General features: G+C 39.8%; 1 long non-coding RNA gene across 2 annotated transcripts; it reads right to left on the bottom strand.

The window, feature by feature from the left end:
• Nucleotides 1–44,887: 44,887 nt before the first annotated feature.
• On the bottom strand, nucleotides 44,888–59,125 carry LOC116994802. 2 transcript variants are annotated; one of them, XR_004417576.1, is made up of 4 exons: nucleotides 59,078–59,125; nucleotides 57,881–57,965; nucleotides 51,115–51,285; nucleotides 44,888–49,538 (listed from the first exon to the last, which is right to left on the bottom strand). It is a non-coding gene; the product is annotated as an uncharacterized LOC116994802 (long non-coding RNA). The 2 variants fall into 2 exon arrangements; XR_004417575.1 differs by lacking the exons at nucleotides 57,881–57,965; nucleotides 59,078–59,125 and adding an exon at nucleotides 51,603–52,171.
• Nucleotides 59,126–72,089: the final 12,964 nt, after the last annotated feature.

The raw sequence follows: 72,089 nt of genomic DNA, 5'->3' as shown, positions 1-72,089 counted from the left end.
CTTCCCTTGGGTATATCCCATTTAGCCATACAGCCAACACATGGTCTATGAAAGCTATTTCAAACAGCCCACAAAAACTAGTATACTTTTTTTTCTCAATTGATCAGAGTCAGAGCAATCCCTGGTGAATTATATGTCAAAGATCCTTTTGAAAATTTGAGCTACAAATTACATTGATTCAGGTAATGGAGACAGTGTGGGTAAATAAATAGCAAGCAACAAGAATTGTCTTATTCTATGTTCCATCAAATTAAATGAAAATGTCTGTCTCTTTAGTTTTGGTATTTCTTCTTTCTTATCATTTTACTCTTCCTTTTTCTCTTTCCTCCCTCTCTGCTTTTTGCTATAACCACTACAATCTTTTTCATCTTCCTTTCCCCTAACCCATTATAGTGTAGTCCTGCTGTATCTCCTTTCCTTAGTTTTGTAAAACACTTTTATACACTTTACACATCACACCTATTGCCCCACTGTTAGGCCTTGTCACCCAATGGTGACAAAAGTGGTTGTACCACTATTGAACACAAAGCTTCCCCTCCACAAACAAACTGCAGCTCTGCTGAAGGCTCTCTGAGTACATTTCTGACTTTATATCCACTCATATCCACTTTTCCAAGTGTCTTGGAGGTCACATCCACTTTTACTTTCACTAAACACTAGACTCCAGCCAGGATGGATGACTACTGAGTTAAAAGCATTTAGTAGAGACATCTGCTTTCAGAGCCCAGAGTTTCCATGACTTGCTTTGCTCACATAGATAGAACTGCTGTCTTGCTCAGCTACAAGAATTTCATGATGCACAAGACCAGCAGCAGTTAGTGGAGCTGTTGCCCACCCACCAGCAGTCAGGTGTCTTGCTTGTTCTTTTCCTTTATTCATACAGGATATTTTGTTCTCTATCAAAGCTACAAAAGACTGGATAAATATACAGGTGACAAAGATTTTCAACAGAGTTAAAAAGAAATGCTAAATAAATATTTAAACACCTGGAAGAAAATTTCTAAAGCCTTTTTCATGATCTTGCTAAATAGTTCTGGCAACAAATCCATTTATAATGCAAAGCATTTGCCTTCATTTTGAGTTCATCTGATTAGGCCACATAAAAGTTTGAACTACTGTGGCAGTGAATCACTAAGCAATACAGCTGTGTTCATTCAAAAATTATCTGTAAATGCATATGCTGCTGACTCACCTTCTGGACAATATTTCATAGCTGCACTGTAACTGCAAGCCAATTTTGAAAACACTTCTGGGAGCTACAGGAAATATTTAGCAGGTAAATTTTCCTAAACAGTATCTATTATATGGTTTCGAAGCTCAGATTAATGCTCTGAGAGTTTCCCAGGACACACCAGGTCTGATCTGAGGCAATTAAACAAATCAGGAATTGCAGTTGCCTATAATACAACAAAGCAAACATCCCGTATGGTTCTGCTTGTCTGTTCTCAATTTGACCTGATCAGGTCATTGGGTTGCTTATAATGTTATTTCTAAGTTCCTGGTCAGCTTCAAACAAATATGACAGATACAATTTTGATATAAACAAAATTGCAGTTAACATATGCCCACTGCATAACAATTCCAACACAGCCAATGCCACTGAAAGGTACAGCTATTGTAATTTGCTTAAGTAGAAATGCTATAAGACTAATAAAACCCTAGTGGTAATTAACAAGACTTCCATCAATTAAATTCAATTCTGAGTTTAACTTATGGTTCCCTTACTGCAAATGGAAGTTTGTTTAGTATCTGTACCAGCAATAAACATCACCATACTTTAGTAAATATCACCATATATTTAATTTAGTATCTTTGCTGCAAAAGCACTATCACAGCTCTTGAGTGTCCCAACAACCTAATGAGAAACAACTGGGTTTTTAATATTAAGGAATTTCTTTGGCAGTAGTTTGAAGTCTTGAATTGGAGCAATGCATACAGATGTTTGTGTGAAAGATTTCTGTTTTCAATCTATTATCAGCAAAGATGCACTTCCATAGCTTTATCCATTAGACCAATTATGTTACAGGAAATAATCCTGCATAAGCTGAATATTTTCTTTTTTATTATTCCATTTCTGATTCCACAGAACAAATCAAAGCCATTGAATTAGTTTCATTTGTAGACATTCATAATAGTGTAGGCACATTATGAATCTGAGTCTACAGGCTATTTTCAGCTTCATGAGTGTATCCTATCAGCCATTACAGAGACTAAGAATATTTTTTGAAGATTGAACAAAGCTCTTGTCTTTTTTGGGTGAATTTTTTTACTTTGAATTTCTTCCAGATTGAAATCAGACTGCAAATTTTAAAGCATAATATATTGAAACCAGGCATAAAACCCCTGCATTTCCAGCTAAATAAGTTTTAGACAAGTCAAAGAGAATATTTTACTTAAAAGATGCGAGTCAAGCTCCCTGTCATTCTCTAAGCAACAGGATAATTAGACTGCTCCAAGCATCAAGAAAGGAAACATCAGCATAAAATTCAGCAAGTACTTTCCTATCTTCTTATTGTACCTGTTCGTTTTCACTTTTTACAGTCCAGGCCCTTTAGTACTAATATGTGTCTTAGTGAGGTGAATTCAGAAAAATGGACCTGTCACAAACACTGCTTCATTCCTGAGGATAGATAATGTCTCATCATGCAACTAACATTAGATGTGGCTTAAAAAAGGACACAAAATATAGCAAAATTCTGGTGCAGTAAGGACTAAAGCACCAATGTGATACTCTGCTGACAAACCCTCTCAGCCAGGCAAATTACCCTAGACAGGACCTTGTGTTAAAGTGTGCTGCTTTTGTGCCCAAGGTAGCTTGGATATACTGCCAAGGCACTGCACTATGTCATGGAGGTGCACCCAAAGGCAAAACTTGAGAAATTATGAAGCATTTTGTTTCCAAATGCCATGATCAAAATCATTCAACAGAACAGAAAACAAGAAATAGGTCTTCCACTGTCAAGTCCATGATATTTTCCAGAGATAGAGGTGACAGAACTGCAAAGAAAAGCAGTTCGGGAGGAAACATTTCAAAGTAGATGAACACTAGATATGGCCTTCAGGAAAAGTTTTTTGTAAGAAAACAGATTAATCTTTTCATTTATTATATGAGTTCTGTAGACGTCTACAGGAAAGAAAATTGCAAGTTTACACGTCAAGAATTGCAATCAGAAGTTTGTCTTTGCCCTTACATCTAACAAGAAAATGTGGCAACTGGAATTCTTCAAACAAGCAATTAAATTGTTTTCCATTTGATCTCTACTTTTCCCTCTAAATGGAAACAAAATTGCTTTCCATGTGGAACGATTTTTCATTGAGAAATGGATAGAAAATACATTTCACTTGTGCAACCTGTGTGTTATATTGAAAGATCATTCAAACTGAGTTTTAAAATGTTATAATCTGTCAAAGAATTCTGGGCTCAATGATGTCTTACTCATTCTAACAGTCCCATCTGCTTTCTCAAGTGAATACAGATTAGAAGGACATGAGATTTTTGCTAAAGATTGAGAAGTAGGCTTTCAGTTCCTAAAAAATGAAAGCTTCCTTAAAGAAACTCATATGTCTTTACTAAAGATTATGCAGGCAGAATTGTTTTTCCTTTCACAATTGTTTCCGGTGTGATTTAGTAAAGATCCAGTAAGGCAATTTTTTCTTTCTGAAGATTTTGCCACTCAAAATGTAAATACTACTTATAGATTTCATATAGCACTTAGGATTTTGGAGGTATTCATTTTTATACAATAATGAGTCAGATTCTGGCAGTGTAATGTCTGGGTTAGAGCAGATATTATGCATTAAATTATAGATTCCATGTATTCTTGGATAATGTAGATTTTTCTGCCCTTTTTAAGCATTATTTCAAACCATCTGAAATCCTGTTGAAACCTACTTTGAAATTCATTATTTTTATCAACTCATTAGCTAGAAAACATTATCTTATATTTCATAAAATGATTAACTTTCCTCAAAGTCACTTACATCTTAATACAATAAAAATTTGATCCTCAACTCCTGTTTGCTTAGAGTGTGCTGATTACACCAGTAATGAATGGTGCCTATTTATAAATACAAATATTTTTCATTTCAATGCCACCTTTTGCTGAAGATATCAAGCACACATTTTAAGGCCAGTGTTACAGACAGGAAATAAATGCAAAAAGGGCCTTCAAGAGCTAGTCTGTGGAAAAAAACAAAAACAAAAACCATGCAAGCCAAAAGCCCCAAATCCAACAACACAGAAACAGGGAACAGCTAATTTTATGCATAGACCTTAGGTTTAAAATGCTTTAATATTAATTATAATACATATATAGATACACTCATTATTATCCAAAAAATTAATAAGTGAACCCTAGACCATATATAGAACATATTCTGGTGTTTTTTTGGCATGATCTAATTATGGTTTGGTTTAATTTTTATTAAAAGGGGTAAAACTGAAGTTTTAAGCTGCTTCCTTAAGTTACTTATCAAGTTGATAAGAAGGCTTGAGAACATACATTGGTCATTGAGAAAAAGATACTACAGAAGTTCACTAATGTAGTTCCAAGTAATGCATCAAAAGGATTATTATCTGTTTTTCTAAACTTAAGATACATTTAAGATTCATCTAAAATATGTTTCAATTATTTGTTGTCAGACTGTCCCCTTTACCAACATGAATATGTTGGATTTATTTGAAATGTCTAGGGCTGTTGCTACTCAATGCTTTGGCCTTGAAAGTGTTGGACTACTGAAAGCACACTGGAAAAAAAAGCAATGGGGTTCTACCAGAAATAATATTGACATTAAGGTATAGAACAGTCTAGGAGAGGAAACTCCTGACAAGGATTAGGGAAATGGTAATAACTACTCTTCACAAATGAAGAAAATTCCATCACAGTTTACCAAGCTATGAGCAACAGAATCCACAAACTGAAAAGATTGCCTGCCTCAGTGCTGGCAATATAATAACTCCTGGCATTAATTCCAAGTGTGAGGCTTAACAGGATTGTGATCTGAAATAATTCTCACTTTCCTAAATCTGATACCGCTTTCTTTTTACCTAGCTACATTTTTTTTCTCTTTGTGTATTTTCATATGCCTGATTAATTTTTAATTTATAGGTCAAGTAGATAAAATTAACTGCAAGCCATCTGACCAAAAATCACCCCCAGCGTTCTGTTATTCTATTGATAATTCAAGGATGGAAATGTTCCTCCCCGTGTGTCCATATTTTTTTTAAATTGTTTTCTCTGCAATCTTATGGTGTAATTTATCATTCTGACCACAAAAGTTACATCCATTAATCAGGAATTAGATTCATCCCACAGTAACAGCAAATTGGTCATGCATATTCCCTCATTCCAAATATTCTGAGCACGAATGCTCCTTTTGACCACACTGTTTTTAGAATGAATTGAACTCAGTTCACAATGTGTTTATTATCTCTGGAAGATAGCTCTAGGAGTAATGTAGGCCTAGTCTTGTTTTGAAACAGTTGCCTGATCGATTGAAGTTTCACAAAGCAGTGCACAGCTCCTATCAAGTGTTTATACAGCAGCACGGCAAAGCTCTGTGCACATATGACTCAGGGAGAGATGTGCCAGTAAAAATAGCCCACAGGTCCCTGGAGAAGCATAAGTTATGGAGCCATGTAGAAGAAAAACCCAACAAAACAGGATAATGCTGGGCATACTGAGTGAAGTCAAGATGGGAGCTTGAAGTGCACTGTATAACGTGGTACTCAGAAACGATTTCACAGTGAAAAGGAGAGGAAAGTTGTTCCAGAGGGTGTCTGTTTAGATGCAATGAAAGGAAGCATAATAAACCCAAGGCAAAATGAGACAGGAAGCAGGATTTTAGAGGTTCAAAGAGGAATTTGGCACTCCTATTGTCTTTTAGTAGGAGATATTTTTTAATGCTCTTTTTAATGAAGAAGAGTATTTTTTAATGCTCTTTTTTATTGAGTGAGCATCATCATCTTGTCTAGGTTTTCTTGATAAGTTGAAAAATACATTTGGGTTTCTGTGTAAGTTCTCTTTTTCACTCCAGGAATTTCCAGATGTCCAGAAGCCCTGGTGGAGGAGCAGCTTTGGTCAGGCTCCAGATATCTGGAAATCCCGAATAGACAGATACTGCATGTGTAGAAATGAATGGCACAAACGTTTTGGGGTTTACTGTGACCTGGATGCACTGACCCCACTGTACTATATAGTCTGGGACACGCACGTTTGTTTATGTTTAAGACAAACAAAGAGAGAGGAAAGCACTATTCATGTATTGATGAAGTATGGTAGAGTTTTTATGGAGGTAATTCTTGGAGAACATAAGAGTTTCAAAGAATATCTGGTCCTGTTCTGAGCAAGAAAAAGTGTAAATAGATATGTCAATGCTGTAATTCACTGTAATACTCCTATATATAATGATTTGGATTTCTAAATCATGGATGAGGAAGGAAGACCAGTATCATGCCTTTATTAAAATTAGAGGACTAGTTGAAGCCTCACACTAAAGAAAAAAGATACTATATTTTTTTTCTGTAAATGCTGTACTTGTTTTCAGTGATGAAGAAGGAAGAGAAGTGGGCTGAAGAAAACCATAGTACTGCTCATGATTACTCTGAGCATCTGTGTTCACCAATACTATCAATACACAGGAACAGCAGCATTTTCAACGCCAAAGTGAAAAGTGTTGACTTATTTGGTTGGAGTGAAGAATGAGGAGGATGGAGGCGAGAGGGTAATCATCTATTAGCATCCAGCATCTGCATATCAGGAAGAGTTGATATGAAGAAAACAAAACATGGAGAATCAAACAGCAAGGCCTATCCCCAAGGAACAGATAAAATGAGCAGAGAGCAGGTTATTTGCTGGCAGTAGAAGGAAGTTGTAGGAAAGAGAAGAAATCACTCTGTGGATGAGACAAACAACATTTAGTCAAGCAGGGGAGTGGATGTTCTCAAGGCTCCAAAATGTTCTTGGCAAGCCTGGAACAAGCCACCTGTTTCCTTTTTTTCTTGCTTGCTCTTTTTTTTTTTTTCTCTTTTTTTTCTTCTTTTTTCCTAAGTTGTCTTTGTACCAAACATTGTTGGGTTAGGTCAGCACAGGTATTTATCCACAAAGATTAATCTCAGTATAAAACTTGCTGAATACGTCATTCCTGGGCAGTTCTTTGCAGAAACAGCTACACATACATATGTATATTTTTATTGCAGCCCAGTTTGTTTTTAAAAATCCCTGACTTGCTAGGCTATGAATAGGCATAGGGGAAACCTGAAAATTGTTTTTCAAAGTGCAGTTTAACTATCAGGAAAGCTTACTGGTCTTTTCTCCCAATATCACTTCATGTCAGGGGCAGTCAGGACATGGTGCGGAGGTAGACACAGGCAGGACATCTCTCACCTGACATTAGATAATTAGAAATGCAATTGAAATTTTGTTGCTTGTCTCCTTACAGAAATGTTCAGTGAAGCATGATGTGGAAACTCAGGGAAATTTTAGAAGATTCAAACTCAGCTGTGAGAATTGCAAAGGAAAGTAAACCCAAAAATGACAACAAAAATGAAACTAAGAAAAAAATATTATGTGATCATGGCCATAACCTCCTTGGGTTTCCACTACAAGCTTATTTCTTATGTGTACTTTTCCAGTTCACAGTGGGGTTCTTCTGCTTTTCATTTAATAAACATAGGGTCCATGAAATGCCTTAAAAACAGAAAGAAAAATAAAGAAAAACTGATATAGAAATGCAAAGTGTTTGAGATTGCACCTTATGCCAGGAAAAGGCAGAATTGCTGTGTAAACAGTCAAGTGAGTTTGACCACCAGGAGACCCTAAGCTCAGAAACAGTTTTACCTGCTCTGAGGTTTAGGACATATCCTTAAATATTTTCATTTGCTCTGGCCTTAGATTTGGTGTATAAACTATTGTAAAAAACTTGCCATGTGTGGCTAAGGCACAGTCCTGGGCCAGGAGGAGGAAATCTTTCACAAACCACCCTGCTTGCTGGCTGGGCTGCTGCCTCTTGTGGGTGTTTTAGTTTGAAGGGAGATTGTTTCTATCTGCTGCTGCATCCAGTCACTGCATTTATTCAAGAACATGTTCAAGCTTTGTTTTAAACAGTGCAGTAAGTCAGCACAGCTGTTTGATTCAAAACAATCTGTTTACTTGCCCACCTGTGGCTGGGTAAAAATTATAGGAAATACAAACATCTAAAAGTAGAAAGTATGTCAGGGAAGAAAACAATTTAAATGTGCCATGTGAGCCAGTGCTGGCCATTTATGTCACTGCCAAACCACACAGAGCTGTTTCTTCTTCCATCTTGCCACCCTCACTGCTCAACTCCTCTCAAAGGGAGGGCTTGACATCAAAATCCATCACATTTTCCTTCCCCTCTTTTGAGGGGAGCAGGAGAGAGAGGCAGTGAGGCTGCCAATCTGTGTCTACCATGCTGTGTGTCCCTCTCACATCCATCCTGCTTGAAGGTGGAGGGCACGTCACCCTGCAGGCACCTGCTGTGCTTTGGGCTCTCATGGCAACAACAGTTGAGGATTGAAGAGCCCTGGGATTGCAGAATAAGCACAAGTCTGTCCTATTTGTTACAGTAACTGTTTGAGAGACCAAGTTTCCATGAATTCTCAGCAAATCAATACCCTTCTCAAATTTGGCCTCATAGGAAAAAGTGGTGCTGGCATGAGCTGGCGCTTGTGGGTCTCACCTCCAGCTAGAGGTGTCATCTCTAGGGGCACATTCAGGCACTTGGCCCTTCCAGCTTAGATTCAGTGCCTTTAATCCAGAGAGAAGCACCTGCAGAGCCCCAGCAGGTGTGGGGAGACTGCTGGGAAATAAATCTTCTTGCACAAAGTAAGGAAAACACAAGACACTTCTACTTTAGTCTGGGAGCCAGGAGTTTGTCAAGGATGAAGAAACTGTGCTGGGAGGACTTCAAACAGTGCTGCTGACACTAGGCAACCAGTGAATCTTAGGGCACGCTTTAATCCTTTGGCATTATGTAGAGGATAGCCAAAATTCATGGAACAATCCCAGACTAGAAGGATGCAAAGCTAGCTTACTGTAACATTTTCCTGAGTGAAGTCTGATGTAAAAAGTGATCAAATAGGAAATTACCACAGGTTTTGTGAAAACAATCACATTTTAGAATTTTAATGAACTGAAAATGGGAAAAAACAAAAAAGTTCTTGTGGGAAAACATTTTGCACACAATATAACTGGATGTTAATCTTTGTTGTAAGTACCCACTATATCCACCACCCTTCTGAAAAAATAACAAATCTACAATAGTGTCTTTCACATCTAGTTCTTCACCAGTTCAGTTCTGGTGATGTCTATATGAATATTTGTCATAAGAATAATATGAGAAATCCTTGCAAAGAGAAAGTTGTACTGTTATCACTGTAAGAGTAAAAAAACTGGAACAAAATTCTTGATCTTTTGCTGGAAGGAGACAAATAAAAATATGTTAAAAGGGTAATGTTTTACACACTGATATTCTATACATTTCATGGTTATATGATCTGCCCTGGAATGTAGCTCTCTCCATCTACCCCAGAGTACTTTATGAAATAAACAACTTTAGATGTAGGCTTTTGATCTAACAAATGTCTGTATGAGTATCACATTGTTTATTTCTCCTTTTTTCCCTTAACTAAAGTTGAACTAGACTGAAGTTTGTTTTCTAAATTGCCTTCTTTTCTTCATTTTGTCTTCCCCAGCTTCTCCTCAAACTCCTTTCTCCTATTCTCTGTCTTTATACTTTAATTAACCATTCAGCTGTTTGGGGGAGTTGCCTTAAAACCCCACTCTGCACAGGCTGGGTGTAATCTCAGAAGAAAGGACAGTAGTACAGTTCTAAAACTGGTAGAATCATGAAATTTAGACCGGTGCTTTTCTTACTATAGTATCTAATTTTCCATTAAATAGCTAGGATACCTGTGGCAGTATTTAAAGACCCATGCATTTTATTTGCATTGCATAAAGCTTCTTATATTACTGCTGAGGTAGTACTGAGAATTCAACCATATCACATGGACACTGATTAACAAACCAGTAAAATGAGGTATGAGGTACAGATGAGCAAACTGAGGAGTTAAGTGATCTCATAATTCGATGAGACACCATTCTAATAATCTATAAAAAGCCCAAATACTGTATTATAATCCAGTGTAACTTAAGCTTCAGTGGAACTACTGACATCATTTTGGTAAGCAACATGCGCAAGTGTATTCAGGCCAAGGACTACAGTGGTGGTTCTGTGAAGTGGACAAATTAACACTGGACAAATACAACTTCAACAAACAAGAGCAGTCTTCTACAACTGCATGATGCAAGTCAGTACAGAGAACAAACTGAACACCAGGTAATTTTCATTTAATTAAACAGTGGAAGGAGAGTAGCAAAGCCATGTAAATACATGACATAATCAACTATGCTGAGCTAAGCTAAGCACAGGGATAGCACACACCTTGCTATGTATATCAGACCCTGCCCTAAGGAAAACACAGATCAGTCCTCATTTACACTTATCACAGAAGCAGGGTCAGTGGCAATCAGAGTAAGGGCATGAGTTGGGTAAGGAAGTCCTTTTTTCTGTCTGAGACAGCAGCCCTCCCCCACGGATATGTGAAAGAGATGAATCTGCACAGCAGGAGGGAGCAGCAGCAGCAAAGCCTCGCAGTGGTATCAGGGGACAGCTTCGGCAGCTGACCCAATTTGCATTCAAAGCAGAAGCATCTGAGTTCCTTCATGCAGACACTGCACTGCCAGAAGCAGCACCACATGGCTCCCTGTGAATTCCTCACCTCTGTTTTTGCACATCCAAGGCAGGTGATGTCAACCCTTACCTTTGTGTCCAGGTGAACCACATGACTCATGAGGAAAGGGATAAAGGTGCTAATGTAGCACAGGGTCATGAAAGAATACCCTATGCACAAATTGTCTTTCAGGATTAAGACTGCATTATTCTAGTTCTGAGAGAATGTCAGAAAGAGATAAGAAAAGGTCAACATTTCTTAAGGCAACAGTACATTAAGCCCACTTCACTTTGGAGTCCTGAAGTACTTCAAAAACACTAATGAATTTAAGTCCTGCATTGTAGTTCTGTCAAGTCAGTACTGCTGTCATTTTGCATAAGTGAGAACAAAGGTAGAAGGTCTCCAGGAATTTAATTTTCTGCCAATCTCAGGGCTACCTTTAAAATTTTCAGAGGATCTTGGAAGTGTTAGCTAAGAACACAAATGCACCTTCAGACACAGAATTCTGGCACTCCAAGTTTATTTTCAATGCAGCAGGTAGCTAAATCTATGAAGGCATATAGAGAACTAATTTTGTTGAAAAGAACATTTTAGAATGGATGCAATTTGCATATGGTACTTAATAACTGAAGCTGAAATTTGCTTCAGAAGAGGAATTTTAGAAGGTAAAATGTATTGTTGCTTGTGTTTCCATAACTGGTAATTCCTGTCCCAGACACTTTAAAACACAGAGAGAAGAGAAGGGTCTGATGGAAACATATATATCAGCTGGGAAAAATTTAAAAAAAAAAAAAAAAAAAAAAGAAGAAGAAATAATAAAAAGTAGTGCTAGTGAACATATCAGACAGGTGCAACAGTGACCTGAGCACACTTTTCAGCCAAATGCTGAATCCCTGGCTTGTGAATTTTTTACTTAACTTCACTTGTGATTCTGTGCTTAAGAAAGAATAGAAATTTGGTTGGAAAGAAATTATGCTTTTTCTCTCACTTGAAAGAATTAGAGAGTCTATCTTGTCATGAGAGAATCCAAACACTACAGCAATCATCTCTTGAAAGCTTCAAATGCTAATTTGTTTTCATTAACAGTACTTCAGTGATATGAAAATTCAACCAAAATTACGTGTGATGTGATGGTTTCATGTTAATAGGTATTTAAGTGAAAGGTAAGACATTAATCAAAGATTAGAGAAATGTATGCTAAATTATTGTGATATGTGTATAATTGAAAAGATGTGTTGAAAGGGCAAGAGACTTCTCTCTTAGAAGAACCAAAATTAAACATAGAACAAGACTAAGTCAAGGTAAAATATTTTGAAGATGTGATGAATGACTGCTTTTATTTTCTCTCTTTGCATTTTTCTTCTCCCTGTGGGAAAGAAGCAATTTGTCTGGAACAAGTACTTGGAATTAATAATTTTATGCTATAAATGGAGAATCTGAAGGGAAGTTAGTTAGGTAGTCTTGGTAGCTGCTAGGGCAAAGATTATCATCCAGGTTAGAACTAGTTACAAACCCTTCCTAATAAGGTCCCAAACTTGCAAATGTAGCTGTGATGGACAGTAACATTGAAACCTCAAGTTCAGTTTATACAGAAGTGGGTTTTTTTTAGGAATTGAGAATAAAGAAATCAGCTGATACAATTTGAAGAGTAATTTTGGGTATATCCTGTAGTGCCTTTGGCTGTTTTTGTACTGGGAGAGATCTGAGTAAAATTATTATTCTGTGGAGTCAAGTCCTTTCACTGAAAAGGAGATGAGTGGTAGCCCTGGCCCTGTGTCCCACTAATCCCTGCAGAGCAGTGTGGGCTACTGAGGGCTGCAAAAGTACCCCAAAGCAAAACAGAACATCTTGAAACTTGTTCTCTCTTGTATAAGAGAAAGATCATCTTCGGATCACAGAGCTTTAAAAATAGTTTCAACCTACTTCTGCCTTTCTTAGCTCTCCAGTCTTATGACACAGGCTGTTGTGGCCCAGGGCTATGTCACTCTGGAAAGGGAAGACTCTTGCCTGAAAGTTCCCTGTAGACTGGGAAGTGCTGGCCCTTAAGAAGGGAGATGAGTTGGACAGATGTGAAGCAAAAGCCCTCGTCTTACCACCAGCCCACTTGCCCCAGTACCAGCATCCAAAGCACAATTTTCAAAACTGGTGCTTTCCATGGAAACATATGGTCCATCCCGTTTTCTGTCAGGTCTCCTTCCTAACAAAGCTGTTACCTGAGTAGAAACCATCTGGTCACCTGCTTATGCCTGTGGGGGAGCTGGCTGAGTCTGAAGCCATCTTAGCAACCTCATGGCAGATGGGAAATTGAGTTCCTACTTCCACCTCCAGGAAATATCTCAAAACCCCAAAGATTCAGTGTCACTGCTGAATGCATGGGGTATTTCCAGTGCTTTTTAAATTCCATTGTTAAATTCATGAATCCACTTCAAGCAAATTAATAGTTGCTATTTTGTTTACCAAGCATGGGAGGACTGAGAGCCTGCAGTGACACACTGGGTTATGTCGATCTCATTAGCATTTCATTAGTTCTCTACTTCTTCTCATTAAAATCTCAACCTCTTGTAATTTCTCTGCCTCTCTCCACAGATAAGAAAGAAGGCTCATATGCAGAGTTAATGGTGTCAGGCTTTTCCCCTGTTTCTGAGGTACGCTTGCTACAGGCACTTGCTGAGCCCTGTCAAGCTGATATTTTTAATAATACAATATGTTCTTATTAGTCCTCATGCCTGTGAATCACATTGAGCTGAAAGAAATTTCCAGCAGTTGTAGGCTCCGTGCGCAGCATGGTGTAACTTCCCTAGCAACAGGGATCTGATGTGACATGGCTTTGTGCAAAATGTAAGCCTCAAAAACCTTCACTGACCTTTTGAAACTTGTGTGTCTTATGGGATGAAAACTATAAGGCTGTGTTGGGTCTTGAGGGTCCCATCCTGCTCATGTACATCAAGGAGAGGTCTGCCCTCCAATTCAGCTGGGAAGGAGGTCCTGCCTACCAGGAGATGACAGTAATTCTGATTTCTGGAAAGATATGAGAATCCCTCATTTTCCTAATGTCCATCACATCCCCAGAGAAAGATAATAAAATGTGAAACAACAGTCTCAGAGAGGCAGTACAATTCATCTGCTGGCTGTTGCAGTGTGAGAAATAACTACAGCCTCCCTTTAAAAAAACACAACGCACTTCCATAAAGGGAAGAATAACTTTCCCACAGAAAGAGAAGAGGTGCCACAAAGAAAGTAATATTCTTGTCTTCTGTATGATGCTTTCTGACTATCTGGAACTTCTAGGCAAAATTTGTATAAGCAAGAATATTTTCAATTCCTTAGGGAGCAAAGCACAACACACACTAAGTCTAGATTTGAGGGTGAAAATTAAAAGAACTTTACCAGGCCTGATTAGGAGATAATTAATTTTCTTCATAGTAGCTCATCTGACACTGCATTTTAGATTTTTGGCCAAGACAGTACTGACAACACATTAATGTTATAGCTTTTGCTGTTCAGTGTTTGCACAGTGTCAAGGCCCTCTCTCACTCTGCCCTGCAGTGAATAGGTGAGGGGTATGCAATGGGGCAGGAAGTGACCCAAACTAACAGAGAACTAACTAAAGAATATTCCACACCACATAACATCATGCACAGCAATATTAGAAGGAAAAAGAGGGGTTTTAGCAGTGTTACTCACCTTTCATTTGGGAACTGGTGAGCATCAGTCGCACACAGGAGATGGTGATTGATTCCCTCTGCATCACTCGTTTTGGTTTTTTTCTGTCTTCTTCCACTTCTTCTCTTGTTAAACTTTTGTTTGCTTGTTTGTTTTATCTTGACACCCAAGTTTTCTTGCTTTTATTCTTTTTCTCTTCCCCTCTTTCACTGAGAAAGGGAGGAAGAGAGCTGGGGACTCTGTGGTGTTTAGCTGACCACTAAAGTTAACCAACAACAAAGACTTTGAGAATACTTTGCAAGTTTTCTACTGTTGGCAAACATTTCTTATGGTTTACGAACCTGCCGACTGATCAGCTGGCTTATGAATATCTGATTTTTCTGTAAGGAAGGATGCTAGGCTATTTTCTGAGCATTTTAACACAGTCCATTTTGTTTTGAACAGCGGGTTTGTGAAGAAAGATGACTTCAGACTTGTTCTCTGGGTAAGAGTCTATATATTCCATACCAGGAATAATTTTTGGAGTTAGAAGAACATAATTTCCTGTTGAAGCTCTCAGAGGTGTATGCTTTTTAGCCTTTAAGAAGCCATTTACAAATAACAAGCGAATGCTTGATTACAGGTTATTCGTCTTACCTTTTATTTTGATGATCACTTGCTTGCAACCTCCACTGTGAGTATTTCAAATGGGAATTATCTGGAACAGACACTGTTTATATGTTGTGAGGACATATTTTGGTACAAGAAGATACTGATCTTTAATAGGGCTTTAAAGTGCTTCCAGAATAGCATTAAGGGGGAAAAAAAAAGCAAGCTCCCCTGCTTATGATTGTAAATAATCATAAAAAGGTAGTTATTTATATTACTCAGTAGGGAGTAATATCATAAATGTGTACAAGTTTAAAAGGCAGGAAATTATGAGAGAATAATGACAACATCAAACAATTAAACATCTATCTCCACTTGTGTTTGTTTTCTTTGGTCTGCTACAAATGAGTTGGAGGTAGAGGAGGAACATAAAGAGATCAAAATTGGTTCAAGATGTTATCATTTAGAAAATGGTAAACATAATTTCTCTAAGTTTCTGATGATTGTTCCATCAATCTTTATAAGAAGGTCATTTTTCCCCAAGTGAGTAATATTTTAATTCGCAGACTGCAACTGATTACATATTCCTGTATAAATAAAAGGCACTTTGTACTAAAAAGCAGAGATGAAAATACCCACATGACAGCCTCTGACAAAGGAGCATGAGAAGCCATAAGCATAACAAATTTCTATTTGCTGATTGTGGTAATTGAAGGGTAGTTGGACCTTTTCTATATAAATATTTCAATGTATGTATGTAGACATTTAAAATATAAGCTCTTTGTGGACTCATAATTGTAGCAGTCCTATGACCTCAAGTACAGCAGTGTAGACATTGATAAACTGCTATTCTCTAGAGCTAACCACATTGCCATCTCCTTAGTTAAAAAACAGCTTGTCAAATTAATATCAGCTGATTTTTAACGCCATAACATGTACAACATTAATAACTATTGTGGCTCTATCTATTTGTTGGATGACACAGTCAAATCCCTTGTTGTGCAAGATGCTAGTTCCTTACATGGAGTTCTCTCATCTGCTTCACTCAATCTATCTGCCTGGTCCCAAACCCACTGAAGTAATTGAAAAGAATTCTTTGAACTTCAGTGGGATTCAAAACAAGCCTTGAGCAAGTAATTGTCTGCAAATGGTTCATCATCTGACCCACAAAATTTGCTAAGTATTAAGCTTAATGGAGTATTTAATTAAAAAAAACAAAACACCATTACGATGCTAAATAAGGAATATTTATTGTTAACTGGCTGGGTTTCATCTGACAAAAAATAGCAAAATCAAGATTTGAAAAACATTGTCTCTTCTGGTTGATGACTAAGCTTAAAAATAATTTTCTTCTCAAATCTATGCCAAAAATATAGTAAGCTTAATCAGAAAATCCAGAAATACTCATTGACATAAATCTTTTAATGTGGTATAATTTTAATTACTCTCTTGAATTATCTATTAAGGTGCATTGCCTAAAGAACTTATGTAGTAGGAGAAAAAATGAAATATGATGCTTAAACACCTTCCATTCCATTTTGCAATGTTTCTATATTAGGTTTCCTATCAACAGAAGCCAGTTGTATCAAAGGGGCCACCAATAGGGTCTGTGCTTGCCTTCCAGCAGGGCAGGGAGGCTGAGCTGTGACACTGGTGCTACTCCCTCTCCCCAGATTGCTCCATGTGCAGGGCACATCAGGCTGCAGGTCCTGGTGCCCTGTGCTCCTGTGCCCTCCAGGCCAGAAGCAGCCATAGAGGGTCACCATCTGCTTTCTGCTAGCCACAAGCCTCTGATAAATGAAACATTTAATGTAGATACCATTCTTGTTGACTAAAAATGTAGGAAGTTCTGTCTCCAGAGGCACTTCTGGGCAGCATTCTGAAGCACTCCAGGCACTTGCAGGGCTTAGTGGTGAAGCATGAGTTATGGGCACTGTGTGCCTGTGTTGGTTTCCAGGCTCTGCCTACATCCCGTTTTTAGCCGTTATATCCAAATCAGTCCCTAAAACTGACTCATTGAAGAATGAGTCCTGATTTCAAAGCACGGAATTTGCCATGTTTGATGCTATTCTTTCTCTCTGTCTGCTCTGTTTGATAAGTGTAATTGTCCTTTAGTGAAGCTGCTGCAAATCACAATAGCACAAAGCTGTGTCTAAGCCTGACCATTAATGAAACCAGTTCATTGATTTCTGGTGGTACACAGCGTTCCTGAATGCAATTAATTTATATGAAAGTACGAGGGGTTTTGTTCTTTAATTTTTTTCTGTTGTTTTATGAAAAGCTACTGCGATAGAATAGATGAGACAAGTGCTAGCTCAAGGAAGAATACTTCAATTTCTGAGTATTTTGGGTCATTGGCACAGACATGATGTAGCCTTTAATAAATGGAAGAAGTTAGGGTCCATTTAAAATTCTTTGTCAGTTCCCACATCTAAAATAGTTACTCAATTTAAAACCAGCTGCTTTTTTCTGTTAGGATATAGGAGTTAATAATACTCACCAAGGCTCATGTTCTAGACATATTGAACAGGAAAGATTGCTCATTTAACTGGAGCTCACATACTCAACTAGGGCAGCTCCTGGGAACTGGTTTCCATCTAAGGGCAGCAATATGAGAGTGATGAAGGCATAACTAAGATGTAGCGCAGATTTCACTTAAGCAGAGTAACTGTTCAGATAATGTTGCCACCACAGCTAATGCTTCAACTTAGTGAACTCTAAGCTTCAGTCTAGGTTGCCCAATAAAGTTTTGCATTTGCCCAGAATAAGAATTTGCTAAAGATAGGATGATTTAATCTTTTCCCCTTCTTTATTAATCCTCATTTTTTATATACTAAGCCTTTACAGATTCTGATTAAACAATATCCTTATTAGGAGATTTGGCACAGATTTTATAACAATAAACCTTTGGATAAAATGGCAACAGTGCAATATTTATATCATTATAGTAAATTAAGGGACCTGAGTTTAGTGTTAAGGGCAGGACAGAGAACTCTGTCTGTAAGTTGGGAGAAAAAAAAGAGACTTTATGACCTTTGAAAGAGGGGCAGACAATTCAGGAGTAGTGCAAGGATGTCATACGGCTATTAATGAAGAAAATTGTAGTGCCAAAGCTCACCTAGAACTTAATCTGGACACTGCTGTGCAGATTAAGTGCTGAGACAAGGTTCAGTGGTGGAACCAGCAGTGCTAACTGCTGGACTCAATGATTTTGAAGGTCGTTTCTAACATAAACAATTCTATGAATCTATGATTTCACTGAAATTGAGGATGAAGGGCACTCACATGTGAGATTTGTTTTTATTTTAATTATGTTCTTCACATGAACATGTCTAAAGAAACTACAGCAAATGCTGCTGTGAGGAACTGCACAATTCCACTGCACAGGGAATGCAATTGCCTTGCTGTCACTGCAGGGAGTTACTTCTACTCTGTGAGCCAAATTGCTCTGCAGTGCTCCCTCCAAGTAGGCACTGAGACATGTCTCATTAAAATGGGAGGAGTTTTGTGCCACTTCACTTAGGGATGCACATACAACCCCTGTAGGCTCTGGGGTCTACATGGAGGCCTTTATTCTCCACCTGCACAGCCAGCAACCTTGTACCATCATGGCTGGTGTGGGAATCTTCCTGCTGTGAGCCCTGCTCCAAACTGTGCAAGTCCATCTGCGGGCACAGGTGAACTGTTCCTGTGGGAGCAGAACCTGCATGAAAGATTCCTCACCAAAGGCAACCTCTGTGAAAATCTCCTTGGGCCTGAAAGAGGGGGATGAAATAATTTCATTGTGTCTCTTCCCTGTGGGGGTCTCCAGCATGATCCCAGGTGAAGAGAGATTTCAGAAAAGCATTGCACCAAATGCTGCTCCCTTCTACTTTCCCTCAATAGTCATAAATCCCAGGCTGCAACCTCACCTGGACAGTTTTCAGTGCAGTAAGTATTTTACTTAGAGAATTCAAGTAGGGAATTCTTCTTTTCTTGAGGTATTTCACAACAGACTAAAATAATTCCCCAGAAAATTTCATTTTTTTTTTTCTTTCCTCAGGCATTTCTTCAGAGATTTGAAGTCTAAGGAGCTTCATTTCATTGAGCAATTTTTCAGCTAAGGTGGGCAAAAGACTTGAAAGCAACGAAAAGGTGACCTATGCTGACTTATAATGTGCCTACCAGATAATTTCAAATAGAATTTAGAAGGTAATGCTGATTCTTGAGGTTTCTGACAGATAAAATGAGTGAACTAATGAAAATGGCATAGAAAGACGAATACATGTCCAAAAGAAAGAGGGACTCTAAGGGAGATGGAAGGTTCATAAAACAGATAGAATTATCTTTTCTGTTAGTGGTTTTCAAAAGTTTTTCTTGCTACTAATGAAATACAAAATTCTTCAGAAACTAACTTACAAATTAAGGATGCAAAAAAAAAAAATGAAAATAATACCTATATGTTTATAGGGGTTTTTTTTATTATTGTTAAAGAATGCAATGTAATTGTGGCAAAAAGACATTTAACAGATTCTTACAAAACATGTTACAGAATTGCTAATCTCTCAACTCCCAATACTATGTCTCTTCTAAAATTTATTTCTTCTATGATTTATTCCTATTTATTCCTGTTTGATCAGTATTCATTTGCCCATGAGCTTCAACATGAGAAGACAAGATCCTAGGAAGAACACATGAAAATGTTGAGTGTACCCATCAAGTTAAAGTCAAGTCAGACAAATTTCTGTTAAATGAGAAGATAAAATCTATTGGCATTGCAGTCATCTTTGCAAGCCTTATGTGTATCTTTACCTCCTGTTTTTCTCAGGATGATCCAGGGCTTTGATTCTCAAGACTACCATCTCAAAAATCAAATCATGAGTACCCACATAGTCTAAGAGAAATTGTCTTTTTTTTTTTGAGTGTCTTCACTCAAAATGAACCACTTTAAGACATTTAAGGAAGTCCACATTTGGGATTAAAAGCTTTGGATTCTAGTGCTTATCTGCAACAAAATAAATTGCAAATTGAAAATGAAAGTGTTAGAGAAGCCTTGGCAGAGGAAAGGGAGTTACAGCAGTACCCATGCATAGCTCAGACAGAAGGCAGCATCAGTGCCAGGGGCAGTATGAAGAGAGTAGGCAGAGGAGATGTAAAACCAGATAGGAAGAACTACATGTATTTTTAAAACTTGGATGAAAAAATCTTCTTCTTAGATTAAAATGTCTTTGGAAAAAAAGGTTATTAGGTGTGGGAAATAGTTACTGAACATCTCCAGTTAGAGGGGAAAAGCACTAAGAGGGAAAGAGCATCCCTCCTGTCCTGCTCAGCCCAACACTTCCCTGGGCACCAAGGTTTACCAGTGGGGTCCCCTTGCTCACCATTTGATATTTTTACCTATATTTTTACCATTGAGTTTTAGCAATAATAGTCATCTGTGGGGTTTTTTTGGGGGATTTTTTTCCCAGTGACAGTACAGTCACACCTTTTTTAAGTCCTCAGAAAAATAAGGGATAAAAATACCAGTAATGCAGCTGCACTTATTGCCTAATAAGTATTTGTGCCCTCCTTAATTTATAGTAGTTACCCTTAAGGACTTTTTAATAGCCACCATTATCTTTATGTGCACAGTTAACTTTATTAGTTACAGAGAATCACTTTGCAGGAAAAAATAAGTAATGAATAAATTATGGAATTTTTGTTACAAACACTGTATTGTTTTGGAGATTATAAAGTGTGGATCCTGAGGGACTTTTTTCTAAAAGAATTTCACTTTTTTTTGCCTTTCCCATTCCTGCTAACCATTCTGTCGCTGCAGGTTATCTAGGAGTCAGAAGCATCCTGTTAAATGCATTGCTTTCCTAAACGAGGAAAACAGGCTGCTTTGATTTTTTTTTAACCAGCTTTAACAAGAAAAAGCAGAAAAAACTTATCCACTATAATCCACCTACAATGCAATTTTCATGCCTTTACTCACACAGAGAATGGCTACAAAGACAGTTTGGTGCTCTTCTTCCAAAGGGAACAACAGGGAGAGGATTCCCCACCTCCCTCTGGCACATGTGTATGCTTACAGGTGGGAAGTGGTGAGTCTGCAGTAAGGAAGCACCAACGAGGAGCCCAAGAACAGAACCACTGGCACATGGTGGCATCTTGACAGCCATTTCACCTGATTTCACACTGGAGCATTTTGTTTTTATTTTCCTTTGTTGAAAGTTATGCATAAATTAACCTAAAAATGAGTGACATAATAACTGAAGAAAATGTTTTTTGTAATAAATGCTGAGTTTAAATGATTTTTTAGAAGAGCTTAGCTGAGCTTAAATGAGATCTTTAAAGAGCTTAGCTTGAATTGGCAGTGCCAGCTGTGATACAAGTCACTAGAAGCAATGAGAATTCTAAAACATTACTTGGAAAAGTCAAAGGAATAGGCTGAGTGTAGATATTACCCTCCTCCCATTCCTTGGCTCACTCTTTGTTAGAATAGCTGGTGTCTAGTCTGGAGAGGCTTGACTAAGTATTATGAAGAATGAAAAATCAATATTATAATAGCAGACACTATTTATTTTCTGGGGAACACAGCATAAGGCTCTTGGAGGACATCACCATTCTGCTGCAGACAGCTCAAGCATACTTTTCATTTTATTTCGTAATATTTGCAGGCTTAAATAAATGTTTGGCATCTTTGTCTCTTGGCATATATATGAGAAACAGTTTGCCTACCTGAATGAGGTCAGTTTCACTCTTCCTGTTAAATATTTAAAATACAGAAGAGCTGCAGATGCGGACCAGATAAAATAGCTGTAAATCAGTATGAATTCGCTAATACAAAGAACAGAGCCCTTACATTAACTGATAAAAATTATCTTCACTCAGCAGAAGTCACTCCTTGGCCCCATTTAATATTTTCCCATTCTACCAGTACTCCAGCTTCCATGATGGGGAATGGTCAGCTTATTGCTGCTTTTCCATGCTGGCTGCTCTGAGCTGGGGAATACAGACTTACATGGAGGCAAACACACTGTACATATTACCATACACACATTTGCTTGATTAAATGGGTTACTCAAATGGCTACAACCACAGACCCTTTGGACTTGTTTAGACTGGAAGAGCTTTTTTGCCTTTGCACATTGGAGACCTGCAGCAGTACCATGTGCTCAGCCAGAGGACCCGTACTGAAGCGTAATTCAGGGAGGCTGCTGATTTTCCTGGTGTTCTGATCCCTGTCCATGGCTCCCATGGAGACCTGCCAAGCTGGTGACCCAACTGGGCAGTCTTATGAGAGTCATAAGAAAGAAAACTGGATCAGGCACAATAAGAATCCAGATAAAGCTGGAAAACCATTGAAGACAGTATAATCTGTAAACAAATATTTAGATGGAAAGTAACGTCCTGTGTTGCATGATTCTACTATAAAAGAGGACTGAGATGTGACAGTGACTCTAGTGGGTTAAGGAAACACCATTAGATGTTATGGAAAGTGTGTTATCACAGGATCATGAGCTTCAACTCCTGACATGACACTTATTAGGCTAAAATGTACTGATGAGTTTGATGCCACATAACCCTGGTTAAAGCTTCACCACAGAGCAAAGCCTGTGGGCTTCTAGGGCAGTGTAAATATTGAGATTGCTTCAAAATAAATTTTCTAACACTGGAGTTCTTGACACCCGTGGAGTAGCACCAGACAAGGGTGACACCAACAGTGACTCACAGCATGTGAGTGTGGGGCTCACAGCATTCTCTGTCCTTGGTGACCAGTGACACCGTGCCTATTACAGGTTCTCTGGTACCTGACATGGCACAGTGACCTGCATGCATACAGCTGTGGATATGCTTGAAGGAAATCATGATCCTGTCACTGATATAACAGACAAGGAGAATAAATGTTGCAAATAATTTGTCCACCATTATTGTAGAGCTATGAAAACAGCAGTGAATTTTTGCTGACCTAAAACCCTTATACTTTACCTCAACAATTCTCACAGTATTATTAAAGACAAGAAGGCATTTCCTTTATAACAAGTATATAATATAGGAGTTATATTTTCATTTTTAAGTCTCTCTGAGACAAACATTTCCTTGTGTTCTCCCCTAAGAAAAATTCCTGACTAGATGGCCTATAAACCCCAATGAGCCTAGCACTGTACACAGCATTTTCGCTATGCATGTCTCCTTCTGGGCTAAGCTGTATGTGTTATCAGCTAAATTGAAATCTTTGGCAATATGCCCACTTAAATAATGAAGGCCAGTCCTCTACAAAAAAGCATGTACAACTCAAAAGCAGCCCAAAGCATAGGTGAGGAAATGCCTGAAATTGCTTCTTCCAAAAGATTTTTAAGTATAAGTATACTCACAGACACTGCAAAGTTAAAATCATAAGCCAGAGCTATAAGAGAAACATACAGTCTAAAGTGCTATCATTTTGATGTTGCTTTCAAAAAAATTACAGACCAAAATAACTTCTCATAGGTATGCTCATTTTGTTCCTCTTTCCTCTTCACTCTGATTTGTTTTAATAATTATGCTTTGTTTTGACATTTTGAATCATTTCCATGACATTCAGCATATTATCTGATCCGTGTTACAAGCTGTCACTGAAAATGTGCTGTGCAGTGAGGTGACAAGCAACTGAGCTTTGTTTTTTTTTACCTATAAACTTCAGTTTCGTGAAAACCTCATTTCTCACTGCATAAAACTCTTGACAACAGATTGCTGCAGTGAATATTTGGCAAATCTTTGCATTTTCCTGTGGCCTGTAATTGTTACATAAGAACGTGTTAGTCAGACCCAGTTTTTACTTTCCACTAAATATCCAAGATCACCACTGGCTTTTCCTATCAGTTTTCAATTTGGAAATGTAAAGTGCAGAAGTGTTTGCCCATCCTTTTCTCATGTAATGAGCACCTAGATGCTTTCCTGGGCTTTTAGCACTAACAGTGTATATACTTTTTCTCTTGAGATACAAGGCTTGGTGGAAAGCTTGTTCAAATGAATGAAGGTTCACTACTTCCAGAGGGCTTTAGATCAGACTGGAATAGCATTTGGGTAGCTGTGAGGCAGCTATCACTCTTTGATCATGAATCTGTCAATTAAGGGTTTTGGGTTTTTTTCATATTTGGCCAGCATACAGAAATGGTACAAAACAGTGTATTCACTTTTACTGTTCTTTTGGGGTTTCTTGGAGGTATCTATTTTGCATACTGCACTGTGTGGAGGTTGTACAGATGAAATCCTGGAAGCCACCAGCACATGGGCTTTATTCCATGCCCCTCACCACTTTTATCTCACTTATTTTAAAAGATCAGTTTAAATTTGCAGTGGTGAGGCTTAATAGAAAAAAAATATGGATGGACAGGAGTTTTCACAGCTGTAAAATTTGCATTTACAGTCTGTCAGTTTGATTATTCCTATCTCATTTTTGAAACTCTCATCTGTTCTCTTAACAATACAATGTATCTCTCTCTGGGAGTTCTGCATCTTGTTGACATATCCCTTTTCATTTACAAAAAAAACCTCTTCAGTGTTTCCTTGAATCATTTCATGAAGTTTATTCATTTACCTTTATTATTGAGCAAACAAACTGGGGTCCATTCTCTATGTAATTACTGTGATTGAAGTCTATTCCTTCTCAATTTTCCTATTTCTATTCCAAGATGAGCCTTTCTCAGTACGGCTGTTGTTCCTTCAGACTAAGAGATTTGACTATCCAAATTTTTTATCACATGTCATTCTTCTGTCAAACTGTCAACCTGTCATTCTTCAACCTACCTGTCATTTTATAAAAGCAGACACTTGGTTTTAGAGAGCTCATAATAAAAGAGCTGATTAAAAAAATACAATGACATCAGACAGAAAACTGTTTTTCTGATGTTTTCAGGATTAAAGCAGAAGAGGGAAAACCTGTCTTGATTCCAAAGGAAAGCAAGGCAAAATAAAATCCTAGGGAAAGGAGTTTCCTTGATATCCAATGGACTTTGGAGGCATGTGAGGGACCAATGTTGATGCATGTGTCTCTCATATGAAGATTTTCTTAGCTAATGTCCACAAACCCAGACCACTGGTGTTTTGTCAGGATTTTATTAATTTTCCATATAAAATAATAAGATGCATTTTTGTAAAACTTCTTGGCCTTTAGTACTAAAATGTGAACAATAGCAGCAGATGTAGAATGCCTGTAATGTTAACTTTCAGGTTATTTCTTTGAAGTGCCTACAGATCTAATTAAAATAAAGATGATTAAAAGAAAAGAAATGATAACTAGCAATGAAATTCCTTTTCGTAGAGATGTGTTCCAAAACCCAACCTCTGCCCTCATTTCCCAACTTGCAAGAGATTTCAGATGCCAGAAGGGTCAGCATGGCCTGTTTTGCTGCGGTGCTGCTGACAAGATGAAATTCAGCTGTTCAAGAAGCAGATTTTACTAACAAGCTCAGAGCACTGTATTTTGGCTCCTAGAGCTCAACAGCTGGCTGCAGCTGGCATGAGGGAGCTGGAGGGTTGCAGAGGGGACCGCCCTCCCTCCTCCTTTCCCCTGTTCCTGGCACAAGCAGCAGGAGCAGCTCTGCAGTCAGTGCCAGAAGGGCACAATCAGTGAGGTTTGGGCTGCCACGGGGTGAACATGCTCCCTACATCCAGCTAATGCTGATGCTGAGTCACACAGTTGGACCTTAGGCTTTTGTGTACACATTTCTGCAATGAAGTGAATCTCATAATTTATAGATTCTGATAAGATTTTTCTTTTCAGTGTCCAGATCCCTGCATCTGTTTCCTTTTGATTTGTTCTTCATAGGATAAGGGGACAGATCAAATTGTTCTCCTGCTGTAAACATACAATCTCACAGTGATTTGATGAAAAAAACTTGCTGTAACAAAAGTCTCTCGACTGAGTCTTTTATTTTATGACAGTTAAATTAAAAATCCAAAGCATCAACGGGGCAGGAGCAAAATGACAGGAGGGAAATATGAGAGAACTTTTTAAAAAAATGTGGAGCATCACAACACCCTGCAGAGGTAACTCATGAAACACAAGCAGCATATTTATCCAAGCAATGCCATAATTTTGGTCTTTCCTAAATGGGAAAAAGATTTGTCCATCGGGCATTCTCCTGAAATTGATACAACCAAGCATTCCATAAGCAATGCCTACTTGAGGTAGAGCAGATGGATGGTGGAGGAGACTACACCCATCACCCATAGGACAGCTGGAAGCAGGGGGGGTTCCTGTGCTCATTTAAACCCAACTGCCCTCACTTTCCCCCTTCTATATGTCAGTTACTTCATCTCATGGCCTTTGACTCTAAGTGTAAGAATATGTGCAGGTTTTAGATGAAATACCTCTCCTAAGATTTTTTTCAAACTAGCACAACCAGCTTGGTATGATACTCGGATAAATGTGATACATGAATGTCACCCTTGTGAAATAAAAAGGAAAAAATGATTTAGTAATTCACATAAAATATATACCCAAAATATTATCACGGAAACTGAGTTTATTTTAAGAACAGAATTTGCTTGTGATCTTCCTGAGTTATTATTAGGTTTAGCCACAGAGAGAAAATGCAGTTCAGAAGTGGTGTAATTGGGTACATATGAGTAGTTACACAGTCAATAGCTGCAAACCTACATCAGTTTTCTTAGTAAGCCAAAGTAATTAGGGCAATTAAGTATGAAATTTATTTATGAAAATGGGACCCAAATGATTTTTCCAAGCAGATATTGAAAGCAAGATCGCAAATGAGAAGGAAAAGTCTCAGGCTAGGTTCATGTCTAATTGTAATGCGATGGGTTCAATTTTTAAAATTTTTTTTATTTCTTTTACCTGAGAAAGGATATATTGGGGCTGAATGAGATAACTAATGCTTTTCATAATCAAAATAAATGTGATCAATCTAAAAAATGTATTAATCATTCAGGTAAAATCACAAAATCTGGTCTTAGTCTTTCACACAGTTTACCTTATATCCCCAAGTTTATGTCAAAGCTGGACAAAAGCTGTACCTGGAAATTTTTCAGTCAGAGAACTTGTATTGGTATTTAATTAGTACAACATACGACACAGCTCTTTCTGGTGCAGAGTACTGACTCATTACAATTTTTCTTCTTTTTTTCCATATCCCAAAGAGTTTTAATTTCCGTTCAATAAGCTCTTTCATAATTGGCAATATCCACGATTTCCAGATTTTCTCTCAGAACATCCAGTTGCCCCACACAAGAAGAACAAACATAATTATGAAAGCAAGCTTCCAACAAAAGACATTCTTATGAGCGCAGGACGACAAAGTAAAAATAAATAAAGCATTCTTCTTCTTCTTACACATTATGGTGAGTAGATCACATTAATTAGATTTTGAGAAGTCCATATATTTGGTAGACACATCAGTCTCTGAGGTTCTTACAGGTTCCTTTTCTATAGATCTAAAATGAATTAAATAATATAATATAATATAATATAATATAATATAATATAATATAATATAATTAATATAAGATATAATGTTTGTTTATTTATTTGTTTTATGCAACTTCAGTAATAGTCACAGTAGATCATTGATCATTTCTGATCACTGAGGATTATTTTTACTGCTGGTGAACCATCCCTCAGTCTCTCACCTCCAAGGTTTCCCTGAGCCTTTTGTAGTTTATTTTGTTGGTCACCAGCAGAATCCAGCCCAGTACCCCCAAGGAGGCCTGTAACTTTCTTTTTCACACATCCATTTTCAGGGTTGAAATCAGTCGGACGAAAAAATTTGTATTTTTTGGTTTTGAATCAGCATCTTTCCTGGATTTGCATGATGGTCCCCAATTCTACTGGAAAAGACAGGGAACAATTTACCTCAATCATTCTTACCCATGGCACTCATAACTTTACCTCTGTCATGTTATCTTCAGACTTGTACTCCTTTTCTTCCCAAACAACTCAAACACTACTCATGGGGAAAATGTTTATTTCCTGACTGTGCCTGAGGCCGTTCTTCAAAACTCATATTTTTTTTCCATATCTTCTCAGAGATGAGGCCACCAATGCTTGAAACTGTACCCATTATGTAAGAGAACCATTGATTTTTGCAATGACAGAATTGTTTGTTCTCTGCATCTTTTGCAGTGTTTCCTCATACTTGAGTAACTTTCCAGGCTGCTGCTGGGCACCAACCCAGTGTTGTCATTGATCAGTTGGTCCTAATTACCAGGGTTTTCAGTTCAGAGTCTTTTTGCTCCCCCCTGAAGTTCTACCAATGTGTACAAGACTATTCTGTTTCTTTCCTTTGGGGTACATACTGCCTGAAGTCTGTTGCTCTGGAGCAAGAGAAATGGAGATTTTTCAATCATGTCAATATGAGTAGAAGGTTTTGTAGGAAATGGACAATTCTGCCAGAAACTTTTATCTTCATGCTAATACAGAGAAGGTAATTCCATGTTTTCCTCACTATTCTTTGTAATTTTTTTCGTTTCTCTTTCCCCTATAAAACCAGTTTTAATTATACAGCTTCTACTCTCATCCTACTTTTACCTGCAATTTAAAGAAAAGCCAAAGGATCTAAGGAAATACAGTTTGTCTTGTCCTACTCAGCCATCAGGACATGAAGACCTAAATTCCTTTAAAAACGTCAAGTTTCCCTCTAAAATATACAAGTTAAGTTCTCATGAATACATCCTAGAGCAGAATCAGCTGAAAGTACCTATATTGCCAGTTGTAGAAAGGGGAGGTAGTGCTCTACTTGACAGTCAATTTTAATTTCACCTTCCAAGCTACTTTGAGGTATCTCTTCCCTCTAAAGAAATTTTGTATTGCTTAATGCAGCTAAAAATTCTATTCCTTAGCTGTAACTGTTAATAAATATATGGAAGCTGTTGGCAGTGATGGCATTTCTACTTCATAAGTTGTGTAAATTTCCCTTCTAGAACTTTGTGCAAATAGCTCCCTTTTAGAAAGATGCAATGATCACTTTTATTCCTTGAAGAATTAAGGCTAGATTAAAACCCTTCAACTTAAACATCTGTTTTATACTAAAATAATGTCCTGGCATGCTTCTCAGAAAAAGAATGGTAACATCATCAGTAATCTATGTGGGTGGTGTTTTCTAAAGACAATACAATAAGGATATTTGCAAATTATGCAAAGCTAAAGATCTTTAATCCAAACCTTCACTGTTCATGGAAGCTCGTTATTAAATTAGTTAAAAACCAAAGGAAGATCCAGGGTGCTTTAAACATCCTCTACCAGCTGTGGCTACTTCAGATGTCCACCCCCAGCTGAAACATGAAGCAGATTGTGTTCTTTTTTATGTTTCTATAGTGAGATCCATTCAAAACAAGTTATTACCTCCTATATCTCTTCAGGCCAACAGATTACACCTATTGGTTAAAAGAAAAAAATCAAGCTCTAAGGAGATTTAGAAGTCAACAGAAATGCCCTGAAATTGAATTCTTCCTTTCAAATGAAACTCAGCGTATTGTTTTGGGCAAACTGGGTCATTTAGTACCAAAGCTCTCACTTAGTCTAATCCTCTCAGACTGTTTTGAAGCCCTGTGAGGAGATGAGCTGCCAGAAGCCTGGTTCTGGTATTTTCAGTGCCAATGGAGGCCTACAGCTTCATTTTATCGAATATAAACAGCATGATCTTTCAGATTACCCAAAATTTAGCAATGATTCATATGAAGGAACAGTACATCTAAGCAAAGCTTTAAACAGGCAAAATAAGAGAAATTCTGACAAGAAGGAAAACCAGTACAAAAATTTGCCTCTTTCATTATATCCCTTGCTATCAAAATTGTCTGCCTACATGGATAAACCTGTTTTGAAATTATCAAAGTTTATATCTTTGACCAATTTCTTTGAGTTATATAATGAATAATTTAAATAAAAATCTCACTGACTTTGTTAGTATTTTTAGATTTAGTCTTTCATAAAGAAACAACTGGTTATCTCAGTTATCTGGTTGTCTGTGAAAGTTAGAAGGAGCAAACCATATTTCACAACAAGACATACAAATCTTCAGCAGCCACATGCTGACACGGTGTTCAAGTGGCCAAAGCAACAGCAGATTAGAATGCAGATTTTCACAGAATCTAGGAAACCAGAGGAAACCTCTATTCTGGCCACCTCAGCATCAAATCTCTTTCCATTTCATATGGCTATCATGTTCCCAAACCTCATAATCAGTGTTTATCTTGGGCTCTCCACCTGAGAGGCACTGAAACACCAATATAACTCCAAATTCAGACAAGAGGTGCTTATTATGCTTCTTGACATTAAATAACCTCTCTCACGAGAGCACAATGCTCTCATGGGGATAAACACTACTTTATCCTACTTGAAACAGTGGAGTTCTGTGTATTTGATATTTCAATTCTTTTTCTCAAGGTAGCCTTGCATGCCATTAGAGGATCCTGTAGCATGCTTGCTGGGTATGCAACAGCAAGTTGTTCTTGAATTTCCTGTCCTATAGCTCATACAAAGCCAAGAGCTAAAAGTATGTCCTACAGCAAACCAGTCCATCCTGATGCTTTTCCCATGCATTATATAACTTTGCCATCTCAGCCAGTGAAGGCACCTGAGGGACTGATCCATGAGGGTGCTGCTCCTGTATCCATAGAGTCAGTTGAGCCACTGGTGAAGTTCAGTGGAAGAAACCCTACAGTGTTTTACACAGAAGCTTGTAAATCATGTAAAGTCATGTTTTCTACTGCAGCTAACTTGTTATAAAACAGAATGGCAACTTTTCTTTGCAGTGAGGCTCCCTCTCTGCCTGTGTCACAGACAATGTCACCTTCTAGCACGATAAGTGTCTCCAACAATAAGATTCAGAAAAAAGCAGCTTTCAAGCACATTCCAGAATTAATGTGAGGCAAAAATGTCTCCTTCCACACGGGTTTTCAGAGTGATATGCTGATTAGCTGAGCATGGATTTCTTTTAAGTTGGTATGCCTGGTGTTTCCCTCATTCCCAGAATTTGCATTAAATAGATATGTCCAACAGGAGATAAAAAGGGGGGAACCAGTCAGCTTAAGACATCTTCAAATTATGAAAGAAATACTTCACAGACCCATTTGAAGGACAAAGACTGGAAAAGCAACTTTAAAGTTAATTTCTTTGGGTTTTATTTTTTAAATGGTATAGAAGGAAATACTATAATCTGTAATTCATATCATTTCATTATGAAATATTTCTGACTGCATAATAAGTATCTACCATGCCTAATGTGCTCAGGGTGTCACTCCACAGTCCTCCCACACATACCATTTTAATTCAAGGCAATAGCTTGGCAAAATTCCTAGCAGCTCCATTAGGAAAGTAGCTTGCATAAGGATACAGGATTCAATCACTGGAGTATATTGTGGAAACTCAAACAGTCTCTCTCATATTCCTAGACAGTGAAAGTAAGGACAAATTCCTATTATTTGCACCAAGTCCATTACAAAAGGGAACAAAGAAAAGGCTATAAATTATGTTATCCCATTGCTTTCATTTTTAATTTAGAGACTGACATGAGTTTTGGTACAAGATTCTAGTTTTGAACCCTTTTTTCTGTTTTGCAGAAGGGTCTCATATTTTTATAGGATATAGAATTTTTCTTTTTGGTCTCCTTCTGTTAACCCATACTACAGGGAAGGGCCTACACACAAACTATTGTGTGGAAAATACAGTCTTTAGGCACCACTGGAGGTGGTAAATGAAGTGAAGATGAGGGAAAACAGGAGATGGGGAGATGAAAAAATGAACCTGTTTTTTCCTGAAGTAGGGTTGACAGAAAGTCAATATCATGACTGATTTTCTTTTCTTGTTTCTTCATCTACAGAGACTGGGGAGATCATAGAATCATGGAACCATTAAGATTGGAAGAGACCTTTGAGATCAGATAAAAGAAAGAAAAGGATAATCCAGGCTTCAAACCTCTTTGCTTGTTTTTGCATAATTTGAGATTTGAGATTTTTTTATATTGAATATTTAATCTGTTCTGCCACTAGGTAAATTGAAAATAGCCAGAAGGTCAGCACTTCTAACACTGCTGGTTTGGGTTTTGTTCCTATCCAACAGAGACACAGTGAACACTAAAAATCAAAGAGTTCAATCATTGGTTTTGGCAATGCTCGGAGATAAAGGTCAACATGTCAGCTGTAATAATTCATCAGTATGATATACACATACACACAGATTACTGCATCTTATGCTAATAATTACACTCAACAGATTTAGCATAACACTAGGTAAAATTAAATAGTTTGATTTAAACAGTCTGGAATATACTATATAATGTGAATGTTATCTATGGTTAGAGGGGGAAAGCCTTCCATAAATGGGGGACAAATACTAAATTGCTCAGTTGTCTAAAACACATGCTCCTTTAAGTATTTTAATCTCAATGCTGAAATCAACAGTGCCCTGTCTCTTCAGTGACAGATACATAGTTGCATCATAACCTACAAAAAGGGGCAAGGGATAAAAAATTGAACTCCATTCTAAAGAAACAGCAAGGTTGTCTTGGGCACTACAAAAGAGATATGTAACTCTCAACTGGAATTTTAAGGTTTTAACAGCAAAAAATATTGAAGACCACAATAAATTAAAAAGAATGTTTGTACAAATGTATTAATGGCAAAAGGAAGGGTAAGACCAATCTTTGTTTTCTATTGTATGAGGGAGGGATCTTAGTAACTGTGGATAAGGAGAAGGCAGAGGTGCTTAACGCCTTCTTTGCCTCAGTCTTTAATGGGAAGATGGCTCATCCTCAGGACAGCTGTCCTGGGTTGGAAGATGGTGTCAGGGAGCAGAACGGGTCCCCCTGTTATCCAGGAGGAGGCAGTCAGGGAACTGCTGAGCAGCTTGGATGTTCATAAATGTATGGAAGGTAGGAGGGCTCTGCAGAGAGACCTGGAATGGTTGGGTGGATGGGCAGAGTCCAGGGTAGGAAGAAGTTTAGTAAGTCCAAGTGCCGAGTCCGGCATTTTGGCCACAATTACCTCTGCAGTGCTACAGGCTGGAGGTGGTGTGGCTGGACAGTGCCCAGGCAGAAGGGACCTGGGGGTACCGTACAGCCAACTGAACATGAGCCAGCAGAGTGGCCTGGTGGCCAAGAAGGCCAATGGCATCCTGGCCTGGATCAGGAAGAGTGTGGCCAGCAGGAGCAGGGAGGTCATTCTTCCCCTGTACTCAGCACTGGTGAGGCCACACCTCGAGTGCTGTGTCCAGTTCTGGCCCCTCAGTTTGGGAAGGACCTTGAGGTGCTTGAGCATGTCCAGAGGAGGCAACGAGGCTGGTGAAGGGCTGGGAACACAAACCCTGTGAGGAGCGGCTGAGGGAGTTGGGGCTGTTCAGCCTGGAGAAAAGGAGACTCAGGGGTGAACTTGTCACTCCCTACAGCTCCCTGAAAGGTGTTTGTGGTCAGGTAGGGTTGGTCTCTTTCTCCAGGCAGTGACTGACAGAATGAGAGGACACAGCCTTAAGCTGTGCCAAGGGAAATAGAGGTCGAATCTTAGAAAAAAGTTTTTTATGGAAAGAGTGATCAAGTACTGGAATTGTCTGCCTGGGGAGGTGGTGGAGTCATCATCCCTGGATGTGTTTAAAAAAAGATTGGATGTGTAACTCGGTGCCATGATTTAGTTGAGATGTTAGGGATGGGTTGGGCTCAATAATCTTGAAGATCTCTTCCAACTTAGTGATTCTGTGATTCTACTGGAAATGGCAGATACCTGAGGACTAAGGTAGTAATTTACATTCCATTCTTGAAAATCCTAGGTGAAGGGCATCCTATTTAATACAGCTTGTAATTACAGGAGATATAAACAAATGAGGTTGTTTGTCTTGCTAGCTAGATGCATAAAATTATTTACAACAACCCAACAAAATGAAAAAAACCCAAATCCACTGAGAAACACCAACACAAATTTTGAAACCAGCTACTCACCCTCCAGCGAGTGGAAATTACCTCAATGGTCAGGACTCTTGGCTACTCTCAGTTCTGTGAAAAATTGGCATGTTCTTGGCTAAAATATGGATTCATGACCCTGTGAGTGTTCACAGTGTTTCAGTTAAGGGTCTGTCTATAGGTTGGTACCAAAGGGAGGGTGGTGAAGGAAGCAGCATATGATTAGAGAGATGACAAGTCCAGGCTGAAACATAGCAACATATCCACTCCAGCCCCTTGCTAGCCCCTGTTCAGAGGCTTCTGGAACTGGAGCAAGTTTCAGGGCTGAGTTTAACAGCTTTTGACAAACTTTCTTCAATCGCTTCAACTAATCACTTTTCCAAGCCCATTTAATCTCTTGGTCTCCAAATCCTTCTGTGCCAATGGATTAGTATAGCAATTTGCTAACAAGGCATGAAAATATTTGCTTTTCTTTTTCAAATTTGCTTCCAAACTATTTTGCTTAGTATCTCTCTAACTTTATACTGTGATGAAGGGTGCATAGTTTCTCGATCACATTCTTCATACTTGTTTAAGAAGTCTCCAACTCTCTCAGAGAGAATCTTTCTAAGATGAAGAGGTTAAATCTTGGCATCCACAGAAGAAATTCCTTACCTCTAATCACCATTATACTCTTCTTTATTTTTTTTTCTTCATCTGCTCAGAAATGGAAACAACTAGAAACACTCTGAAGATGTGAGAAATGCTTGAGACTTCTGTACTGGCATTGAGATATTTTCTATTTCTGCCTCTCTTCCTAACAATTAATTGGACTGTGTTTGTCCTTTCATCTACTGGTAAGTTATAATCTGATGTTTTCAGAAGCTTCTACAGTGATGAAAAGATCTCTTTCCTGACTGATAATAGTTGATGAAGTCTGTCATCACAAATGTAGCATTTTCTCTTCCATCTGTATCACTTCATGCTTCAACTAGCTTTTTTATTTTTTTTTTATCCAGTCATTCAGTATTGCATGATTTTTCTGAGGCAGTTTCAACCAATTTCAGTTGGGATTACTCTAATTTTTGCATAGTAAAAAATGTCATTGTGTCTCTATTTGCTCTCTCTTCAAGAACATTTGGAACACAGGTGGCAATATATTTCCACAGTGAAATCTTAAGTTATTATATTATTCTTCTCTGTCCCTGCAAAAATTTTTGTATTATTATGGTTTCATGAAGATTTGCTAGTATGAAAGTCAGATTTAATGATCTCTGCTTTGGAATAGTGGCTTAGTTTAAAGTTTTTCATACCTGTCACCTTCCATTCCTTTCATATTGAAGCTTCTGATACCTAGGAACCAGTGACATTGTGATACAGTTTTAGGTATGAGCAGGATGAGGATGTTAGTCTCTTAATCTTTCATCTGTTAATTGGATGCTCTGTAGAGAACGACGTGAGATGTAATTAACGCATTCAAGTTCACAGCAATTACCTATAGCTTTTGCTGAGAGTTGATTTTAACATTAACCTTTGCATGGTTGTCAATTAGCTGGAAAAAATGCATCTTATCTTACTGTGTTTCCTATAACAATTCTGTCTGGAGACTGCTCCATCATTTCTGGACTGTGCCTATTCCCACCTCTTGTTCAAACAGCTGTGATGGAGCAAGGGTGACAACCCCTAGTTTCTGGTGATGATACCTTGGTGCTGATATTTGTTGAGGTTAATGATGGGTCTGAGTTATGGGAGAGTGAATGTAACCTTGTAGTCTATTTTTAGTAATTCCTTTCATTTTTAGGCAATTTCCACCACCTTTAAAAAAAAAGGAGGAAGGAAGTTTGTACAGCAAACATCTTTTTCTGGTGATCAACTTGCTATTTTTGTATGATCACACAGTAACATGAACTCTTCCAACACATAGAACTGCCTGTTTTGAAGTTTACACAAAGGCAGTTCACACATTTGATTTCCCATGTAAATGAGATGTAAATCAAATGTAAACAAGAAGCAAGTCACTGGAGAAAGTCATGGCCCAAGTATGTCAGATGAAATTTCATGCTCAGTAAACATCAAATGTTAGAAAGTTTTAGAATTTTTTTTAAGGATAACTGACAAATAACTCTTACCTTGGATGGCTATCTACTTTAAAGAGGAATGTGCCATTTTAATGAGAGCCCTCCTGCTGTTTTACTGCTTTTGACTATTAAAGATAGTTTGCCCCACTGACGTGGTGCTTAGAAAAGTGATTTCCTTAGCCTTTGTTTATGGGCAAGTGCACCTGCTATTGCATGAGTATTCTACCAGAATACCTTTCAGCAATTTTGATTTTGCTGAGTGAATAGTCCAAATGGATATTTTTGCCTGGATTTTGTTTTAAAAGTGTTATTTTTATAATATGCTGGTTATTTTTCATAGTGTCAGCAGTACTCAGTAAACTTTATCTCTGAAAGGCCTTTTTATAAAGGTAATTGTTTCTTAGCTGAGGCTTGCTGCTGACTGAGATTTAGGCCATTGTGGTAAAACTCAAAAACTGAGGTTCTGATAATATTTAGGAGCCAGACACTGATACACCAGGAATGCACCCAGGAGTCATAATTTTATGTCTATATTTCAGAGATATGACTGTCTTTCTGACATGATATTTTTTATTGGTATTTTCAATTACAGTGGGCTATGTAAAAGCCACAGGTGAATAAATTAATAAAGTGATTAGCTACACTAAATCTCACTTAGCCTGGGGAGCTCTTGAAAGAATGTTTTTCGCTCAGTTATTGCTTCTTAGGAGAATAACAGAGATCTGATCTGATTGGTTTTGTTTGGCCCCAAACATCTCTATGGTAAAAACTATAAGCTGCAGTTCCTGCTTGTCAGGTGTAGTGCACACCTGATGATAATAGCTGTGCCTACAGAGACCCATTTGGACCTCTACTTGGAGAGCTTCCATCCCTTTTGGATCACTTTGATTTTGAGCTTAAACAGTTCTGTGCAGATACAGCTTTTCCTGACCATGCATTTATCTATCAGAGTAGAGGTTCCCTCAGTTTTCAAGCTGAGCATGGAAGAAAATCCCAAATTTCGCTGGTTTGACTTCCCATCCAACTTCCAGCATCTCCTTAGCTCTTTTCATTTAACACTGTGGCATCTGTCTCTGCCCTTCCTTGAGTATGTCAAGTCTCTAGCCTCATCTTTGGCTCTTCCAATTTCCAAATAGTTTTCCAGGACATTTGAAATAATAATCTGTGTCCTAACATGAGCTGGGTCACTGCCAGCAGCACTTGGTATGCTTTACATGGGCATCATTCTTCAGGACTGGTTACGACAACCCAGCAAGATACTCACTTAGGTGCTGGTGATAAATTCCAGTTATCCAAGCTTAAATCACTGATGAGGAATAATTTTTTCAGTAATAGACTTGCATTCAGCCTATTTCATTATCCTCACTAATATACTGGGATAGCAGCAATTCACAATTCCATTGCATCTCCTACAGCCTGGGAATTTGGCTCTTGTCTCAGAAGACAAAAACAGTTTTGTTCTTCTTGGAAGAGGCCACATCTGTGGTAAATGTCCCAAGGATCTTCATATGCCAACCTCCAGTTCACACTGCTGAGCAACACAGGAGGGCAGGCAGTAGATGATTCCACCTGTGGTTCATCCACAGGGCAGTCCCAAGCCTGAGCTAGAACCTTCCAAAAAGCTATGTGGATTGCACAGCAAGTCCTCAGTACCAGCTCCTTTGCTCTGTAAAAGCAATCCTATCTGACTACACTATTTAATTGTGTAGACATAGCTGTAATTCTAGAAATACAGGGAAATTAAATAACAACACTGCTTTTCAGATGGCTGCTTCCTTTCTGTCCCAAGAGTCTTTTCAGTCTGAAAAACTTCTCCCAGTTGAGAAGGTTGGGAATAATGATCACAATTTGACTTCTGTAATAGGAGTTTTAATGGGAGTCCATTGTGGTTTAATCTCAGTCAACAGCCAAGCACCACGCAGCTGCTTGCTCACTTCCTGCTAGTGGTTTGGGGGAGAGAATCAGAAGAGTAAAAATGAGAAAACTCCTAAAGAGCTGAGATAAAGACAGTTTAATTGGTAAAGTAAAAGCCGTGCAAAGCAAGCAAAGTAAAAGAAGTAATCCATTCACCACTTCCCAAGGGCAGGTGGGTGTTAAACCATCTCCAGAAAAGCAGGGTTCCATCACACAGAACAGTGGCTTGGGAAGATAAACACCATCACTCTGAATTTCCTTCCTTCCTTCCTTCCTTCCTTCCTTCCTTCCTTCCTTCCTTCCTTCCTTCCTTCCTTCCTTCCTTCCTTCCTTCCTTCCTTCCTTCCTTCCTTCCTTCCTTCCTTCCTTCCTTCCTTCCTTCCTTCCTTCCTTCCTTCCTTCCTTCCTTCCTTCCTTCCTTCCTTCCTTCCTTCCTTCCTTCCTTCCTTCCTTCCTTCCTTCCTTCCTTCCTTCCTTCCTTCCTTCCTTCCTTCCTTCCTTCCTTCCTTCCTTCCTTCCTTCCTTCCTTCCTTCCTTCCTTCCTTCCTTCCTTCCTTCCTTCCTTCCTTCCTTCCTTCCTTCCCTCCTTCCTTCCTTCCCTCCTTCCTTCCTTCCTTCCTTCCTTCCTTCCTTCCTTCCTTCCTTCCTTCCTTCCTTCCTTCCTTCCTTCCCCCAGCTCTACATACTGAGCATGACACCATACAGTATGGAATATCCCTGTGGTCAGTTGGAGTCAGCCCAACATGGATGTGTCCCCTCACAACAGCTTGCTGAAGGGGTGAGCTGAGAAGCAGAAAAGGCCTTGGCTGTGTGCAAGTGCTGTTCAGCAATAGATAGAATACACGAGTGTTGTCAGCATTGTTTTCAGCACAATCCAAACCACAGCCTCATACCAGCGACTATGATAAAAACTGGACTCTATTCCAGTCCAAACCAGCAGACTCAAACACGCATACAAGGAGTAATGATAGAATAAAACATCAGAAGAGAAACAGCTCTCAGTTCAGAGAATCACAGAATCACAGAATTTTTTGTGTGGGAAGGGATCCTAAAGATCATCTAGTTCCTACCCCATCACCATGGGTAGGACACCTTTCACTTGGTCTGGCTGTTCAAAGTCGCATCCTACTTTGCCTGGAACACTTTCAGGGATGGGGCATACACAATTTTTGTGGGCAGCCTGTTCTAGTGCCTGACCATCATCACAGTGAAAAATTTCTGTCTAATATATAATCTAAATCTTTCCTCTTTCAGTTTAAAGCCCTTCCCCCTTTTCCTATCCCTACATGACCTTGTAAAAAATTCTGAATAAATAACACCACCAAGAAAAACTTTACGCAGGGGGAAAGAGAAAAACAAATTTTCAGTTCTCGTCTGAAAGAAGAGCTGCAGGAGGGAGATGGAATGTAACCACAAATGAAATCAGTTTCTAGGGCACTTGACCTTTACTGGGTATTATCAACCAAGATGAGAAAGAACCTGAATAAATTCTGGGTCCAGTTCTTTTATTTTCTGTACTAGAAGTGGTGGTGAGTCAAATCATACACACTCACACACAAACCCTTACATCCATACACACACTCTAGAGTGAGTTTATTCCTTACATGGCTTTACTGTGTCTCTTCTAAGCCAGCAGGCAATAATATTTACTTTGGGTGGGGGCTCCCCAGGGAGATGGTGCACATTTCCTTGTCCGAGAGAAACTCTCTGACTCTGCCTGAACTAAGGCACTGGAAATGAAGGCCTTGCAACTTCTTTCTCATCAGTTACCAGCACAATCCCTCCTAGGTAGGCAGAGCTGATTCTTAAGTAACAAATGCAAGAGAACATCTGCCAGCAGAGCCAGTGGCGAGCCAAGGCACCGGCTGTGCACGCCCAAGTGCAGGAGCAGCATCCCAGCGGATGAAACCTGAGAACCTGCTAACATCGACAACAAGCCAAACAGCCTTGGGATTTCTGCCGGCAGCAATCCCTTCCTGATGTCTTCCTTTCCGAGGACCACTGGGCCCGGTTATCACCCGGCACTTGGCCATGTTTTACAGCGTCGTTTGTAAGGGCACTTCTGTTATTCCTTAGTGCCACCAAGTGGCAGAATTTCAAAATACCATTTTCCATAGTCGGTCTGACCAACATCTTGGCGGCAGTAGGAGAGCCAAAAAAAAAAAAAAAAAGCCCCCCAAAAAATCTAAGGCAGCAAGATTTTGGAATTGAAAATGATAATGGGTGTTTTCTGTTTCAAATGTTAAGTGATCCAAGTAGGGCACAAGTTCACAACCCAGCAAACCTTTAAATGTGTGTAAATCCATAAGACACTCTCCAGTGTAATGCTAAAAATGGAGGAGAATGATGGCTTAAGCATATATTTAATTTTAAGACCCTTTGCTGGCATATCTTGCTCAACAGGTGTGACTTGCAGAGCTGGAATCAACGATACTGGTAATTAACTCAGAGAATCAGTGGGTGGAAGGTGAAGTTTCCAGTAGGTTGATGGTATATTCCATTATAATTTAATGGGAGGAAAAATGTTCACCTCTTCCCAGTACAATATAATCTTGAAAAATTGCAAGTCAAAACAAAGACAAAAAGTCTTAAACCATACTAAACTGTGACTGCAGTTTCATAAAGCACTGAATATTTTCTGTAAGCATATGAACTCTACCAGGAGGTCACCATGGCAAGCAATAGCATAATGGAACCATTTGAAACAAGTATTTTCCCAACTTTTTCAGTTTTCTTTTGAATTTACCTGTAAATTAAGGAAAAGTTGTATAGATCTCAGTGCTACATAAAGTAATCTTTGGGCTGATTTTCTGGACTGATTTTCCTTATGCTTTCCTCCAGATCTATGGAGAAATAAACATAGATACATTTTTGGGACATGAATTTATATTTGGAACAATCTCCAGATGGAATTATGTATGGTATAAAATAGCTATTTGCATTTTTTTTTAAAAAAAAAAGATAATATTGCTAGTGTTTTAGTGCAAATGCATTGCATCTATCAAACTAACTGTAAATGTTAGTATCAGAAAAGGAGTCTCCTAGTATAAATATTGTAGTGAAGTTTTTCTTCATTGGAAGTGCCTAAGAAACCTTTAGGAAGAGGAGGGCTTCCATGCAATCTGTTTTGAGAAAAAAAGAGCAATGCAGCTAGGTGATCTGCAGCTGCAGTAAGGGCTGGGAATGTGAGTGCAGACAGGTAGTCTGTCCTCAGTGGAGAAAAGCTTTTTGTTCATTTCAGAAGGCTCTGACTAACACAGTTTTCTCTCAAAAGTTTTATTTATGTAAAAGCATTGGAAAACTGCATACTCAGTCCACCTGCTTATTCAGAGAGCTTGGAGGCGGCTCACTTGTTACAAAGGGCAGCTTGTTGTAAAATGAAAGCTGAAAATAGTTAAACTATTTTCCTGTTTACAAACATGACAATAAAATGTATCACCATATAAACCAGTACATAAGTACCAAGTAAGGACGGGTCACTGCTGAGAATGGCTCAAGCACTCTCCTGCAGCTCCTGATGCTGTTCAACATCTTAGGCTCTGAGTGGGATGCCTGTGGCTAATGGCTCCAGCAAGAGGGCACAGTCACCTCATCCTCTTCAAAGGTCAGCAGCAAGTACTTCGGCTTCCTCTGCCTCTCCAAGTCATTTTTATTCTCCCATTCCTGAGACACTACACAAATTTGTCCCAGTGGATACCCCAGCTGAACTGCCTAGCACGGGCTCTGCACAGGCACCAGCAGAAACAGATTCCTGTGCTAGATACAGCCTGTATCCCATTGGAGACTGAAGGTTTGCACCAATGCCCCCAGTTTTACAAGGTTAGACTTGAAAAGTCTTTGGATACCCACTACTAAAAGGTTAAACCACATGGCTATTAGGAAAACATGTTTAAGACATGTTTTGGGGGCAAAATGATTGAGTTTAATTTAAATAAGGGCCTATTAACATTAGGAGCTGCTCATTGTCTTCTCCGGGGACTTCATCCAGAATTTAAATACTAACCCTGTGTTTACACACGCAGTCTAACATTAGATATTCTTTCAGTAAGCTGATGGTAGAAACAAGCCTTCTCATCTCTGCAGCCATAGCAGTGAGACACAACAGATGGAGAATCTATCATCTCTTGCCTCTTATGCCTCTGTTACTTCAGTGGGGACGCAAGAAAAGAACCAACTCCTCTCTCTACATTGCAGAGGGGCTAAAGATGATCTGAAATAAGATGAAAAAGAAATTGTGAAATCCTCAGTAACCTACAGGGAACTCATCCATTTAGTATTTTATCTATTCTAGATTAAAAGGCCATTGTGATTACACAGCAGCCTCACAGATTTCCCTAACAAGTATCTTCCTATCCTCTTCCTCATGCAGCCATCATATGCACTCAGAAATGGTATGAGATTATCCTGAGGAAAAGTTTCTACTGAAGTGTAAGATATCCAACTAAATATCTGTTAACCTGACAGCTTCTTCCAATTAGTCCTTCTTATTTAAGCACATGCCCTCCTGCTATTGCAGACACATTCAATTAAAATGAAGAAGAAAGTGCAGTAGACAAGCTTGACATTAATATAAATAAATGAGTGTCTTTTTTTCATGCACAAAGAGATCACAGTTCAGCCTTCAGTCGAGCTATTGGCTCAAGGGGATTTAAATACAGATAAACTGCATCACTGCAATCTCTATTTGTAGTAACTAGAAGAAAGATGACATTAACTAAAAAAGCCAAAATGTCTTTGAACATCATGTACCTATACCTGGATCTCTGGATAATAGAATTAGCAGTGATTTCAGTGTCTTCTAATGGCAAAGATTTTTTTTTAATACTGACATCACTGTAAAAAGTGACAGGCAATTTGATAACAAGCATGGCTCTTGCTCAGGGAAACACAAATCTGACATGAGCTTGGTCTTTTGCAAGATCAGAGAGGTGCAGTGTGTTCTTCTTCCTGCCCAGAAAGCACTGTGCACCATCAGTCAGGCTGTATGTAAAACAATAAAACCAGTTTTATACATAAAATTCTATTAGGGTACGTTCTTCTCAGCCATCTATCATGAGCGCTTCTGCCATTTATTTCTCTCCATGCCAATCTCTCACTCTGTTCCATAGTATCAACTAGTTTCTCTTTCAGATGGCCCAAGAGACAATGTATTGAAGCTGAACCTGTGGCAGTTTTTCCTCAAATTATATTTAAGAAACCACCACTTCAATTTCTGATCTGTGAAAGGGCTTCTCTCACTAGCAACTTTAGTCTTTTCTTTGCTGAAATGATGGGATAAAAAATCCAAAGTTTTCTCTCACAAGCTTCAGCTATGATGTCTGAAATATGAGAGGCTATTAGAGTAGACTGTCTTTGTAAATATTACAATGAATTTTCTGTTGAAAAGCATGGATTTCCTGAGTTAAAGTACTGCTGCCCAGTGTGAAGCATTTGCTTAATGTCAAAATCCTTGGTTGAACAGCCCAGAGTTCAGCTGAGGGGCCAACCCCTTCAGAACACTAATTAGAACCATTCCCAAGAAGGCTAATTATGGTCCCTATTAATTAGGATCTAATCAGTGAGACATGTTCATAGGTGCTCCTCAAGGATGAGACGCATAACATGAAACACTCTAATGACTGCAACAGGCATCTGTTAGGCTGTTAGAAGTGTGGTTGTTCAGGCCCCAGTTGAGGAAGTTATTTTCACCTAAACATTCAGAATGTTAAAAGCTGGCCATGTACTTTCATGCTTTATCATACCTGAAAAAGACAGGAAAATATTTGCTTTATAGAAGCAAGAAAAAACCTTCAACTTTCTTTCCATCTTAAAACATACCAAAGCCTGGAAAAAATTGAAGACATATGCAAGAAACATTATGAGACTTATAAACATAGGAGCCAAAGTCAGTTAGTTGAGAGTGTCCAAAAAAGTAATTTTAATAGTTTCAGAGTAAATCATGTGTGTTCTGATTAAAATCACATATTGACCTGCATTTTACAAACATTCATATCAGCTATGCTTTCTGCCATATGCTTACTTAGCTAGTTATACCAAAATCTAATTCTGCATGTATAAGGACATGTATAATAGACTGTGGACTCGTGAGTGCCACAATAACGCCAAAGGCATGTGTTAAATCCTCTTCTGTTTGTTCACAAAAATAATATAAAACATCTTGAAAATGGCAAAGCCAGAAAAAATTTATTGGAGCAAGGGAAAATGTCCAGAAAACCAAGGACAGAAAGGCTTAAAAGCTGTCATGACTTGAAATACACTAACTTGGGGTTCGGAAGAATTTCCACCACGTTGAAAAAGAAAAAGATATGTGAGAAACAGCTGCTTGGATATTTGAGAGCAGAGAAGGGAGAACTACATTCATGCCTGCAAGTCATGTTTTGAGTAATTTGCCCTGATCTCAGCAAAAATTGGAATTCAGCCAAGAACCTTTGTTTGATCTCATTGCTAAGCATGCAGATAATCTGATTATCACCAGGGTTGTGTCTTAAAAGGTCTCAAGCACACTTTGAGCATTAGCAGTGCCTGATACAGTATTCCCTATATGAACAGCAGTCGTCCCCTGCAACAACCAGGCCAGAAGATGGATAGCTAGAGCTAAGCACACTTCCCTGCTTTATCAAACCCTCATTATCTGGTCCCTCTCTTCACTCTGAGATGCCTCTGAGTTTCAGACCTGACCACTTTGAAAGCTTCCTGGAAAAACCCACAAAGTTAACCACCACACCGACAACCACAGCTACCATCTCTTGATATCTTGGTATCCAGTAATCTGGTTTTGTTCGGAAGTTTAGTACAGACCAACTATATTTGGACTTCTTAAAAGCAGAGATCACATGAAAATCCAAGAAAATTTTCTAGATTGTCATCTCAACATTTTTCTTTGCTCTCTAGGTAAACATAGTCTGAAGTACATCAAGAGAGACATGGTTTAAAGATAGAATCAATACATCAACAATTTTGATTTCTTTTCTTGGGAGGAAAGTGTTGAATATCTCTTCGTGCAATGTTTGCTTTAAGACTTGAGGCTTAGTCAAAAGTGACATATTGTGAGTATAATTCACCTCTTGACAGAAAAAAACTTAGGTGATTTCAGCTAACCCATTTCATGGCTGAAGCATACACAGTTTGATTTTACAGCCCAGCTGATATTGTGGTGGAAATTTTAACTCAGATGTTAACGACTGTGAGAAAGCACTTGCCTCCTGCAATGGCTCAGACACACTGACATCTGGAAAGATGGACTGAAGCACAGTCTGAGCTCTGCTGCAGGTCACCTAGGGGCAGAAGGCTAGAAATCACTGCAGATCTAATGCAAAGCATAATGAAAATCTCTGTAAAGGAAAATAGTCAGGTTGTCTACTTGGGAAGTTGCATGATTTCTAGCTGAATTACAGCCTGGACATTTCACTACCACAGATTTCTCCTTGAAGATCTGAGCTTAGGAGGGTTTGGTCTGAGCATGTATAATCTGGAGTTGGTTTCATGTGTGGATGAGGGCTGAAATTGGGGAGAAATGTCAGATTGCCTCACCCCTCATGCAGGGTTTTAAGTAGGGCAATAACTGGAGGAGTTAAAACATTTTGGTTAGTGGTGCTTGCTTAGCTGTCTTCCCACCATGGTCATCATCAGCATGTTCATCAGCATATGGACCCAGAACTTGAAATTGCCCTGGGACCATTTTAGGCAGTTTTAAAAATCACTTGGGAAATACAAACTCTCTTGTGTGCATTTTTCTCTGGTTGAGCTCCTGTCCTGGCACCTGACAGCACAGAGGTGGCTTAAAATGCATTTTTCCTCAGGTCATTTAAATAATTTATAAACACTGAGCAGAGGGAGTGAATATTTTGTATTTTAAAGGTCTTTCAAGGGTCCCTGAGAGAAAATTAAGGGATATTGCCTGCAGTCAAGTGAAGATGGCATTATCTTCTCTCAGAACTCAGAAGAGGTAGCACTTGAGACCAAATGTTCCAGTAACAAAATATTTAATATAATTTCATGCATCACTGAAAATGTATTTCCTGTTTTCCACAAGCACAAAAAGAAAGACCATGTGTTCTTGATCTTGCATAACAAAATGTTTTTCTGCATTTCTTCATCTATACCATTCACATATAAGACTCTTCATACCATAGAGGTTTCCATAGCAACAGAACAGAATCTTTAACAATAGTAGCTGCTCTTTCCCCAGGTGTAATTATCAGCTGGTCATAGCTTAGCCTTTGAAATTAAGCTTCTTGTCTTTATGGAGCTGCACATCTAGAGTGAGCACCTATTTTGCACTCAGCTTACATGAGTGATGCCTTAACTCCAATTAGCTCATTTAGAAATGAGTACAGGAATTTTAGAAGTGGAGAATATATTACTGTGTCTGAGTTCTTCAGAAGCTTTGAAGCATGTATCCACATCTTTCATTCCTACTCTCAGGAATTTATTACCTTTGTCACAGGAGACAGGGAGAAGGCAGAAGCATGTGGAGAACGAGAGTCTTTCCAGAATTATACAAAAGCACTGTGGCAGAGCAGATGAGATGAAGGTTTACATTTACAGACTTTTGCCCTGTCTGGCACATCATCTCGTGGAGCATCAATGACATGCAAATCATTGTTCCTGTTCAGTTCCATCTCCCATCTAAACTATGCTAAAGTTAAACTCAACTTTGTTTCCCCCTCCTTCATTTGATGGCTACTTGGGTGTTTTTTTCTGAAGGTCAAACCTTTCTTTGTATCCATTGTAAAGAATCAGTGTAACTCCATCCTCACTTCTGTTATCATCACAGCTCCTTTCTGAGTCCTTAGACTTTGTACTTTCTTGGACTCACTTCTTCATCCAGCACTCTGCAGGAAGGACACTGCTGACCATGCTGTGTGTGATCAATTCCCATCTTTCAAAGCCTCTTTTTAAGCCGCTACTTTGACCTAAGATTCTGCTCATCAATAAAGCGTCTTTTTATCTTTTGTCTCAAATTATTCTTTTGTCCTGATTCACACAGCATTTATTCAGGATATAGAGGGTTTCATATTGCATTTCTTAACTGCAATGTACATTTATGCTACTGGAACAGTGAAAATGGCATAAAGGATACAGATGTCATTCTTGTTTTGGAAAATGAATGCAAAAAGACAGATGGATGCTGGTTTTCCAAGGCCTGGAAGGAGTGCAAACAAGCTGAACAATCTGGCACACATCAAGCAGAGCTGTCCAACAGGAGGGAGATCTTCCTCCCTCCAGAGAGCTGCGGCACTATGGTTCTTCAGTAGGCTATCCTAAAGAAGGCACTGCTAAGACCTACCCAGCCTGACCCAGATATTTTAAACCAACTTTTTGTTCCACTTTTAACTGCCTTCTCTTCTTAAGAGTCCAAAGCTGCTGAGGTAACATTGAGTGCAGGTGGCTTCAGTGCAACCCACTCTGTGCCAATGCCATGCGACATATTGGGTCTCTGAGCTGTCCAGGTTAGAGCTTCCCAGTCTCAGTCCAGTGGCTGAGCTGCAGCCTTTGTTTACTGGAAAACCACAGCAAATTCAAGGACGTGATGAAATCTGAAAGTATATTGATTTTATTTTATGTGCTATCACAGCAGATGCTTTCAAGTTAACATTTTCACCACAAATATTCATTTTAATGCAACTCAGTTGCTCTTTGGTAATTCAAAAGATGATCAGTCACTTGACAGGACAAGGCACTAAGGAAGTGAGTAAATAAAGGGGACAGGTTCTGCTGCTGCCATGTTACTTCTGTTTTGTCACACTGCATGTGTCACCAGGGAGCGAGGATTACTTTAATTGCCAACTGCTTTAATGTCAAATAGTTATTATGGAAAATAGTGGGTCATGTTCATTTATTTTGTCAGCATGACAAGGAGATCACTTTTAATCCTTGGTAGTGGTTTGGGGAGGCTGATGGAGAAGGAGGCAGGAGTGGAAGCAAAGCGTTTCCAGAAATTTCAGTTTCAGAGGGGCTGTTATCATTCAAGAGAAAGTATGAGATGGCTTTCAAACTGCTGTGTCTCCTTGCCTAGTCTATCAGAATTTCTGCACTGATAATGAGCTGCCCTGAAATGTTCACCTCCTTACATTTCAGCAGCTTATAACTGATACAGCTGGCAGGAAAAGTTCATTCCTTTGACTTCTGCTTTTCCAAAAGCTACCGCAAACTTTCAAATATCTCTGATAAATTAACATGAAAAGCAAATGTTCTCCTAGCCCAGTGCCTTGGAAACACCACAGAGTGGTATAACTAGACATATTTAGTGATTAAAGTAGATTTGAAACTTCTGAGTTTGATATCCCTTATGGACAAGATAGTGAGCTTAGGTGAGTTTAAAAAGGCAGTCAGCACTGTGGTACTATGTTGTGCTGCATGCTTCCCTGCCCCTCCACCCCAGTGCCTCCCTTTAAGGGCCAATGGAAGATCCAAATTCAGGTAGTTTTACATACCTTTGCTTCGCCTGTGAAACTTCCTGCCTTCTCTCTAGTCCTTGCTGTCAAAGCCAAACCCTATTTGTTCCATCTCCACCACACAGAAAAACAACATAAAACACAGTTTTGACTTATTTGTTGGTTTGTTTGTTTTGTGGTTTTTTTTAAAACTAAGATGATCTCAGCAATCCACTTCCCAGTTCAGTGTCATGGACAGCTGATTCAGCTCAAGTGAGAAAACTGTGAATAAATCACTGAGGACACAGATGTCTTAACTGTGTTTCTATGATATACAGAGAGCTGTACAATAGCCTATGAATTGCAAACTAGTATCTCATGAGATTACAGAGAATTCAATGCCTTTCTTGATCCATACAAGAGCATTTTCCCTGGCTAAAAAAAATCTCAAACAAGAGATATTGCTAATTAGGATTTTTCTTATCTTTGTACCTTAAAAAATAAGGAAAGTCCAAATTTCATCCCCTTTAACTCCTCTGAGTTAATGGCCACTTACAGTTAAATCAAATATACACTGAAACTGCTGGAGAATGGGGGAAGGTCAGACACTGATGTTCTCTCTATCTTTTTCACTCCTGACTGGAAGTGAGAATACATGAGGGCACACATTCATAGCTGTTCCAAGACATGGTTGTCACAATCTCTTGTTAAAGCTTGAAAACTTTTTGGCCTTTTAGGAACTGTCACAACACAGGGAAGCCCTGGCAATCCCAATGCAAAGCACTGGCCAACGCCTCCTAGATCTCCTAAGAATTCATTGCCTTCAAGTACATTATATCAGCAATATATATTGCTGTCTTCTTAGCATTCAGCAGGTATTTTCACTTAAGCACTACAGCAAGGCAAAGCTCCCAGTCTCAGACCCTCTCAGTCTCCTGTCTCCCTGGCTGGATTCTCCAGGTACTTCTCAGGATGGTACCATGCTAGCCTGGCAAGGACTAGCCAGGGGCTGCTGGCTTTGGAGGTCCAGGCCACTGGTGCTCAGGGTGCTCCTGAAGAGGGGGTGCAGTGCTGGTGTGCTGTTGCTGATCTGGCCCACACACCCAGTCCCTTTAGCTGGCCCTATTTCAGTCTGGGACCTGACATGGTTTTACAGTTTATTTCAAACCCATCCATCTCTCTTAAAGACCTCCAAAATTTGTAATTTCTCAAAAGCTACTATGACAACTACTTCAACTCCAAAGTCAGAAAAAGGTTTCTTGATTGGCTGGTTTCTTGCTTTCCTCAACTGCCACTGTAAGGGCAATGAATGTGTTTATTTTCTGTAGGCTTTTTGTTTCTGCAAAGGAGAAATAGAAAAAAAACCAAAAGTATTTTAGAAACAATAACAAAACGCATTTCAGAAAATGCATTTACATTTTGAGGCATACTTTGCAGAGTAAACGTTCCCCTGAGATTTCAAAACCAGAGGCAATGTAAGTTTGATAATAACAAACGACACAAATGCAAGCCACAAGTATGCTTAACATTTTCTGTGTCATTTCTGAAACAGCTTTGAAGGCGAACTGTACTTTTATTTGGAATCCTCAAAATAGCTTCAGGCAGTCATAAATGTAAATTGAACTCTGTCTTCCAAGAAAACTAGTTGGAATCAGTGGCTTAAACTGTTGCTCTTGCTTCAAGCAAGGGCAGATTACAGGGAGTTGTTGTGCCAGATAAGCTGTGTTCGTTCTCCTGATCTATTGTATTCTGAAGATTTTTTCAAGATTATATTGACCAGAAATACATCCCTGGAAAGCATTTGTCTTTTAATAAGAACTGCAATGTCTGAGTTATGTTTGTTTTCTCTTTTTTTAAAAGTTCCAAGTATCCAGATGCTTTTGTGTATGAGAGTCCTAGGAAAAAAATTAATTTCAAGAATGCCTTTTATGCTCTGACTGCCAGATACCACAGAGAAAACTGGCTTACAAACAGACTAAACAGCTATGTGTATTTAATCCCAGAGTAGCTTTTTTTTTTAGCTCTGAGATTTATGCTAATTTAATAATTTATTTTTCAAAACTTATTTAGGAGATTGATATCTCAGGTTCGTTGAGTTGCTGTGGTTGCGCTTCGATATCTTGAAAATGAGTCTTGGAAAGAAGAAAAACAGTTTGAGACTGAGTTGTGCTGTGACTCTACCTGGAATTGTTCCCATAAGGATAAGTTAAGGGGGCTGGGCAAGGGGCTCTTAGACTTTTTATGGGCAACAGGAGATTCTCTGCCCCTTCACAGGACTGAGCTTTGACCCAAAGTTAGGGACCATCATTAGGGAATGTACATTCAAACATGCATTTTGTCCTCCTTGTTGAATCAACACACAAGACTACAGACACATGTCTGCTTCTCAATAGTTTTTGTAATAAAGAATACAGCCAGAGAGGTCCTCTGTGGGAAAGCTCCCTTCCAGATATTGGCACTATATCATTCTCTGGATCCAAGAACAGGTTTTGCATTACTCCAGGACTTCATTTGGTTACATATCACATGGTAAATTTCCCAAATCAACTCAAAACTAAGATGTCAATGTTGCTTGGAGAATTTATTTAAAGCATAAAAGCAATTACTACAGCTTTCTAAATTTATTTAGACATTATGACCTGTTTGCCCAGAAGTACTAAAAGAAAATTTGCAATGTGATAATTGCAAGGAAATTGTAACAGCCTTTAATCCCCTTAGTATTTTCTACACTCCTTAACAATGACAAATCACATATTCCCTTGAAGTCACCATGCCCAACAGAATGCCTGGAAGACATAGCACACACTCTAACACACGGCAGAACTTGGCAAGTCAGAGCAGAAACACAATAGAAATACACAGCAGGTTTTTTAGGGACAGAGTCTTACATTCTCTGTGGAAAATGTTATTCTCACCAGTTCGTGCATCCATTGCTATTTTTGGCACTTAGAAGTGACAGCAGCAGAATAAATTCCCCTTCCTCAGTTTTCAGACCACAGTGTGAGACTCATCTCTTCACTAATCCTGATGGATTTGTGAGGTCAACTGGACTTCTCTTGAGGTCTGATCCTTTTGACCAAGAGTTTCTGAAAGAGAACAGAGTTATTGCTCCCATATTGCCCCCACACACCTTGTGCCATGCAGCATCTCTGGTTCACCAAGAGACCAAAGAGACTGCAGAAATGAGCCACCCCATTTTTTGGGCAGTAAATACATCAAGATCTCCTATCCTCACACGTAGAGCATGGCTGTCTGAGAGCTCCTGAGAGCTGTTGGGTGAACTAAAGCGAAACAAATGGGTAAATTAAGAGCAGCTTTTCCCCCAGGCAATTGAGCCAAGGAAGGGGACTCGTGGGAATCCCCAGGACTGCCACTGCCATTGAAGAGGCAAGGGTTCACTTACACAGAACCATGTTGGATATGTTGGATATGCCGACTGTTGCTTTCAGTTTTCAGCTTGAGCCTGGAAAGAGCCTGGAAAGCATTGTCTCCCTGTGAGATGATCAAGTATGAAGTTAGGACAGGGTGAGAGGAAAACTTTGTCATAAGAGTCAGGAATTCAGAACAGGGTCAGGCATGGGCATGGAGGAGCAGAGCTCTCTTTGCATCCAGTTCCCTGGCACTTCCTTCTCAAGCTGAAAGTATTTCCTTTGGCTGCTCTCAAGGGCTGATCTCCCAGACCCTATACCACGTTTTCCTGTACACTGTCACATTAAGATCCAGACTGGGTGGGAATGGACACAAAGAGGGCTACACTAAACATTCAAGGTCTTGGGCAACAGTGAGTAAGGTGGAATTCACAACTGGTAGTCATATTTCCTGCACAAAAAAACCCTTCTTGATTCAGCGCTGTATTTCTCAGTACATTTAGGAGGATACGTAAGAACATTCAAGACCACTTTGAATTTTGATAGATACCCAAAACATGTTCAGAGAATAACACAAACATACTTCACTACTATGATCTATATAGGAAATTTTGTGCTGCATTCCCAGATTGTAACTTGTTAAGGAACCTTGCTCCATGATAATATTTCAATTATTTGTTAAGCTGGAATTTCCTTTTACATAATTATGCTGCATTTTTGCTAGCCTACCTTTCTATTCCTGATGTAAATCCCAATAAACTTAAATAGAAGCTGTAGCAACATTTAACAAGCAATTATTGCTGTTGATAAAGACATAATAAACTCCTCAACAGCAATAAAAATAGTTTCATAGTTCATATAAGAGGTGATTCATAGTTTGTGCCAAGACGTGATTTCAAAGACCACTTTCTGTGTCATCTGACAACTGTTGGGTCAGAGGCCAGAGGAAGGAGCTTCTTTCTTGGATTAGGTTAACACGGAGCTGTGGGCAGAGCTCCCCTCAGGAAGCTCATATGCTGGTTGCAGACTTTTTTGTAGAGCAGATCTCTGTGGGTCTATGATTTTTTAAGGGCTGATGAGCTTCAGTTTTCACTGCAGTCATGAAAAAAATCAAAGGGATTATCCATTGATTCAGGAAGCATCTGTCTGGCAGCAACTTATTAAGCAAAATAAATCTCTTTTTAAGACAAATTCTAGTCCTTGACTGCTATTTTGTCTGTGAATAACCTTGCTTGCTCTTCAGGAGATACATCAGAAGAATGAGATATGCTAATAGTGTAATGGCTAACATCCGCCTGAAGCAAAGAATATTATTTAAGCACAAAAATTCTAGGTTTTTCTTTACATGTAAAAAATGGAAAGGAGACAGAGCGGAGAAAGGTTCTGCAGCAGTTACATCATTGCCAAAGAGTGTTGTATTTCCCTTTAAACAGTCACCAGAAGGTGAGGGTAACTCAGGCTCTTGTTAATAGATCCCTTGGGGCAGATTAGAGCAAAACAACCCTAAATGATTTGTAGGTTTTCTGAAAAAAAAAAAAAAAATATATATATATACACATATATATGTAACACTGATTTTAGAACAATTTTGTTGCGATGAAAAACAAGTATGCAACCATTCTCTTATTAATATGTATAGCAATATTGAAATATGAAAACAAAAAATATCCCTTAAGAAAATGTATAAGGGTAGAGAAAGGGAAAAAGGTAGAGAGAAAGGTAGAGAGAAAGGGAGAAAGAGAGAAAGAGAGAAAGAGAGAAAGAAAGAAAGAAAGAAAGAAAGAAAGAAAGAAAGAAAGAAAGAAAGAAAGAAAGAAAGAAAGAAAGAAAGAAAGAGAAAGAAAAAGAAAGAAAGAAAGAAAAAGAAAGAAAGATCCGACCTTGCAGGACCTCTCTCACCAATCTCAAAGCCCGGCTTGCAAAGCCCCTTATGCAAATTGCCACCACACACCCAAAAATTCACCTCCCCTCCACCGAGGGTGCAAACCTGGTCTCAGCAAAGCACCCTGGAGCCTCTATAGACAATTGGTTTGAGTCATTAACCATTAACAGTCCAGTCTCTCACAACCTACAAACAGTATTTTTACAGTGTCATGTCACGAATTTATACTTTTATAAATTTCAATGTACTTGTGTTACAATAAACCATGGGGACTTCACTGCAAAGAAAGAGCATTTCCCATAATTCTGTACCCAAAAATACAACTGTCAAGTTAATAAGATATTTCAGAGATAATCAAAGGAGATCTTGGCATTCAAAGTACAGAAAAGGCAAGGAAGCATTTTAAGGTTATTTTTAAGGCCAGTGCTCAGTAAGGATAGTAAAGAAAAAGCAATCATTAGAGCACATCTCAATTCAATATCCCCAAAGGCTTTGTAGAGGAATATTCTTGTTCTGCACATACAGAAACCATACCCGACCAAGACACTTCCCCTAAGAAATATTTGCAGACAAAAAACTACCTCAGAGTCCCATCCCCACCCAGGAAAACTCCCAGCCTTCCACTAGCCATCACTAAGTATGGTGCAAATGGTAATGAGTGGTTGAGGAGAAAGGGATCTATAAGAACTGGATAACTGAGCTAATGTTACCCAAAAATCAGAGAGTGATATCCAGTTCTTCCTGTAGTTTGGCTGGGAGAGAAGGAATGCAGTTGCAGTCATGATACATCCCTTAGGGAAGTTCTGCCAGGAGCAGTTCAGCTGAAAATGAACAACAGCCATGGTAAATAAATGGCTCATATTGGATGGCCTCTTTCAGCAGATGCTGCACTCAAACACACCAACTCATCTATGCATCTCTCCCATAAGTGCCTGTGTCTTGCCCCTCCAGAATAGCAGTCTGCCTTAAAACTATGTTCCAGGGCTTCTTATGGCATTTCTGATGCCTAAGAAGAGGGGTTAGGGTATTTTGAGACAAGGTAGGAAAATTAGGTTTAAACCCAGCAATGAGCAGAACATGAGCTTTTGTTTTGTGATGGGACAGCACAAAACAGGTTCAGCAAATCACAGTCTCTGGTTGCTGCATCCTGCAGTAGGATCCAATCCCTAGTGCATGCTGGCCTGACACTGAGAGTTTATTGGGTGAAAGAACCTTTCACCCAGTAGGGACCTCACCAAAGAGGGACAGGTGCAAGGCAGGAAGTAAAAAAATGAAACCACAGTGACTTTCACCAAAATCTGACAGATCAAATCATACTGAGATTTGAAATTTAGTTTATTCACTTCACATTATCTTTAATTTTCATTCCCGTTAGTTTGCTCTCCAGTTTGATTTGAACTGGATTTTAAAATACAGAAATATTTTTTTAAAAAGTTCTTGTAAGACATCCACTTTACAGGCTCAGGAGTCAGAGAGTTTGAGTTAGGCTGAGATAAGCCCTCAGAGGAATGAATGCTTATCTGAACCAACCTTTCTGAGGATTTTCATGTACCAAACAAGCACCTTAGCAGCAATCAGGGTTATAAGAGAGCAGGGACGGCCTTGGTACTCGATGGTTCAGCCATCATGCTTCTATTTCTGACTAACTAAAGTTCCACCCACCTGACCTTTGCCCAGCCATTTAGCCTCCCTCCCCCAAGTCCATTGCATTTAAAAGGAGATAGCAGTACTTCCTTTTCCTTCAAATATTGGTGTCTGCTATCTGTCCTTCATGCAGCTGGAATGGGACAGCTGTTAACTGCTTCTTAGGGTGAATTCCCCAACTGTGCTGGACCCTCCACAAGACATTGTTGTGATATTAAAACCATAATTAATTAACAGTGTGGAAAATTGCAAAACCATTCCCTTCCTCGGGGAGTTCCTTAATTTCCTTCACAAGTTTGTTTACAAAATGTTGGGGGTTTTTTTAAGTGACAAACCATACTTAATAAGTGGAGACTTTAGAATTATATATTTAATTAGAAAGAAATCCTTGGGAGTTTTTCCTTTACAAAGGAAGATATGCTCAGGAAAGTGGTACTGGATTGTGTAGTGCCTTTTTATTTCATCTGACCATTTTATATATGCAAACTCATATCTCAAAGGGGTGGTTGCCAGAAATTTAGAAAAGTCCAAAGATATGTTTGAATGCCTGACCTGTGAGAGCATCAATTAGAAGAGACGTGTGCTGAATTTCCCTCTCTCATTGAATTCCTACCAAGTTTTACTGATATTTTTTTGTTCCTGTTCCAAACATTTTAAGTGCTTTGGAAGCCAATGCAAAGTAACTAGTGGTTGAAGCTAAATTGAGCTTAACATCAAGCTTTCTCTTGATTTGACATATGTTCCAATATTCATTAGAAGACAGACTGATATTATGTCCTTTAAAACAAATGTGACAACAATGGGAGTAGTTGCTGTCTCAATACATATATTCAAGATTTTGGCATAGGGATAACATGAAGTAAAGTCCTAATTTTCAGCTTCTAGCACTTGTTTTATACTTTATCCAGGTCAATAATCTGAGACAGGATATGTGTCCATTCAAAAATGCATCACTGGAAATATTGGGTCAATGCAGATTTTCAGACAGGTGTTTATTTTAAAGCCAAGACTTAAGTAGAGTGTAATATTTAAAAAATGGAAAAGCAGAGTTTTTTAATGACCTGTATGTATGAATATGAAATTCTGTATTAACTGTGGTGCATTTTGACTTTAGAGGTAGCAAAGCAGGTTGATGCCACTGGGATAAAGGAAAAAAGCACATTGTCAGAGTTCTATAATTTACCACCAACTTCTTTGCATGGCAAAGAAAATCTCTGCTGGTGGCTGACAGGAATATACACATTATGTGGGAGCTGACAAAATTACCCAAATAAAAGCATGGAAACAGGAATTTAATCAGAAATTGTACTTAATATCAAATTTTCTTTAATTCTTGGGTTTTAATTCCCAAAGAATTTTTTTCCAGAGATTGGGTAGCTTCAATGGTCAGATAGAGGGAGAGCTCTTTTCCTTCCTACCATACATGCTGCCCTACAGCACAGCAGTTGGTGAACTTTTATGGGGCAAGTCCAATGCGAAATTAATTCCTCACTCTAGGGGAGCCCCAAAATCACGTTGTCACTAGAACTTCATTCTGGAAAATTTGTATCTTCTGGGGGAAACAAAGTCTGTAACACAGAAAGCTAGCATAAACTTTGCCATTTGCTTTGCAGATGAATGTAGCTATGGTGCATAATTTACATTTTCAAGAAATATTTTATTTGTGAATTGCTTAAGAGTAAAGTCCAAAATATCCCACTATGAAGTTTCAACTTGTTTATGATTTAACAGTAAAGTGTGAATTCAACACTGTGAGCTCATCTTGACCTTAATTGTCTCTCTGGAGACAGTGGTTTAATCCATAAAAGATTACCAAGACAGCTGAAGTCCGCACTTCAAGCCTTGAAAATCTAACTAGGCATTTATAAGTGTGTCCAGGACTGTAGTGAGAGGCTTTCACTTCCCTGCCTGTTTCTGCAGCTTCCTCCTCCCTGGCTCAGAGAGGCACAGCCATGCCCTCTTCCCCACCTGCTAGTGTCCATGCAGAGCACACCTGCAAAGTCCACTTTTCTACACCATCTCTTTGGAATCTCACCTTGCAATCCATCCATGCTGCAGCTTCTGTAATGCTACAGAGCATCCAGTCTTGACTACTTCTTTCTCTTCCAAGACTTCCCATATTCTGACCCTTCTGACTGACCTATTTTTCTGAACGACACCAAGAGACTGAGATGCTCACACTGCCAGTTTGTATCACATACTCACTGAGTTTCAAATTACTACCCTTCTATGTGTGGGAGGTGACCAGAAGGTAGCAACTTAAAATTGCCTCAATGACTGCCTTCAGACTATTTCTTAAAACTTTCCTTGCTAGGACAACTACCACAAGCCATGGTATCTGCTAAGTTTGCTGATTATTACATTGGCTGCTGTGGCCTTTGGGGTTCTTTCCTCTTGCCCTATACTTGACTTATACAGTCCCCAAGGCTGCTTTTCTATTTAGCTCTATTTAAAGCTTCCAGAACTATGTATATATAGCCCATGATGGGCAGGAGATTAATGCAATGCAGTAGAATTTTTTTAACTAGCACTGTGAGCTGTGTTATCAGCGTTGGTGCAAAAAAGCAGTATGACCTGCCTATGAAGTTTTTAAAAAGCAAAGCTCCACTATTTTTGGGTAAGAACATTTTTCTTTACAATACTGAAGAGCAAAATTAAAACACTCAATTTCCCACAGCAATTATTTCAAGAGATGAAAATAAGAATTGAGAAGGGGATCACTCCACACATAGAAAACAACCCAATAAAGAAAATTAAACAATAAAATATTATTACATTAATACTCACAGTTTTACAGGATGTTGGATACCATGGCCATGTTTCAGCTCACAACTGTCTCATGCTTGGCTTTTAGGAGAAGGTGATCATCTGTCTATATGGAAATACCTAATCAATTATTTTTTTATTTGCAGGGGGAAGGCACATTTCCATTCCAAGTTTCAAATTCACTGAACTTTGCAAGCTACACCATATAATTCTATTATTACACTTTCAGATTCCTTTTTGTTTGTTTGTTTTTAATTCCTAGTGTATTACTAAAAAAACCTTCCAGTTTTCTGATGAAGGCATGAATAAAGGGACCCATGGGGGATAGCTGGAGGCCTAGAAACTAGAGCACACTATGTTCTTGCAAATACTAACACTTAATTTGAGAGCATCCCATACCATCAAATGTATTGTTGGAAGGCCAATGTCCCTCCCAACAATTGTGACTGCAAACAAAGGGTAAATATTATGCAGGAAGACATAACAGTAATACAACCCATTGGGAAAGGAGAAACAAGAGGTACTCCAAGCAGCAGTGTGCTCTTTGGTAGAAACATAGGCTTGTTCTAGAATTCAGCCTTATCTAGAAAATTCCACAAGTTACCCGAGGTTCACCCCTTAGGTCTGTCTTGAAAATAGACATTGCTGCCCTCCAAAGCACACAAACACACTGCAGACTCTATACTTCACCTCAAAGTGAGCTCGAATAGACAGGCAATTAACTTTCAGTGTTAATGACCTGTATCAGAAAATTCCAGTCTCTTCACACCCCCTTGCAACACAGACCCTGACCAGGTGGCACCTACATCCATGAATGATGAAAAGCCCCAAAAGCTCCTGGGAAGCCAAAAGCCAGCTCCTGCACCAGAGGGGGGCAGAAGAAGTTGCATCAAGCAATCACCAGCTTCTTGAGAGTAGCCCCCACCCCAACATGCACAAGAGCATTTGGGCTCTTCCACCCTCCACTGGGTGTAGGATAAACACTGCAACCTTACTGCCTGCTGAGCCATTCCTCTAGCTCCTGGTGCTTCCTTTCCTGCCACTGTGCCAGACTAGGAACAGACTACAGCCAAACCATTTAACTGAAAAACAGGAGGATGAGAAGACAGCAGAAGGGAAGAGAAACAAAAACAAAGCATCCCTCAAACAACAACCACAAAAAGGTGAATGGAAAATACATGAGAAAGGAAACATATGGAGAAATTATTTAAAAGCTACCTGGGCTTTAATGTTGCATCTTGCCATGAGAACTGGGCAGCCAATGCTATCTCATGGGCTAATGGAGAACAAGGAAAGTATGTAAAGTTACTTTAATTCTTGGATTACTTGCTTTTATTGTTAGAATATCTCTGATATAAAAATACACATTTTCAGCTCATTTATATAATTTATACAGCTTAATATTAAGAACAAAATAGCTTTAAAACCATCTTAGTTACTGAAGATAAAATAACTATTAACTGAATCCATATAGGCTAAACCAGAGTTGAGCTACAGGGTTCAGCTGCAGCTGCCAGGATGTAATATTTGCTGAGCTCAATTATTGTTTGTGCTGGCATGGAAACTGCTTTCAGCTGTAGCCAGTTGGGCCTCTCGCCAATTATGGCAATAGAAAATCCCCGTTAATGTCAACAGGCTAGCTAACTTATTCACAAAATGGTTGTAGTTCAGCTAGCATATGTGTTTGACAAGAAATTAAATGGAAGGAGCACGCCAAAACTGCATCTGTATAAAGATATGAGTGAAGAAAAAAACCCAGTATCTTTTTATCAAGGGAGCTGATGTTCTACAATTTTGACTGATGTCACTGCAGAGTTTCCAACCCCGAAAGCAGGTCCTTCCTCAACAACACTGCATTTGTCAGGTACACGCTGTAAGAAACCTTTTCATCTTTTCCTCTGAAAAGATGACTAGTCTCATGTAGGGAAAGAAACTACTGATGCAGTACGTCTTGATGTTAGCACACCTTTGATACAGTCCCATTTCTGTTCTCAGAAAAGACCTGGAAATAAAGCCTATAAGGTAAATGCACATTTATATGTTAGACTATCTGCTTTAAATGAGAGGGTCATTCAAGTAAGGTCACACAGTCTGTCCCAAGACAAATCTGTTTCATATCTTTTTCAATGACTTGGGTGATGAGTTAGCACATAGGTCATGCTAAGATGATGAAATTAGGATTTACAATGAATGTGAACAATTGGAGCAATAGTCTGAAAATTATAAAATTCAAAGCCCTTTGTACTTTGCCACAATTAAAACTAAACATGGAAAATAGCCAAGATATGCTCCAGTCCTGGTGTTTTTTGTGACACAAAATCTGAAAGTGAAGAGACAAAGTTGCAGAAAAAGGATATACTGAAAGTATATCCTAAATGAACAATTTTGGCCTGGGTAAGTCCTACATGAGGAAAAAAACATTGCCAGACAGAGAAAAGCATTACAGCATTACAGTCTGGAGAATGCTTGACACCTACAGCTGGAGTTTGAGTGGGTTATTTTCAAAAAGTTGGGCATAATTCAAAGAAGAACAGACACAATTATAAAGCTTTCAAAAATAAGGTAGGGAAGTACAGTAATTTCACGAATACAAGCCGCAGCAATTTGACAAAAATTTTGGTGGAAACCCGGAAGTGCGGCTAATAGTCGGGTGCGGCTAATATATTAATAATTTTCTGACATTTACAACCCCAGACGTGCCAGCCAGAGTGCCGAGCCAAGCACCAGCCAGTAAAAGCTGGCATTTCGCAATTGTTACAGTGTTACCATGTTGCCCTTGCTCCCTGCAGGCAGCACGGGGGGCGGGGAGAGAGGCGGGAGAGCTCTCTTTCCTCCTCTGCTGCAGCCCAGGGGAGGAGGGGGGGGGGGGCGCCGCCATTGCCGCGGCCCGGGGAGGAGAGGTGGGGGGGGGGGGGGGCGAGGGGCGCCGCCATTGCCACGGCCCGGGGAGCCGACGGGCGGGGGGCGCCGCCATTGCCGTGGCCCCGGGAGCCGACGGGGGGGGGGGTGCCGCCATTGCCGCGGCCCGGGGAGCTGACGGGGGGGGGCGCCGCCATTGCCGCGGCTCGGGGGGGCCGCGCCGCCATTGCCGCGGCCCGGGGGGGGGGGCGGGAAGTGCGTGCCGCCATTGCCGCGGCTCGGGGAGGAGGCGGGGTGCTTTGTCCGCGCCCGCCGCCGGCGCCACGGGCGCGGGAAAGCTCCGTCCCCGCCCGCCGCCGCTGCCGTAGGAGCGGGGGAAGCTCCGTCCCTGCCTACCACCGCGGGGCAGCGCCGACCCCGGGTGACCGAGCCCAGTGGCAGCGGCGGCCGGCCCCGAGCGGCAGCGCCGGGCTGGGCCATCTGGCCCCGTCAGCGGCCCCTAGCGGGCCGAGCCTGCACAGCCTTAGCTCAGCCAGTAAACCCCGCCCTCCCGCGGTTCTGTTACTAATTGCACGCGGGTCCTCGCTGCGAACGACAGAGCGGCTTATATTCGTGTGCGGCTTATCTATGGACAAAAACCGAAATATTTGCCAACACCCAGAGATGCGGCTTATAGTCAGTGCGGCTTGTATTCGTGAATTTACTGTAAATAGCAAATGGGGGGCGGGGAGAATGGCTTTTTCCAAAACTGGAATGAAAAGACGCATAAACCAGAGGACAAAGATACAGTGTGTGTCAAAAAAAAAGGGATAGTAGTAGCCTACTGTTGAAAGATAGAACAATAATTCACTTAATTTGCAGTGAGGGCCACTTATGCTAGACAGCAGGGAAGTCTCAGCACACCACTCATTACATGGTGCCCCAGGGAAGCAGCACCTCTGGAGGTTACTGGAACCTCGGACTCAGGGGGGTTTAAAGATAGGTTATTTTGACATGTTCAAGAGACACAGCTGCTCCTGACCCTGCCTCAGAGCAGGAGTATTGGTTGGACAGCTCCCTGAAAACTTTTCCAGTGATATTTCTTTGATTTCTTGTATTACTTTCAAATGCTGGAAAATACCTACAGCGACAATTACAGCTGTCCAGAGATTGTTATCTATGTGATCATAGCAGAGAGACAGTGAATGACAAAGACCATCTGGGGTGTTTGTGAAGGAGTTAAAAGAAGAAATATTCTTAGGCAGCACAAAATAACTCAGCAAATAAAAAGAGCAGATCTCCAAACGGTTGCTAGAGAAACTGAATGTCCATCTCAGTCTCCCTTCAGCAGTTACCTGCATAAAATTGTTAATGCAATTGGGGAAAGAGTCCTTGGTCTTTATTTCAGCACCATCAGTAAATTTATAAAGAGAGAAGAGTATTTCACATTCACTGAGACCAGAAGACAGTGATAAGGTCTCAGTATCACCTTTTGAGAGTGTTTTCAAAATAAGCCTAATGTATCTGAGTAAATTTTTTCTCTAAGTTACTCTTAGTAACCTGAAAGCCTTTCAATACTCTGTGAACTTGTATAAAGGTACAGAAAATTACTTCAATTAAGTCTCTTTTTAGCCCAATGATGCTAACTGAGTTTTGTTAATCACTATCAACAGTGACAGAAGACTTGGCATTTAAGTACATTTCTCTAAGTTGTACTGGACTATTGCTAATATCTGGAACTGAGTAACATCCCCCCACCCCCATTTTTGGTACTACTTCTCCCAGTAACTCCAAATAATGGCTAGAGCAGTAAATTGAGTTATTTGCTTTCACTTTGCCTGCTTTTTTCCTTGTCATTTTGGCTACTGGGGTTTAAATTCTGTTTTGTTACACCCGGCAAGCAGAGTTAACAGGAGCAGCATGTGTTCCTTATCCTCTTTTACCAAGTAGGTTATAGGAGATGTTCTTTCTGCCTCTTTACACTTCAGCTGGTAGTGAATACTTCCAAGGTACATTATTATTTAGAGAAGTGATGTAGGGATAGAAATGTTTATATATTTTGAGAAACATGACCCTTTTTAGTAATCAAAAAATAAGAGGACTTTGCTTTGCTTTTTCCAAATTCTCGTTAGCCAACAGTGCCATTAACACAGTTTCTCTCAGGCTTAAGCCACCAAAATGCCTAATTAATCTCTCTAGTTTCCCTGCTGCCTTCTGATTTTGTTCTTCTTCACTCAGGCAAAACAGGCCCCAGTAACCTACAGCCCCTACCCTCCCTTGTGTTCAGAGCCCAAATTCCCAGCAACTTCTCCCCACTGACTTCTGGTACGAGAGATGTTTCTTAGTTCTTTGGGTATGACCAAAGATACACTAAGTTACTTTGCTAGTGATTAAATGAGATTATTCTCTGCTTCCATCCAGCTCAGGGAAATCAGCCGCCCTCTGCATCCTCCATCAGGGGGACCTCAGGAAAGGCTTAGAAGATAAAGCTGTTGCTTTCTCACTAAAAAGTTGTGAAGATTTGAAAAATTTGTGACTTCTGTTGCTGTAAAATTAGAATTGTGAGTTCCAGCATTCCCAGGAGGTGCTGAAGTCCCAGCACATTTAAGGGAGTGAATCTATCAGTGCTTTGCACAATGCTTGAGGACCCTTAGATAGAAAGCCCTATTAGAGCTTCAAATGTCAGTACCATGACTTTGCCAAATGCACAAATAAGCACTACAGAAAGACAGGAGAACACATCTCTGTAACGTTGTTTGATTGTAACCCATTATCTGAGTGTCCCTGAGTGCACTGTACTTCTGCAATCCACTGATTGAAGAAGAGTGCTAGATAATAAGTGCTGTTGGAAGCCATTGAAAAATCAGCAGGTCGCTGTCATACAACTAACTATAAGTGAAAACAGATAATGCCACCAAGATAAAAACAGCATGAATGGAAGAAACAGTGTGTGGGTGACGGGAAAAGAAAATTAATCAAAAAACTTTTTAAAAGTGCATTTTCACTAATTTCTCTCCAGCCTTCAACTTACTAAAGAAGAAGCATGCTGCAAAAATAATTACAGATGATTGCAACTCTGCAGATGCCATGTTGTTTCTGTTTTTGTAAACAGTAAAACTACCCAGATATTCAAGACTGATAAATCATAGTCTTCAGATCTGCACATAACACAAAAACATGTCACCAGGCAGAGCAGGCTATGAGTTCACAGCTTCTCCCTGATTACTACCCAGGCAGGCACAAGCTCACCAGAAAAGTGATTAGCCACCACATGTTGACAGGGCAGGTAAAAAATCTGCTTGGGGGCACATACCCACTGAGCAGCCAGAGTACAGTAGTTTCACGAATACAAGCTGCACCATTTTGACTAAAATTTTGCTCCCACCCCGGAAATGCTGTTTACACTCAGGAGCGGCTAATATGTGAATAATTTTCTGACATTTCCAACCCCGGAAGTGCAAACCGAGGTGCCGAGTCAAGTACCTGCCAGTAAAACCTGGGATTGCGTTATTGTTACAAATTGGTTACTCTGTTTTGCAGCGGGTGGAGCCAGGCTCCATGCCGGCAGCACAGGGCCGGGGGGAGGTGGGGGAACTCCCTCCTTCAGGCAGTGCAGTCCGGGGGAGGCGGGGGGCTCCCGTCCGTGGGTGGCAGTGGGTGCCAGCGGGCTCCATCCCCGCCTCCCACCACCACCATGGGTGCCAGCGGGCTCCGTGCCCCCCTGCCACCGCAGCGCCGGGCCGGGGCGAGCGAGCCCAGCGGCAGCAGCGGCTGGCCCCGAGCAGCCCCGCCGAGCAGCAGCACCAAGCTGGGCCACCTGGTCCTGTCAGCAGCCCCAAACCCTCACTGCCCGAGCCGAGCCAGTAAACCCCGCCCTGCCGCGATTCTGTTACTATTTGGTAACTTTGTTGCACGCGGGTCCTCGCTGCAAACGACAGAGCGGCTTATAATTGCGTGCAGCTTGTGTATGGACAAAGAATGAAATGTTTGCCAACACCCGGAGATGCGGCTTATAGTCAGTGCGGCTTGTAATCATGAAATTACTGTACTACTCTGTGTTCATACACTTTTCAGTCCATACAAACTAAAGTTTGCTTGATAGCACACTGTGAGGTAAAGTCCTCAGTGTGTTTAATACATTAAACATAGCCACAGCTCTTCCTGCCCATATGCTTTATTTGGTTTTCTTGACATTTGTGGTTTCTATTTTTTCAAGGAATCAAATAGGAATAAGGATCAGACATCTCTACAAGGGCAACCCCTGGCAAGGTCACTGCAGGGAAGCTAAATTAATTCCTTTCATAAGGAATTTTATTCACTTTGGAATAAACTGGGAGATTCCCATGCTGGAATTCCTGGGTGGAGAAAAACGGGGAGCAAATATTTAAATCTGAAGTGGCTAAGACATTGGGAACTCCTGTGCAAATTAGTAAAATTGCTATTTTAATCAAAAGAGACTTCATTTTCTCTCACTTCAGGATCAACTATACAATCAATGTCTTGAGGTACCTGTAAAAATCAGCTTAAGAGTCTTGCCCCCTCTTACAGATGTATTTGCCATCATATCAGTCAAGTCTTTCAGGGTCTATCAGAATTCTCAATATAATGGGGCAGCAGATGCTCAGAGCAGCCATTCCTTTTTCAAACAGAAATTATTGCCTCAATTATTTCCCCTTGTTTTTATTTTACCAGTTTGAAGCTCCTTTATTCTACTTCCATGGCTCTACATGGTTTAACATTCATGCTAGAGAAGCTGCTGCCTATGGAGCAATTTTCTGATGAGGATGGACTATCTTTGCCTTATCATTCTTATAATTAAAAGACTTTAGAATGCATTCCTCATTCAGGGAAAAAACACATTTGTTGCTCTCTTAAAATACTACATGAAACTCCCCAAGACAGAATATCCACAATAACTATTTTAAACCATCAAACAAGGTAGGGTCCAAAACTCTTTCCTCAGTTTTACATGGTTGCATGTGTAAATTAGCATTTGTTGTTGCCAATGTCAGTGTTAAGCATAAGGTCTTCCGGATATGTTAGAGTATATGGAAAAACATGAAAGGTGGTCTGTCTATCTCCTTTCTGGGGAGAGGAGAAAAAAAAAGATCATTTCATGCCAGCAGATGGCTACAACTCATTACTGTGTAAATGTACAGTGTGGAAAGTGGAATGACAAATTAATTAGCACTCACCAGAAATCCATAACAGAGAATGATATGAGCTCATGCCATTTTATTTCATGTCACATTAATTGAGTACTAGATAGCTGACAAAACGCGTTAAACTAACCATAGCTTTTGCTGGCAGCAGCCGAAAATTTGTCTCACACAGAGATTTCATTTCCTTCCAGATGCTGTGACAGGAGAGGCAGCTTTGCACACACACTCACTTCTCCAGCATTGCTGACGAGCTTGCTGTACTGTTCATTTCACTGCCAGTTATTTCCACCCAGGGTTACATTAAGCCTTAGCCCTGTAAGTTTTTGACTGCCCCTATTCAACCAGCAGCATGGGGAGGATTCTTTCTCCATAGAGGGAGCATGTGCAACAGGAGGTGGTCACAGCTCTGTTTCCTATGAGGGAATCTTGCAGGGAAAACCCACATAAAATGTCTGCCAAATCTGTAGTGAGTAACTTATAACAACTTGGCTTACTGGCAACAGTGAGCCAGTTTTAATGTGGATCTTGAACTCTCTACAGCTTTATCTACTCAATGAAACTTGGGCTGTTTCTTAAGTATGTCTAATAAGGACATACAGAGAGACTACAAAATCCTCAGGTGTCCTGCAAAGCAGCTAAAGTGCTGTGGCTCAAGTCACTTGGGGCACACAAGTAGGCACAAATAAGCCAACATACCCCAGAAATCACTCTGATCTGGAAGATGGCACTTTTTTACTTTGCAGAGCCGTGCTTCAAATTCAATACAGCTACACATCTGTGCACATTTAGCCACCAAATGAAATGCTACTGCATCCCCCTAGCTCGTTCACAGGGTTTAAAACCTCTCTGTGGTGCTGAGCATTCTCCCTCACTATCCATACTGGAGCTGTCCCAGCCCCCTGCCGGATCATGGAATCACAGAATATCCTGAGCTCCTAGCCCTGCACAGGACAACCCCAAAAATCAGCTGGGGCTGGGGTCAGGCTATCCAAGAAGCAGAATCTGGGGCATTTCCAGTTCAGCCTCTTGAGCTGGTTGGGCACAGCTGTAAATCTTGCCACTGTAGTCTGTTCTCCATTGTATTTTACTATGGGGAAGTGGAAAAAGAAACAGTGCATTACTCTACAGCTACATGGTGACTCAAAACTCCCTGAGGTATGGTAGGATGGCAACACTAGGACAGCAGACATGCCGTAAAGTCATATGAGCAGGTATTAGGTAACCAAGAGGCAACAAATGGCATAATTCAATTGAAACATAACAAACAGCATAACATATTTGAAATCAAGCCAGCTAAAAAAAGTCAGCTTAGATTTTATAACTGCTGTGATCACTTCTCTGGACCTTTACATAGTGGTTTCAGGATCAGCTACACATTAGGATACCAAATGAAAGTGAGCCCCTCCTAGTTTCTAGAAGCACAGCTGTTTGCTTTGTTGCTGTGTGAAAAGCGAGCTGGCAGTGAGCAAACAGTGATACAGCAAACTGCCATCACAGCTGGGGCTATGGGTTAGACAAAAAGACAGCTCCATGTTACAACTGTACAACCATTCCCAGGTCAACCTGGCTCTCTCTTTCCATCATATCAGAGCAGCACCATTTTTCCTCATTCACTCACTGATCTACACTGCCTAAAGGTTACATTGATTTTGTCTTTACTGATCATAGAGAAAAGCACACTGACAAGCAGCCATGAACAGTCTGAGAGCTGAGACAAAAAAGAGATTGGGTTTGTTTTGCAGTGTTTAATTAAATGATAAAGATACCCTTCCATTTATTACACTGCTTGAAGTCTCATGCAGAGACCATTCCTCATATGGCTTCTAAAAATCCATGAGCTTCTAAGAGAAACGGATTCAGCTGTCAGGAGGGATGTTGCAGGACTAGGTTATGCCAGGTACAGGTGAAATAGTCACTGTGCTGGAACTGGTGAAGAGCAGCTGGTTACAGAGAGTCATTGGAAACCAGTCTCATTGGATACAGGTGGACAGTGGGCAACTCAAACAAGAATCTGTACACACACTCTCACACACTCACTAAAGCAGGTAATAGAAATCAACCCCTTTCCAAAAATTTTAGCAAAATTGTTCAATGGAAAGAGTAAATATTTAGTAACTTACAATATCCAACACACCTTAAAATTTCTATTCAACAGAAACACAAATTCCAAAAGAATTATGGCTCTCTGCCGAGTCATATTTCAAGTCAAGGACAAGCATGATAAGCCACGAATATAAAAAATGGACTCTATGGAAAATGTCATGGTCAGAGGATTAGGAACAATCAGATTTTTTATTCTTTCCAAATTGTACCAAAAGCAAGAGAGATGTTGCCAGCAGCTCATAGCAGGGTGGCTTAAGTAATAATGTATAGAATGCATTACTCTCAATTAATGTTTTTGTTTGTACTCAAAGAAAAGGCTCACCCATTTGTACCACTGCCAGATGTTTGGGCACAGGTAAATTGCAGTAATTTCATGAATACACGTTCTATAAGCCGCATCTCTGGGTGTTGGCAAACATTTTGTTCTTTGTCCATAAATAAGCTGCACCTGGGTATAAGCCGCTCTGTCGTTCGCAGGGAGGACCCACATGCAACAAAGTTGCCAAATAGTAACAGAATTGCGGCAGGGCGGGGTTTACTGGCTCAGCTAAGGCTGTGCAGGCTCAGCCCGCTCGGGGCTGCTGACGGGGCCAGGTGGCCCAGCTCGGTGGGGCTGCTCAGCAGGGCCACTCGGGGCTGGCCACCGCCTCTGGGCTCGCTCGCCCCAGCCCGGTGCTGCCCCGCGGTGGCAGGCAGGGGCGGAGCCTGCCTGCTCCTGCCGCGGCAGGTGGGGGCTGGAGCCCCCCGCTTACCCCACGGGCTGTGGGGATGTCAGCACAGAGCCCCCTGCCTCTCCCTCGCCTGAAGTAGGGAACTCCCCTGCCTCCCTCCCTCCCCCCGCCCCGCCAGCCCTGAGCTGGCCCCACCTGCCGTGCAACACAGTAACCAATTTGTAACAATCGCGAAACCCTGGGTTTTACTGGCAGGTGCTCAGCTTGGCACCCTGGCTGGCACTTCTGAGGTTGTAAATGTCAGAAAATTATTCACATATTACCCACTCCTGAGTGTAAGCCGCATTTCTGGTGTGGGAGCAAAATCTTAGTCAAAATGGTGCGGCTTGTATTCATGAAATTACTGTACTATTCACCTGTAGGGTGTGATTAACTACAAAGCTGAGATTTACATAATCTGTGCTGAACTTTGAAAATCAAGAAGCCTAAAAGAGGCCTGGAAATTGGCCAAGAAGGTTTTGGCATTTTTTCCACTCCAGCTAATTTTTCATAAATCTTAATCATAATACTGAGAAGCCTAGAAACCCATTATTTTCATGCCAACACTCAGATGATCTGGCCAAGTTATAGGTAAGAAAACTTAATGCAAGCCATGAAGAATGCAAATATTGTTCAAAGAGATAGAAAATCAGAATATAAATAAGCTACTTAGCATGGTTTATGCAAAATAGATGTTACTTTGCTAATGAGATTACAAATCTGTTTGATAAAGTCAACCACAGCTTCAATACACCTAGAAGTCCTAAGGCACTTGAATCAATAGCACAAGACGTGCTCATTAAAAAGTAATCACTTTTCTATATCAATAGAACACACAAGTAATGAATCAGGAATTGCTGTAGGGATCTTAAAAGTCATAGCCACAGGGTAGCTACTGCAGTGCTTCTGGTGAGGGGATGGCTCCACATTTGGCAGCAAAGCTGTTTACAAATTCAACCAGAAAATGGATCCAGTTTCACAATAATCTCATTAATACTTTCCCCCAAACCCCAGAAACAGTTTAGGTAGCTTTTCAGCTGGATCAATAACTTGAAGCAAATTACACTATGAAGACACAAATACTTGTACTAGAGAAGCAACAAAGTAGAAAATCAGCGAAGTAGAAGAGGGAAAATAAAACCTCAGGTAGAAATTAATATAAAATCAGCACTTCTAAAAGGTGCAGATAATCAAAGGTTGATGCTAAGCAGTAAGGAGAAGCAATAAGCAGGTTGTGTGATCTGGATAATTCGTTAAAGGCGGTGTATATATCATGATACAAGCCATTATAACATTTCCAAACAAAAAATTTCCATCTAAAAACAAGCTCAAAAGGTCATCTCTAAAACTTGACCCGGGCAACCCCCATCCTGAAGAGGACTGAGACCAAGAGCAGGTGTGTTATCCAAGTGCCTCAAAATACTGTAGCAATCAGGGCTCCACAAGCCTGCCTAATGAGTGAAAACTGATTAGCAAGTGAGAATAGAGACATCAATTTACCTCTAGGAGTGTCACAGGTGACACTATTATGAGATTGCAACCATCAGTATGCCCACATTTCAAAAGATACTTTTAAAAATTAGACAACGCACAGAAAATGTGCAAGGAAGTTTCAAGGATAGGCAAACCCCCCATATTTCCTGCTGTAAGTAATTAAGAGACCAGAATGGGTAGCTAAACAGGAAAGAGATTGAGACATGACACTGCAAGGCATAAATACTTTCACAGGGGAAAAATAATAAGTCTCCCAAAACTCCCTGATGCACTGAGGAAGACACAGGCAGAGCAAATGGCTGAAAGCAGAATGACGGCAAGTTCAAAACCAGACATGAAGTGGGTGTTTTACATCATGAGCAAGGCATGGATGATTATCTGTCTCCTGATGTTTTCAAACAAAGGCTAAGTGCTTTTTGGGAAAACAAGCCTCAATCGATTTATTGGATTCTGTAAAGGACATAGAAGGAAATTAAATTGCCTGTAATAATAAAGATATCAAACTACCCAATCTAATAACCTTTATTGAATTTCTGTTGGAAAGGATAATAGACAATTTTGGTGTTCTAGCAGAACATCCAGAATAAAGATAGATCTAAAAGCTCATTCAGCATCTAAATTTAATAACCTTAATATACATTTCAGGAAACCATGTGCCTTGATAGTCCTGGGAACTAAAGCTTTTTCATCCAAAATGTGTTTTCTGAGCAGTGTAAACTTAGCAACTTACCAACAGCCTTACCCATCTTACCAACACCCAACCTGGGCTAGGGACACCTCTGCGAATATCCAGTCCTCTGGGGCCAGTTCCAACCCTGGCTCAGGGAGGAACAAGAGATTTGACTCACTGGTATGTGTGGAAGATTCTGTCCTTACTGAGCCAGGACCAAACTCCTGCTTCCTCTTTCCACCATAATGATAGAAATATTGTTTTTTACAAAAAGTTTCAGTTTCACAGCAAATTTTACAGTGTCTTCTCTAAGAAAGTGCAACCTCAGCCCTGCCAGGTCATCGGCTCTGCACGTTGGCAATTTGCCTGTACAAAAGGTGAGCATCTTGGCTTCTGCCCAAAAGGCTCTTGAGCACCTGCAGTAACCAGGTTTTCTTTATTTACCATGGTTCAGTTTTCACAGGCACATCTTATTCTCTCCCCTCAGCACCGATAGGTACTTCTTTGCCTTTCTGTCTTTCCTACTAAAGCCATCTAGTAATTTTAAGAGAACATTTTCCTTTGGAAACTGTGCTTGAAACAAAATACTCAACAAGAATGCGCGTGAAAGTATGTGTCCTTAACACACACACACACACACACACACACACACACAAAGATGAGCAGTAAAAGAATTCCTTCCAACAAGGTAGGTGTGATGTTCATAATTTCTGGTGTTAGTTGGCAAGTCCGGAAAATAGAAAGTAATTTGAATTTTGAACTAATTCATTTCTGTTCACATTTCGTGCAAATAATCAAAATGACACAGCTGAAATGAGAGTTTTATTGGGTGTAAAATTAATGATCCTTTAATCCCTTCTCACAGGAAATTAAGATTCTGATTCAAGCCTAAAGGAAACCTTTGAAATGGCTGAAATCCCTGTTAATCATAAAGCAAACTTTGGGCAGTGCCGTAGAGGTAACAAGCAATCTGTTCTCTTTTCCATTGGGTGAAAAGTCAGTGACCAGTTCACAAAGCCCGTGAATCCATCTGTTTTCCCAAACACACCCAAGCTTCACAGATCAGCCAGGAAACCATATGTTCCTGTGTTAGTAATCCACGCCTGGCCCACATTTCCCAGTTTTCCTCTGGACAACACGCGAGGCAAACACCGCTGCCTGCCCAGCAGCAGAGCTCCCCTTGGCTTTACATAAACCAGCCCAGCCAAGCCTGGTAGGAAATGAACTGCCCTCATGGCAAAAATGTGTTTGAC

Source organism: Catharus ustulatus, chromosome 3 (assembly GCF_009819885.2).
Source record: "Catharus ustulatus isolate bCatUst1 chromosome 3, bCatUst1.pri.v2, whole genome shotgun sequence".
NCBI classification, from domain to species: Eukaryota; Metazoa; Chordata; class Aves; order Passeriformes; family Turdidae; genus Catharus; species Catharus ustulatus.
This window is presented reverse-complemented; position numbering and strand designations above follow the sequence as displayed.